The 72,089-nt window shown below is 43.1% G+C and overlaps 1 protein-coding gene across 3 annotated transcripts; it reads right to left on the reverse strand.

Annotated features, from left to right (window-relative positions):
- Positions 1-20,800: 20,800 nt before the first annotated feature.
- CHMP6 (charged multivesicular body protein 6) lies at positions 20,801-46,649 on the reverse strand. 3 transcript variants are annotated; one of them, XM_073554719.1, is made up of 9 exons: positions 45,108-45,230; positions 43,772-43,881; positions 42,355-42,442; positions 39,261-39,347; positions 39,112-39,177; positions 38,926-39,006; positions 35,036-35,093; positions 33,908-33,992; positions 20,801-22,277 (listed from the first exon to the last, which is right to left on the reverse strand). In XM_073554719.1, exons 1-8 carry the CDS (start codon positions 45,138-45,140, stop codon positions 33,940-33,942), a joined length of 576 nt encoding a protein of 191 aa, XP_073410820.1. In that variant the 5' UTR covers positions 45,141-45,230; the 3' UTR covers positions 20,801-22,277; positions 33,908-33,939. The 3 variants fall into 3 exon arrangements, with proteins under 3 accessions (XP_073410820.1, XP_073410821.1, XP_073410819.1); XM_073554720.1 differs by lacking the exons at positions 20,801-22,277; positions 45,108-45,230 and adding an exon at positions 46,493-46,649 and having other exon boundaries at positions 32,296-33,992; XM_073554718.1 differs by lacking the exon at positions 20,801-22,277 and having other exon boundaries at positions 32,296-33,992; positions 45,108-45,227.
- Positions 46,650-72,089: the final 25,440 nt, after the last annotated feature.

Raw genomic sequence — 72,089 nt, forward strand, 5'->3', positions numbered from 1 at the left:
GCTAATTATGTGAGTCAGGAGTAATCCCAGACTGTTTCACTTGTTGTCTCATCCATATTTAAATTTGTTTCACACATTTAGGAAGTTTATTTATTAAAAAAAAACAAAACATTCAACTTCGGAGAAGATGCAAAAAAAATTACTTTATTGATTCAGTGTTGGACTGAAGGACCACGGGAATTACTTTTGTAGCCCCCCACTTGACTCAAGTGACATTTACAGGGGTTTTTATGGGATCTTAAAGCACCAGTCCAGCGTAGTTGTTTTTTATAGCAGCGCTGGAGTGGGAGTGATGCTTCTCATGTAAGGTCCCTGACCCCCGTGTTAAACTAACTCGCCGCTGTCTTTACCTTCCGGTCACTCTCCAAAAGTTTGTGACCTGCCGGATCGCTCCAGTGTTTGCTGGAGGTCATTTTCAATGTAAGTCTATGAGAACCTGGTTCTGGTTCTCATAGACTTGCATTTAGAGCTTGTGACGTACCTTCCGACTTCAGGTCCGGCAAGGGGTTGTGGTCACAAGAATGTGCCGCGGGACCAGAGATGTGCCAAAAAAAAGGTGAAGACAGCAGGGGGTAAGTACAAGACTATGGTCAGGGACCTTAGATTTAGAAACCAACCAACCGTCATATGTGCAATAAGGAGTAAGAACAAACACCAAAGGAAATCATTTTAATGTACATATGGGCAGCTATATGACATCTAATATGCCCATGTGGAAAAATAGAATACTAATAAATGAATCTTATAGAGATACACGTCTATATGTTAGTATGCCATACCTTGAAAGTAGAACCTCATGTATCTATGGCAATTATTATTTCCAAAATATAAGTGATATATCAAATAGTATCCATCATATGAAAATACAAGCAGGATAAAGTGACCGTGCATACAAAATAGTGTCCATGAAGTACATATGTGTAGGTAGGAGGTGCCGACAGGGGGGTGGTCATTCTTCCGCCGCAAACAGACTCAAGACAGACACCGATGTGCGTTCAACAACTTTATTGGTCGTCCTCTCGACGACCCGCAGCACCACACAGCAGCTGCTCGACTCCGCACACAGGCCCGGGTACCTTCACTTCATACCTTTTCCTAATTGACGTCCCTCGCGGCTCTTTCACTGTGGCTGCCCTAGCCTACCACCACAGCATTTCACCCGTCCAAGTCCGTCCGTCAGGTACCCCCGGGCCTCCTGTGTTCTGCGGCTTTTCCTGTCAGGGCCACCCCCCCTGACCGTCTCTGTTATCAGTCCCTTCTGGAGCTTCTTCTCCGTCTTTCTCTACCTTCAGTCTTCTCCTCTCCTGAGCCCCTCTCCCTGGACTGACTCCTTCTGGAACTCTCTACCCCTTCTTATATTCCCTCTCTCTGGGAATTCCCCTCTAGAGCTCCTGTAACCCCGCCCCCATGACTCTGCAGTTTCGTAGCCCTTTTCTCACTGCTCTCTGCTGCCATCTTGTGGCCAAACTACAGTATTACACCTCCTTCTGTTCCTGCTGTCTTTAGTCTTCCCCTAGTGGCCAAACACAGTACTTCACCATCGTTCTATTTTTAGCTGTCTCCCACCTTCATATCCAGCTGTCCACGTCAAGCACACTGTACATTACCCTCCTGCTGCAGACAGGTCCATAGGTCAGTCCACTTCCCCTACATATGGCATAAGGAATATGAGCTGGTCACTGCAAAGACATACAGTAGATCACAAAAATAAGATTCATTTATTAGTATTACTTCTGTTTTTCCACATGGGCATATTAGACGTCATACAGCTGCTCATATGTACATTAAAATGATTTCCTGAGTGGTTTGGGACTAATTAGTGATACACCGTATTACCTTATGATCACTTCTCAGTATGACCTCTCCTTTTTACCTGTTTTTATGTAATAGTTTCAATAAAATTCTGTTCTATATTATTTTTTGTCTATGGGAGTATTTCTGTATGTTTTCACCTTGGATTTAGAAGCACCACTCCAACACCAAATAAAACCCAAATGCTGGAGTGGTGCTTTAAACAGATCAATTACAATCTGAATCTGGGGCCTTCACAATCCTTGTATTTCCAGCTGCATATGGGTGTGACTGCACCTGGTACTGCAGGGTCTGCTCATGCATGTGACCTGCAGTACCAGACACAGCTCCACTCATCTATACATGTAGCATGGGTCAGAGCCCCACCAAGGTTAGGTCATTAATTAAAAGTCCTGGATACCCCTGTGAACTATGGTGTTATAATTAGAGTTAAACCAGAAGGTACGACCAGGGGTGTAACTATGATGGATGCAGGGGTTGCAGTTGCATTGAGATCCATTTAGCCCATGTGTGAAGATCAAAACGACCCATGATGGTTGGGAACCCTGGTGAAGATTTTCCATTAGGGCTAGCAAGTTTCAAGTTTTGTCACTGGGTACCCTTAGCATACTCAAACAAAAAATGCTCACTCTTGGTGGCCAATAGTTGCATGATTTACCAGCAAAATTATGTGTCCATGGGCCACTACAAATAGGCATGGTTTGGTTACACAAGGATTACAGAGGTAAACTGACCCCAGCAGAACAGCTGAATTCACACATTTCAGATTTGTCTTGGCAAAAACACACAGTTTTGCTTCAATTGTAGACAAAAATCCCTGAAAAAAATGACTGCAGCCACAAAAACACACAGATGTCGCAACCTGTGAACCCAGCCTAATTGATCAACATTTATATCGGCTTCAGATGGAAGTACCTGAGGACCTCATTGGAGATTGTCTTCACCTCAGATGGTCCACGACTCCATCCATGCTCCCATTCCTGCTCGTCCAGATCAGTCATTTAGATTGCCCATTCTCCTTATACAGCATGGCTTCCAAAAATTTCAATCATCAAAAAAAATCTGCAAAATTATTTTTTTTCAGATTAGATTTTATTTATAACTTCCCACATGGAAATTCCTAACTGTAATGTACAATACTAGACAGTGTCCACCATCGTCAAAACTAGGATAGAGCCTAGGGTGTAACGACTTCTATTCTATGTTTGATCTAATTCTTTTGGCAACTTTCCTTTTACATTTTTTTTATGTCGATTATATAAAGAAGGATAAACGAAAAATGTAAATTATGGGCGTAGAGTTGTCTATAAAAACGCTCACCATTGAAGTCCCACCCCAAAAATTATATGGTATTTCAGACCTTAATTAGCCTGTTATGGCTTGCTCACTATCATTGCTAGGAAAGGCCAGGTAATGCAAGTTTCCCAGCGTTATAAAAACCCAGTCTCCTCTAACCATGTGCCAAAAAACAGCAGCTATAGGTTAGAAGACTAAGCAGCTGCCTAGCACACTGAATTAAAATAGTGGAGTCCCACAAAGCAGGAGAAGGCTATAAGAAGAAAGCAAAGCGTTTTCAAGTTGCTCTTTCCTCAGTTGGAAATGTAATTAAGAAATGGCAGTTAAGAGAAACATTGGAGGTAAAGATAAGGTCCGAAAGGCGGAAGGCCAACAAAATTTTAGTGAGAGGTGCTCGTAGGAGTGCTAGAGAGTCAAATTCAGGACCCCTGCTTGACTGCAAAAGAACTTCAGAAAGATTTAGCAGACTCTGGAATTGTGGTACATTGTTCTACAGTTCAAGAGACACCTGGGCAAATATGGCCTTCATGGAAGAGTCATCAGAAGAAAACCTCTTCTGCATTCTCATGATAATATTCAGCGCCAGAAGTATGCAAAAGAACATCTAAACAAGCTAGATGCATTTTGGAAACATGTCCTGTGGAGAAAAAAGGGCACAGGATTTTAGGAAAAGAACAACTCGCCAATCATTAAGCATGGGGGTGAATCAATCATGCTTTGGGGTTGTGTTGCAACTAATGGCACGGGTAACATTACACAGGTAAAGAGAAGAAAGGATTCAATTACATTTCAACAAATTCTTGATGCAAACATAACATTGTCTGTGAAAAAAAAAAGCTGAAGTTGAAAAGAGGATGGCTTCTACAAATGGATAATGATCCTAACACATTTAAAAAAAACAAAACAATAGACTATTTCAAAAAGCGGAACCTGAAGATTTTACAATGGCCCTCAGTGTCCCCTGATCTGAACATCATTGAAAATATGTGGCTAGACCTCAAAATAGCAGTAAATCAACATGTGTCCAATGAATAGCTAAGGGCACTTCACATAATAGTAACAAACTATCCCGTGTAAGTGAACACAGGACTAAGAAGAGATGAGGGGTGAGGGGACGCTAGGAGCACCTATATTCACCTCCGGTAATTATGCCTTTATGCAGGCTTTTGGCCTATATTAATTGTTTAACTGCGGTCAGACTTGGGGTATTTTGGGACTGTTTCTCCCCGCCTGTGCCCCTACCTATAGTGTCATTATGCACTTGAGGATAATTTTGTGATATATAGGCCAGACCATTTAGGTGATTAGGATTGTTTCATTTCAGCCATTTATTGAACCACATGTGTACGGGGTTAATCATAATTTCATGCTCTTCGTCATTTGTATGAGACTAATTTCTGGACATTGTATTTTGATTTTTCATACTATTAGGATAATTGTTTGTACAAGAACAACATTATGTAATAAATCCCTGGATTGTAGTTTATATTTGTGGACTGCTGATTTGTCCTATTAGGATCACTATAAAGGTGTGCTCTTGCGTCCCTACATACAGCATTTTGCTTTTTATATTGATGTTGTATTTTTTTAAAACATGTAATAAAATTGTTTTTATTTATCTTGGGATCTCTTCTTAGTCCTGTGTTCATTTACACGGGATAGTTTGTTACTCAAAATAGCAGTGCATAGAAGATGACCCAGGAATCTCACAGAACTGGAAGAATTTTCCAAGCAAGAACGAATGAAAATCCCTCAAACAAGAATTAAAAGACACTTGTCTGGGTACAAAAAGTGTTAAGAAGCTGTGATAGTTTCTGAAGGAGGTGCTACTAGGTACTAACAATCATGCAGGGTGCCCAAACTTATGCATTAGTCCATTTTCCTTTTTATAATTGTTAAAATATAAAATATGAAAACATATTTTTTTTTTTTGCCTAAAATAAAAAGGAATTGTGTTATCTTTAACTTTAGGCTTTTTAGGGATAATTTCATCTTCAACTTGCTTAACTGTTCACAATAACAGTAATTTTGACCAGGGATACACAAACTTTTACATGCCACTGTAAATGCTGAATCCAGACATTCTCTGATATTGATCGCAGCATAACAAGTGCATCAGGACCTTCATGTATGAGCAGCTGCATGCAGCCTAACATCACTAAGCACAATGCTAAGTGTTGGATGGAATCGTGTAAAGCCGCCACCACCGGACTCTGGAGGAAACGTGTTCTGTGCAGTGATGGATCACATTTCTCTACACAGCATCTAATGAATGAGTCTTGGTTTGGTGAATATGGTAAATACCAGGAGAACCTTACCTTCATAATTGCATTGTGCCAGCTGTACAGTTTGTAAAGGACAGGTAATACTTATGGGCTTGTTTTCAGAGGTCGGCATGAGTCCTTATCTCCAGTTATGGGAAATCTTAATGCCAAAGCATGCAAGGGATTTTGGACAATTGTAGCTTCTAGCTTTGTGAGAACTGTTTGGGGAAGGTCCCTTTTCTGTTCGCCATGATTGTGACCAGTGCACAAAGCAAGGTCCATAAATGCATGGTATGGACCATGACAGAGCCTGGACCTAAACCCCATCCAACAGTTTTGGGATAAAGCCCAGCCCTTCACAAATGTTCTTCTGAAGGAGAAAGTAAATTCCCAAAGACACAAAGTTTTGTAGAAAGCCTTCCCTACTCCATGTAATGTCTATGGATTTGACGGTCATAAATTCTTCTGTAGTTGTAATGTGTAGTGTTCTAATATTTATGTCCATACTACATAGCACTTATTAATAAGAATGGGTCATCCTGCAGCATTTGAGGAGTCCACTACAGCTGGTTTTATAGATGGGTTTGCCAAGTGATGGTCTCTTTCGGATGTCCTTTAAAGTAGTCCCATTAAATAACAATATACCCTGATTTTTGTCCGTCTGATGTGGCTGATAACAGGGAGCAATAGATTACAGGTAAAAACAGACTAGGACAATCTAGGCCATATAGACTTCATGTAACAATCACAATAGTAAGTCTCAACCTGGTAAGAAACAGTCAGGAATGCTCCTGCGTCTTCTGTACGAAAGGTTCTCGAGCCTCTTCCAAACCAAACAATAAGGATATCACTTGGGAATGGTCCTAAGAGCTAATTGGCTTCTCCGAGAAGAATACATGCGAAAGTCAGAAAAATGAAGACAAGCATCAACAGATAATACAACACTAGGTGAAAGGAATGGTATCGACACCCTCCCCTCCTGTTCATTATCACATGTAGGCAACACGTGAAACACTTGTGGAATAACATCACATTCTCCTCCACATAATAAACCACACATCTATAATTCTCTGGAGAGGTGACCTCCTATAGCCTGCACACAGGGCGGTAACAGAGGTACATACCCCAGGGACGGCACCACTAACCCCTTCGGACAAGTCACTGCAGCACTACAAGGCACTCATATTTGGTCTCTGTGTTGGGTAATTTTTCTGTATTAGTACTTGTAAAAAGTAGAGTGGTACAATTTATGCACTACATGGTGGTATTATTTATGAACTGTATAGTGGTATTATTTGTGCTCTTTATGGTTCTAATATTTGAGAGCTGTATAATAGTTCCATTTATGTAATGTAAGGTGACGATATTTCCAAACTGCAATATATTATTTATGCACTGAATATAGATATTATGCATGTGCTGTATAATAGTATTATTTATGAACTGTATAATTATATTATTTGTGCTCTGTATATTATTTATGGACTAGATAAAAGTAATATTTGTGCTATTGCCATGATATTATTTATGTACTGTATAGTGGTATCATTATACAGTTTTGGGAAGTATTACTTGTGAACTGTTTAGTGGTATTATTTGTACATTGCATGGTAATATTATTAATGCATTAGTTAGTAGAGGAGTTATTTTTGCACTGTATGGTGGAGAAATGTATGCACTCAATGATGGTATTTGTGAACTGTGATGGTGATAATATTTATGTACTATCTATAGTGATATTACGTAATATTTATGTTTTATGGGGGTGTTATTTATATTTATTGTAGTGATATTATGTACACACTGTATGTTGGCTTTATGTATGCACAGTATGGCGATATTTATACACTGTACGGTGGTACTGTGTAGGGATATTATTTAAGCACTGTTTAGTGGTATTTGTGCATTGTATTTATTTACTTTACTCCCTTATATAGCGCCATTAATTCTACAGCACTTTACAGCAGGGCTGTGGAGTCGGTAAGCCACAGTTGCGACTCCGACTCCTGGATTTTATCAGGCTCCGACTCCGACTCCTTCATAAATGGCCAATTCATAACAACAAATTTACTGTTGTAAAATATTAAACATCGTGCTTATTCAGTTTCTCACCATCATATAAGTAATCAGACCACTTAGAGCAAAAACTACATTTATTAGAATACAATTAGAATATAGCAAATAACTTTTATAAACTTTTCTAAACTGTAAGTAAATATGCAATAAACACTTTTATGCAGTTAATAAGAAGAAATCTATAAATTTGTCCTCAGAAAAAGTATTGCCTCTGTCAGATCCTCCTTCATGGATGCCCTCAAATCTGATCTAATTATTTTGAGAGCAGAGTCTCTACACTAACTTGTGTTGGTGGCAAAGCAGTAACCACTCGGGCAACATCTCTGACAATGTCAGGATACAGAGGAATTGCTTGTTGCACTGTTATTTTTGATGAACGGTCAAATTTCTCAATTTCTTTTAGTGCACATGAAAAATTCTGCTGAAATGTACTGGCTGTGTTGCTTGATGGGGATGACTCTTCTTCTATGCGGGAACGCTTTGCACGGTCCTTGTGATCCAAATATTTTTCGAAATTAAATTCTTCATCAGTTGATGATGAGGGTGAAGATGTGGCAGGACGACCAAATTCTTCTTGTTCCTCCTGACTGTTCTGCAACCCTTTCATCCTTACTGCTATTTCAAACAGAGCTTCTTTTCCTTTACTTAGCTGTTGATCATCTAGAAGAATCCGATGCATTGGGTCTACATAAACAGCTGCCAAAAGAATGTTATTTTGTAATAGTAGCTCCTCTCTCCGTTTCATTGATGTAGCAATGCCACTTGCAATTAACCCTCCTCTTTGGGACAGGCGAAACATCAGGTTCTTCTACTCCTTTAAGAAAATACCTGGAGTTAAGTCCTCTGCTTGTAATTTTTTAGTCACTGTAAATGGGTGCTCTAGCAATTTTTCCAGCTCAGTCACCTGATTCCACTGACTTTCATTTAGCGTCAGTTGAGGGTTAGCCATGTCTACAAGAAAGGTTTTCAGTTCAACCAAGCGCTGAATCATTAAGTAAGTACTGCCCCATCGTGTGGCTTGATCAATAATTGCCCCTTTTCCAGCACGTCTCTTCAAAATTGAGTCATTGAGTCAACTTTAGGGGTTCTGGCAACAGTAGCCAATTTTCTCACCTTGCCAATCAGTGCAGCAGCATGTCCTTCTTGCAGACTGTCTCTTATAGCCAGCTGTAGCGTATGCACAACACAGCGCATGTGATGAATGAAAGAACATATTGACACAGTTTCAACAAGATCATCTAAACTATCATGTTGCTGTTCATCTGAAGCAACTTCAGTTTGCTCCTCAGTTACAATACTGTGTTCCTCTATTTCAAACATTTCTGTGTCTGTGGACCCAGAATGTTCTTCTAGCTGCTGGTCACCATCATTACTCTCATTCATTAGCTTAATAGTACTTATCATATTTGAAGCATTGTCAGTTACGGCAGAAAGAACTTGCTCTTTTTTAAGTTCATAGTCTTGCAGAACCTTTTCCACCAAGACCTGGAGAAACTCACTGGTGTGATGAGCTTTGGTGTCTTTTACTGCCAATGTCTTGGTAACTATTTCATTTTTGTCACAAACAAATCGGACATTGATGGCAAAATAGTTCACTCTGTGACGTGTGCAGGCATCCATTTTAAGAAACAGAAAGCGTCCCTTGAGAGTTTTTTTGAGTTCTTCCTTTTGTTTAAAAGCTTCTTCGATTACTAATTTTCTAATACTCTCTCTCTCTCTCTCCAGAGAAACACCAAGCTTGCGGGCCATTTCCCCATTCAGACACATAAAAGCTGGTTGTGAAAATAATGAAATAGGCACACTATCCTTTACAACAAGCTCCATGATCTGTTTTTTAAATGTATCTACTGTCATTGTCACAGTAACTTTGTCACTGACAAAATATCTTGCAACTGATGGCTGCAAAGTTCTCTGCTCCTTTGTTTGGCTGGAAGAGCTGGGCACTGGTTCATTGGTTTGGAAGCAGTCTTTCTCATCCACTGCTTTCAGTACTTCTGGATGAAAGCACAGTAAATGTCTCTTTAGATTAGAAGCTCTGGTAGGAGCATTTTTATCTTTGCCTGAATATGCACTCATCTTGGCTTCACAGCATTTGTTTTCGTCTGGATCATTTGTCATACACTGACAGACATAATGTTTTCTATCTTGAGTGATGGTGAAATGTTCAAATACAGCTGATTTAATGTGATGCTTCTTTGACATTCTCAGGTTTTTAATTCTGCATTCACAATCCAAATGACAATTGTTTTTCCTAAAAACAATTGTACAAAATTATTGCCAGGTCGTACAACTGATATAGTGGTCAGTAATACTGTTATTATTCCTCATGTACTCACAGTTAACTGATGCAAAGTTTGTTGAAAGGATAATACTTCTTACAGTCTTCCTCTTCTGAGTAGCAGGCAGCTGTGAGATGCTTGGAAGACGCACACCTAGTATGATCTAGTTTAGAGGAGGAGCTTTACTACTAAGAATTTGCTACACATTTTCACTTTCAGTTTCATACATTGTAAGTAGGGGGGTTGGGGCAGCATGAGGTTAACCAAGTATAAGATTAGATTAAGGCAGTGGAGAACAGTGACACACAAGAAGTAAGAAATGTCTCTATCTCCAGCAGAACTGCTTATCACTGTTGTTCATAGTTTGATAGAACATATATATTTGAGTAACATTTATAAAATTCATATGACTCCGACTCCAACCAAAACTAACTCCGACTCCACAGCCCTGCTTTACAGACATCAACATCATTATCCCCATAGGTGCTCGTGTAAGGAGGTGGCGAGAACCCTCGCGTGCCTCCTTTACCCTGGACGTTGTTTGCACGATTACATACGGCACCTTATCGTTTATCAAGGTGAAATGTAATAATCAATCAAATTTATTATCGCCAAGTACATATTACATATATACAAGGAATTCTTTGTGGCAAAGAGTCAACATAATATATAACAACAGATACAACAAGTAACATCTAACAAGACAGATACAATATATAGTCGACGATTTAATTGTTGAACAGAGAGTGGATAGAAGCTGTTCATATGGCGGTTGGTGCTGCATTTGGGGACTCTGAAGCGACGTCCTGAAGGGAGTAGTTGGAATGAGGAGTGTCCCGGGTGAGAGGGATCGGATGAAATTTTCAATGCGTGGGATCGAATACTCTTATCATAAAGATCCTGGATTTTAGGCAGGGGGGAACCTATAATTCTCTCTGCTGTTCTGAAAGTCCTTTGTAAGCGGAGTTTGTCATGCGCAGTGGCTCCCCCATACCAGACTATCAGAGAGGAACAAATCACAGATCTGATGACAGCATTAAAGAATAAGATCAGCAGATTCTTAGACAAACCATATCTTTTCAGCTGACGCAGGAAGAACATCCTCTGTTGTGCTTTTCTTATAACAGCATCCACTTTCTTCCCCCATTTAAGATCATGAGAGATGATAACACCAAGGAATTTGGTCTCTGTGACCCTAAGAACCACTTCGTCATGGATGTAGATTGGAAGTATCTCATGTTGATCTTTCCTAAAATCCACAATAATGTTTATGTATTGTGATGTTATGCACTGTGTATAGGATTAGGATTAAGGGATAGAAGTTAGCATAGAGTAACGGCAGGGTTGGAAAAGAAGGGAGGCACATTAGACATATAGAATAGAGAGGAGTGTTAGATACAGGCAGCATAGGGGTTAAGCAAATGGGAGAGGTCACAGAGCAGAGTAGCACAAAATAGGGAGGTATAGGACAGGCACTTCCTGATTAGAGGCAGAAGCCGAGCAGCCTTGCTCAGGGAAGGGTGTATGCAGTAGTGAGTCCAGACGGATTGCTGGCTGTGGGGATAAAGCTGTGATGACAGTAAGGGGCCCCAAGGGCAGAAGAGCACAGTAGGACACCAACTCAACAGGACCATCCTCAAGAAGGATCTGGGGTCTAAGACTGGGGTGGGAGCAGCAGGGATGGCGTTCCCACCACCTTTCAGCAATTGGAACAGGACGAGGGGCTGACGGGGAGCTGGTGACGTGGAAGGCACAGATAGGATATGGACTGTCCAAAGAGACTGCCCGGATGTCAGGGAAAAGGAAGGCATGGACAGAACAGAGTTTGACTAGAGATACAGCAGCAAATGCAGGGAGGAAAGAGAGAGAAATTACAGAAAAAAGTTTCTGCTTGGAAGGCAGGGAAAGTGCAGAATATGTGGATCTGTGTGAATTGTGCTGCCCGTGTGATGAATATACTGCTGTCTAGTAAAGTTAAGCTGTTGGAAAAAGACCTCGTCTCTGAAGTGATTTGTGGAGCTCATGGATGTGGAGCCGACATGACAGCAGCTGAGGGGAATCTGACAGAGGGTGTAAGTGTGTTGTGGCACATGTTGCACATGCAGCAGAAAGGACTTTGCATTTCATCTGTGGGGCGCCAGGGTGTGGGAACACTACAGCTCGCTGCCACAACTACCACCATGGCCGCCTTACACTTGCAATCTAAATTCCCTATCAGCATTGGAGGAAACCCTCAGAAATACGGGGAGGACATACAAAAGCCATGCTGGGATTTGAACCCAGGATGTCAGCGCTGCAAACCAACAGTGCTAATGCTAACTACTGAGCCACCGTGCTTCTCCTGTATGATGATAATGGATGGTGATAATGTTATATGGTTGTACTACTAATGCACTGTATGGCAATATTATTTATATATTGTATGGTGGTACTATTAATGCACTGTATGGCGATATAATTTATACATTGTATGGTGGTACTACTTCGGTACTGTATGGTGGCATTATTTCTGCACTGTATGATACTGTTATTTTGCACTGCATAGAAGCTTGTAAAGGTCATTGCTGCAATTTGTTCTTGGTGTTACTAAGCTATTCTCCCATCCGTTGCTTGCTTGGGTGCCCTGATCAGGCTGTCACTGCATCTTTCATTCCATTTTTTGGCAATAAGTATGTGGACATCCAAACATCAATTCTAGTATACCCTATCTCATAATATTCCTTTTATACAACACATTGTTGTTGTTTTTTTCAAGCCTTAAGTCCTGAATGGTGGCAAAGAGTTATTCAAATTGACTACATTACAGAATCTGTGACCAGAGAAGGTGTCCAGCTTGCAGTCAATAGCTGGTTTTATAGCAACCATCTAGTCTTCCACTCCGACAGCGTGGTTCCCGGTGGGTATACAAGGACTGATAACACAAATGCTTAAGAATTTCCACACGTTTGTTTTTCCGGTTATTTACAATTACATTTTCTACACGGAAACTAAAGATCATCTTGATATTCTGTGTAATTTTGCTTCTCGAGAGATATAAAATCCTCCGTGTTACCCACTAGAAGATGCCAGCGGTGTTTACACAGAGCTAATGATACAGAAATCTTTGCTGCGAATTGCAAAGTTGTGCTGATCATTACACAAGGAGCCGGCGGCTTCTTAGAGAGCCCCGAGCATCTTCATGTTTCCTAAGTCCCTCGACCACCATGACTAGAGAGCGGTAACAGGGTCACGTCATCACCTCTCACATTCATCACATCTGTGGCAGTGGAATAGTCACCATTTTCCATCATTTGCTGTGACCATCCCCTTGGTGCCTTACCGATGTTACTTTGCGATCAATAGACATATTATGTATGAAGACCGTGCGTTGCTGTTATCATATTTTTGAAAATGGTGAGAATTTAGAAGAAAATTACAATAAGAAGCGACAGGCACAAGGTCACCATTACTAGCGCAGTTATTGTGGTGTGTGTATATATATAGCGATGCCATTGGCATTTATATTAACAATTGCCCCCCAAACTTGCTAATTAGCAAACATCCTCTACATCCATATCTTCATAAGAAAAATCACGTAAATACAAAACAATCAATGCTTAAAGGATAGCTTTTTTTTTTTTTTTTTTTTAAATAATCTTGTTCAGCTTTTAAAGTTAGTAATCTTTGCAAAACACTTTATTAGGGGATTTGTCTTCACTCCTCTAAAAAAATAATATGTAACTTCATTCCAAAACCCCACCTTTTGCCCAGTCTATTTACCCACCTTCAGCTGCATTGATATTAGAATGTAGACATTTGGAGTACAGATGATGGCAGCGATGGGTCAGCTCCTGTCTCCTCCTTTGTGCTTTTCAGAACAGTCTCTTTCAGCAGCTTATCTCCATGGTTAAGGCTCTTTCAGAAATCAGTGATTTTTCTGCTATCCTTGAAAAACACCAATAGCACTCATATAATAAAAACTGACATGTGAATGAGCTCTTACTGAGACACAGGTGCTGAACTGACACTTTCACTTCCATCATCTGTACTCCAAATGAGTACGTTCTGATATCAATGCAGCTGAAGGCAAATAGACTGCTGAAAAGCCTGGAATGAAACCTACTTACCTGCAATTATTTCACAGAAATTTAGACAAATCATCATAAAGTTACAGAGTTTGAAAAAAAACACACAGGTCTACCAAGTTCAACCTTCTCCACCAGTTTTACAATCTCTATGGCTAGACTATTTATTACCCACAATTCCATTTGTTGTGAGAAGAGCATCCGGCCCTTTTTTAAAAGCTGTTATAGTGTCTGCCATCACTACCTCTTGTGGTCGGCATCCCACAGCCTCACTACTCTAAACGTAAAGAACCCCTTTCCTACTTAGCTACCGGAATCGCCTTTCCTCCACCTGTAATGCGTGCCCCTTGGTCCTTAGTATGGTCTTTGCAAGGGATAAGTTGTGTGCCAGTCCTTTGCTTTGACCACACATTTACGTTTACATATACAGGGGGGAAAATAAGTATTTGATACCCTGTCAATTTTGCAAGTTACAAAGAATGGAGAAGTCTGAAATTTTTATCATAGGTACACTTCAACTGTGAGAGACAGAATATTAAAGAAAAATCCAGGAAATCACACTGAATGATTTTTACATAATTAATTTGCATTTTATTGCAATAAATAAGTAATTGATACAATAAAAAAAACAACTTAATACTTGGTACATAAACCTCTGTTTGTAATTACATAGGTCGGACGTTTCCTGTAGTTCTTGACCAAGTTTGCACACACTGCAGCAGAGATTTTGGCCCACTCCTCCATACAGATCTTCTCCAGAACACTCCTCCATACAGATCTTCTCCAGAACTTTGAGGTTTCGTGGCTGTCGCTGGTCAGCATTGAATTTCAGCTCCCTCCAAAGATTTTATATCGGGGTTCAGGTCTGGAGACTGGCTAGGCCACTCCAGGACCTTGAAATGCTTTTTACAGAGCCACTCCTTATTTACTCTGGCTGTGTGTTTCAGGTCATTGTCATGCTGGAAGACCCAGCCACGACGTATCTTCAATGCTCTTATTAAGGGAAGGAGGTTGCGATACATGACCCCATCCATCCTTTCAATACGGTGCAGTCATCCCGTCCCCTTTGCAGAAAAGCACCCCCAAAGTATGAAGTTTCCCCCACCATGCTTTATGGTTGGGATGGTGTTCTTGGTGTTGAACTCATCCTTCTTCCTCCAAACATGGCGAGTGGAGTTGATACCAAAAAGTTCTATTTTGGTCTCATCTGACTAAATTACCTTCTGCCAAGCCGCCTCCTCTGGATAATCCAGATGGTCACTGGCAAACTTCAAACGGATCTGGACATGTGCTAGCGTGAGCAGGGGGACCTCGAGTGCTCTGCAGGATTTTAATCCATGACATCATAGTGTGTTACTAACAGTAATATTTGAGACTTTGGTCCCAGCTCTCTTCAGATCATTGACCAGGTCCTCGCATGTAGTTCTGGCCTATTTCCTGACCTTTCTCAGAATCCTCCTTAGGAGGCGAGATATTGCATGGAGCCCCAGACCAAAAAATATTGACGGTCATCTTGTGTTTCTTCCATTTTCTAATAATTCTGCCAACAGTTGTTGCCTTCTCATCAAGCTGCTTGCCCACTGTCCTGTAGCTCCTCCCTGCCTTGTGTAGGCCTACAATTTTGTCCCTAATGTCCTTAGACATGTTGGAGTGTCACTGAGTGTGTGGACAGGTGTCTTTTATACAGGTAACCAGACCAAACAGGTGCAATTAATACAAGTAATAAGTGCAGAGTAAAGGGGGTTTTACACAGTGAAATCGCTAGCGCGTCACCGATTTTGTGACGCAGCGATATCGCTACATGTGATACTTACTGCCGACCGGCTCCCCCACTGGTTATCACTGATCGCGCAAGATCGTCCACGTCCATTTCTCGTCGTCGGTTTTCTGCTGGTGCCGACGAGCGAGCTATGGACGCAGGCGGAAGACGGCGGTTATCGCTTCGTCTGAAAGGTCAGTACGACCGCCAAGCATCGCTACATCGCTGGTGAGATCTGCCTGTGTGGCAGCTCACTAGCGACCATTTAGCGATGCACCAGCGATCCTGACCGGGTCGTATCGTGGTCGGGATCGCTGGTGCTTCGCTAAATGTAAAGGGGCCTTTAGAGGGCTTCTTAAAGAAAAACTAACAGGTCTGTGAGAGCCAGAATTCTTTTTGGTTGGTAGGTGATCAAATATTTATTTCATGCAATAAAATGCAATTTAATTATTTAAAAATCATAAAATGTGATTTTCTTGTTTTTATTTTTAGATTCTGTATCTCACAGTTGAAGTGTACATACGATAAAAATTACAGACCTCTCCATTATTTGAAGGTGGGAAAACTTGCAATATCGGCAGTGTATCAAATACTTATTTTCCCCACTGTAAATGAGATCTCCTTTGAGGTGTCTTTTTCCATCCCATGTAATAGTCTAGACACAAACACATGGGCCATGCACACAACGAACAAGTCTGTATGACAGTGTTCACACCACCAGAAGACTGGAACACAGAAAAACACAGTAAAACAAACGTATAAAAATACTCTGTTGTAAAAAAGTAACAGTAAACAGCGAGTGCTAGTAAAAAGATGATAAAAAAACAAACGTCAAGGTATACCCATCAGAGCAGTCCCTAACCGATGTATTTGAAAGCCTGACCATGTGTATGGTACCTATATGAGCAGGATTCAGAAAGGTAATGTCCGATGTGCATGGTCTAACTTGTGTCAGTGAAACAATTGACATGCTATGCTTTATAACTGCAATCAGAGTGCTGAAAGTCAAAGTCCCATTGTGGGACTATGTAAAGCAAAAAAAAATAAAGCTTCGGCGGTGAGCCCACATCTTTCCCGGCACATGTCAGCTGTTTTGAACAGCTGACATGTGCCCGAAACAGACGTGAGTGTAATCGCGATCCACCCAGGGCTATTAACCCCTTCCCGACCAATGACGCCACATAGGCGTCATTAAAAACGGTGCCATTATGACCATTGTCGCCTATGTGGCTTCATGACTTTAAAGCCCCCCTGCGGGTCGGGTGACCGGGGTCACTGAAGGGTCACCCGACCCGCACACAGAGGACCCTTCAACGTTAATCCCAGGGGGCGTAGCTTAGCCCCCACGTGCCTATGATCGCTCTGATTAGCTGTTTCACTTTTGACAGCCAATCAGAACGATTGTAATATTTCACCAATGAAATTTGGTGAAATATTACAATTCAGCCATGGCAGATGCTGCAATAGCATCTGCCATGGCTGGAGAAACCGATCAGCCCCCCCCCCCCCCACCGACTGGAGGCGCCGATCGGCTGCTGGCACCGATCGGCAGCCACCGTCATAATCTTCGCTCCCCCCATCACCCTCCACGGTGCCTCGCCGTCTCCGAAGATGGGCGCCGCCATCTTGGAAAATGGCGGGCGCATGCGCAGTGCGCCCGCTCGAATCTGCAACGCTGCAGATTCACTCATTTATTTTGATCACTGTGATAAAGTCTCAGTGATCAAAATAAAATTAAAAAAAAAAGTAAATCACCGCCCCCCTTATCACCCCCATATGTAGGGACATATAATAAAATAAAGAAAATATTTAGGGCTAGGGCTAGAATTAGGGTTAGAAATAGGGATAGGGTCAGAATTAGGATTAGAAATAGGGGTACAGTTGGAATTAGGGTTAGAGTTGGGATTAGGGTTAGGGGTGTGTTGGGGTTAGGGCTGTGGTTAGGGGTGTGTTGGGGTTAGGGTTGGAGATAGAATTGAGGGATTTCCACTGTTTAGGCACATCAGGGGGTCTCCAAACGCGACATGGCGCCACCATTTATTCCAGCCAATTTTGCATTCAAAAAGTAAAACAGCGCTCCCTCCTTTCCAAGCCCCGACGTGTGCCCAAACAGTGGTTTACCCCCACATACGAGGTATCAGCGTGCTCCGGAAAAAATGCACAACATCTTTGGGGGCTCTAATTTCTCCTGTTACCCTTGGGAAAATAAAAAATTGGGGGCTAAAAAAAATATTTTTGTGGAAATTTTTTTTTTTTATTTTCACGGCTTTGCGTTATAAACTTCTGTGAAGCACTTGGGGGTTCAAAGTACTCACCACACATCTAGATTAGTTCCTTGGTCTAGTTTCCAAAATGGGGTCACTTGTGGGGGTTTCCACTGTTTAGGTACATCAGGGGCTCTGCAAACGTAACATGATGCCCGCAGACCATTCCATCAAGTCGGCATTTCAAAACGTTACTACTTCCCTTCTGAGCCCTGACGTGTGCCCAAACAGTGGTCCTCCCCCACATATGGGGTACCAGCGTACTCAGGACAAACTGGACAACAACTTTTGGGGTCCAATTTCTCCTGTTACCATTGTGAAAATAAAAAATAGCGCACTAAAAAAATCATTATTTGAGGAATAAAAAAATATTTTTATTTTCACAGATCCGCGTTATAAACTTCTGTGAAGCATCTGGGGGTTCAAAGTACTCACTATGCATCTAGATAAGTTTTTTTAGGGGGTGTAGTTTCCAAAATGGGGTCATTTATGGGGGAGCTCCAATGTTTAGGCACACAGGGGCTCTCCAAACACGACATGGTGTCCGCTAACGATTGGGTCTAATTTTCCATTCAAAAAGTCAAATGACGCTCCTTCCCTTCTGAGCCCTGCCGTGCGCCCAAACAGTGGTTCCCCCCCACATATGGGGTACCAGCGTACTCAGGACAAATTGGACAACAACTTTTGGGGTCCAATTTATCCTGTTACCCTTGGGAAAATAAAAAGTAGCGGGCTAAAAAATCTTTTTTGAGGAAAAAAAATTTTTCATTTATTTTCATGGCTCTGCGTTATAAACTTCTGTGAAGCACTTGGGGGTTCAAAGTGCTCACTACACATCTAGATAAGCTCCTTGTGGGTTCTAGTTTCCAAAATGGGGCCACTTGTGGGGGGTTTCTACTGTTTAGGCACATCAGGGGCTCTGCAAACGCAACATGATGCCAGCAGAACATTCCATCAAACTCTGCATTCCAAAATGGCGGTCCTTCCCTTCTGAGCTCTCCCATGCATCCAAACAGTGGTTCCCCCCCACATATGGGGTATCGGTGTACTCAGGACATATTGCACAACAACTTTTGTGGTCCAATTTCGCCTGTTAACCTTGTGAAAATAAAAAATAGCGGGCGTTATAAACTTCTGTGAAGCACCTGGGGGTTTAGGCTGGGTTCACACGTACCGGAACTCTCGCGGAAATTACCGCGAGAATTCCGGAATTCCAATCCGCGGGAAAATCGCATTTTAAATTCCCGCGATTTTCCCGCGGAAAAACTAGCATTTTGCAAGCGTATTTAGCTTGCAAAATGCTAGCGTTTTCCAAGCGATCTGTAGCATCGCTTGGAGAACTGATTGACAGGTTGGTCACACTCGTCAAACACAGCCATCGCGGGCATTTTCGCAAAGGACTACTGGGAACGGAAGCGTAAAGAGAAGCGGGAAGGCTGCGTGGGACGTCGGAGGGTGAGAATAACAATATTTTTTATTTTAAATTCTATTTTTTACAGGGATATGGTACCCAAAGCCCGGAGGACAGTCTCCTCTCCTCCGGACCGTGGGTACCATCCGCAATTGTTCTGTTTACTTTTCGCATGGTGGGCACAGCCACATGCGAGAAGTAAGCGGAACAATGCATTCCTATGGGTGCGGGATCGCCGCGATTCCGCAAATTAATGAGCATGCTGCGTTTTTTACCGCGAAGCGATTCCGCCGCGGTAAAAACCGCAGCATTAGCACAGCATTGCGGAATCCCATAGGAATGCATGGGATGCTTATTTTTCGCGGCAAAATCACGCGGTTAAAACCGCCGCGGAAACGCGAAAAAGAGTGCTCATTATGCATCTAGATAAGTTCCTTGGGGGGGGTCTAGTTTCCAAAATGGGGTCACTTGTTGGGGAGCTCCAATGTTTAGGCACACAGGAGCTCTCCAAACGCGACATGGTGTCCGCTAACGATTGGAGTCAATTTTCCATTCAAAAAGTCAAATGGCGCTCCTTCCCTTCTGAGCCCTGCCGTGCGCCCAAACAGCAGTGGTTTATGACCACATATGAGGTATCGGTGTACTCAGGAGAAATTGCCCAACAAATTTTAGGATCCATTTCATCCTGTTGCCCATGTGAAAATGAAAAAATTGATGCTAAAAGAACATTTTTGTTGGAAAAATTAAAATGTACATTTTTTCCTTCCACGTTGCTTTAGTTCCTGTGAAGCACCTGAAGGGTTAATAATCTTCTTGAACGAAGTTTTGAGTAGCTTGAGGGGAGCAGTTTTTAGAATGGTGTCACTTTTGGGTATTTTCTGCCATATAGACCCCCTCAAAGTGACTTCAAATGTCAGGTGGTCCCTAAAAAAAAATGGTTTTGTAAATTTTGTTGTAAAAATGAGAAATCGCTGGTCAATTTTGAACCCTTATAACTTCCTAACAAAAAAAAATTTTGTTTGCAAAATTGTGCTGATGTAAAGTAGACATGTGGGAAATATTACACTGGGGAACGCAATTTTTTTAGGAGTTAGGTCAGACAACTGTTCTTAATTTTTGGATGCTGAATCCAGAAATGATCTCAGTTTTTCTCTATCACGTCAAGTTTTTGAACTATAGGATTTTTGTCTTCTCAAAAATATGTAAACTACTGTACCTAAAAAGTTTTTGTTTTTTTAAATAGTACAAATATGAACAAAAAATGAAATATATAAGAAATAGGCATGACAAATATGTTTTTTAACACTATCATATTTTTTACAAAGGATATATATATATATATATATATATATATATATGCAAGTATTTAAGGTAAAAATGTACATTTATAGCTTTTTCTGGAGTGTTTAACTTGAGGACAATCACGTTTGATGCTCCAGCAATAGTCAGCCATCATATGTACATCCCATCTACCCTGGTAACGGTCTTCCATAACCTTCAAATCTTGGTGAAATCGTTCACCTTGCTCATCGCTAACAGCACCAAGATTTTCCGGAAAGTTGGCAAGATGGCAATGCAGAAAAAGTAGTTTAATACTCATGTTGCAACCAAGCGCTTTGTAGCTCTCCAATAGTTTCTGAACAATTTCTTTGTAATTACTTGCACGTGTATTTCCAAGAAAGTTCTTGACGACGTCTTTGAATGATAACCAAGCATTCTTCTCAAGATCTGACATAGTCCCGGTGAAATGTTCATCTTTGATGAGCTGTCGAATTTGTGGACCATCAAACACACCAGCCTTGATTTTTTCAATGGACAGTCCAGGAAGTGCCAACATGATGTACTTAAAACAGTCGCCGTCAGTTGGCAATGCTTTTACAAATTGCTTCATGAGACCTAGTTTTATGTGCAGAGGTGGGAATAGTTATTCTTCCTGTCAACAAGTGGCTGATGTAGAATGTTAGGATCTCCAGGTTTAAGACCAGATCTTGGAGGCCAATTCGACTCAACCCAATGCTTTTCTCGAGCTCTGCTATCCCACATACAGAGAAAGCCGGGATACTTTGTGTACCCACGTTGCTGACCAAGAAGGAAGCAAACCATTTTAAGGTCAACACAGATGATCCAATTGTGTGTCATATTTCAATAACTCAATAACTCTCTTTACATCTCCATGTTCTTCACGAAGAGAGACAGAATGCCCAATAGGGACTGCACCAAATAAATTGCCATTGTGTAGAAGGACACACTTAAGACTCCGCTTTGAGCTATCAATAAACAGTCGCCATTCATTTGGATTGTACATTGAAAGCCCTAATTCTTGTAGTAAACCAGGAATATTATGGCAAAACACAAAACCGCTGTCACACCGAAAGTACTGCAAAAATGTACTTTCTCTAGTACGAAAGTATGATACCTTCGCTCCTTGTTCAAGTAACTGTTTCTAATTCAACCTTGATGCTAGTAATTCTGACGCTTTTTTTGATAAGCCCAATTCACGTGCTAAATCATTTAACTCGTGCTGATCAAATCCCTTACGAACTGAATCCTTGTGACTTTCAAATTCTGCATCATTGATGTCACTGTGTTCGTCAACATCACTCAGAACTTCTAGAGATGGTAGCTGTTCGAAAACTGGCACTGGAATTTCAGCTGAATGAGGCATTGGTCTGATAGCTGACGGTAGATTTGGATATTCTATTTTACTTTTATTTTTCCTGTTAAATCCTGATGTTTTCACTAAACAGAAGTAACAGTCTGTGGAATGACTTTTTTGCTCTCTCCACACCATGGGGATACCAAATGCCAACTTTTCACGTGTTCCTTTGGTCCACATCCGTAAACTCTTGACACACTGCTTGCACACTATGTGAGGGGCCCATGGCTTATCTTGATCACCGAGTTTTACTTTAAAATATGCAAAATATGCTTGTTTGACAAATGCACGGATGTTTGCCCTTTGAACTGAAATGGTGAAAACACCTCAAATATAGCAGAAGGAGTCAGGGTTGTTTAAGCATTTACGACGAGAGGAAGAAGGAGCAGACATGATCTGAAACAAAGGAAATATGTACATAAGTAAATAAAACACTGAGATGGAAAGTTACAAGCTTTGAAAACTAACAAAGAAAAAAAATCATAAAAGATATATAAATTACAACTAAGCGCCCAATGTAAAGAGAAAAGCTATCACAAATCCTATTTATTCCTACTATGATACATTTTTTGTGTAAAGATATTGATAATTATGACGTATTGGGAGCTGTACACACCTCTCGCCACACTGTCTCAGTTGTGACTACTCTTACAAGTTGCCACGTAGCTCTATATGAGTCGAATTGTACTCAGATAACAAGTCTTATTACAGAAATCAGTGCAATTGTGCTTCTATGGCAGGTAAGTTGAGGAGGAAAAACTTGACGTGATAGAAAAAAACTGAGTACATTTTTGGAATCAGCATGCCAATTTTAGTATAAATCAGCTCATAAACCTAACTCAACAGAAATTTTTCCCCAGTGTTATTTACTAACTATTTTGTGTCACATAACTCTGGTTTAACAGAATAAAAATTCAAAATTTGAAAATTGGGAAATTTTCAAAAATGTTGCCAAATTTCCATTTTTTTCACAAAGAAAAACAAAAATTATCGACCTAAATTTACCACTAACATCAAGCCCAATATGTCACGAAAAAACAATCTCGGAATTGCTAGGATGCGTTCCTGAGTTATTACCTCATAAATGGACACTGGTCAGAATTGCAAAAAATGGCCTGGTCATTAAGGTCAAAATAGGCTTGGTCATGAAGGGGTTAACCCATTAAATACCGCTGTCAAAGTCTGACAGCGGCATTTAACATGCACTTCCGGCATTCATGCCGTAAATCTGCCCATCGGTGACCACGTCACATGATCGCGGGTCACCAATGGGTTGGCAAGACAACCAGAGGTCTCCTAGAGACCTCAATGGTTGTCAGTGCCGGATTGCTATGAGCGCCACCCGGTGGGTTATGATAGCTTCTAGTCTCCCATGGAGACTATTGAAGCATGCCAAAAGTAAAAAAAAAAAAAGTTTTTTAAAAATATTAAAAAAAAAATTAAAAATACAAAAAGTTCAAATCACCCCCCTTTCGCCCCATTCAAAATAAAAAAAATCAAACTTACACATATTTGGCATCGCCACGTTCAGAATCGCCCAATCTAGCAATAAAAAAAAAAAAAAAAAAAGATTAACCTGATCGTTAAACAGCGTAGCGAGAAAAAAAGTAAAAACGCCAGAATTACGTGTTTTGGTCAGTGTGATATTGCATTAAAAAGAACATATCTGCACCAAAATGGTATCATTAAAAACATCAGCTTGACGCACAAAAAATAAGCCCTCACCCAAACCGAGATTACGAAAAATGGAGACGCTATGGGTATCAGAAAATGGTGCAATTTTTCATCCTGCAAAAAACAAGCCCTCACGTGGCCATTTTGATCAAAAAATAAACGTTATTGCTCTGGGAAGAAGAGGAGCAAAAAATGAAAATGCAAAACCAAAAATATATCTGGTCATTAAGGGGTTAAGAGTAAAACTGTATTATCAATTTTTACTTCATACGGAACGGCATTTAAAGCACCCCCTCCAAAAAAAAACAGAATTGCTGTTTTTTGTTCATTCTGCCTCCCAAAAATGGGAATAGAAAGCAATCAAAAAATGTGATGTACCTGAAAATGGTACAAATAAAAATGACAACACGTCCCACAAAAAGCAGAAATTTGTGAGAAATTATAATTCTCAAAATGTTGATGCAAAATTTTTTTTTGCAAAGAAAAAGCACTTATTTTCATCAGGAGAGATATTTCCCCTGTCTCAGGTTACCCAACATCAGCCCTAAGCCTCCCCAGAATTGGCGCATTAAAGGTACTGTCACACTAAGCGATATCGCTAGCAATATCGCTATAATTTGTGACGTTATAGCCATATTGCTAGCGATATCGCTATGTCTGATACTTACCTACGACCCGCTCCCCCGCTGGTTATCACTGATCGCGCGAGAACGTCCAGGACTGTTTCTCGTCGTCAGCTTCCTGCGGCGCTTCCTGTGGAGAGACGAGCGTGGAGCCGGGCGGGAGGACGTCAGGATCGCCTAGTGTGACAGGTAAGTAGCGACCCCCATCCCCAGCGATGGCGCTGGTGAGATCTGCCTGTGTGGCAGCTCACTAGCGACCACGTAGCGATGTACCAGCGATCCTGACAGCGTCATATCGCTGGTCGGGATCGCTGGTACATCGCTAAGTGTGACAGTACCTCTTTAGCCTCGCTCTTCCCACATGCCCTGTGGCAGTGTCAATTGGAGTAATAGGGTTGATGTCACCTTTGTATTGTCAAGTGACATCAAGCCCAGGGGTTAGTAATGGAGAGGTGTCTATAAGACATAGTAAGTATTGAAATAAACACAGCAAGAATAAAATCCTTTATTTGAAATAAAACTGCACACCATTTTACACATTTATTTAAAAATAAAAAAAATTATACTCACCATATGCCTAATCCATTGAAGCCCATGTTCCTTGTAAAAAAACAAATAATAAACAACCATATCCCCTCACCTGTCCCACATCATAATCCATCTCTGCGACATCTGATTTTCAAAATGAACGGTGCCATGATGTACCGTGAGGTGTTCTGCTGTTCTGGCACCACCCAATGGTATAAATTTCTGTGAGGCATATGTGTCAATATGTTCACTGCACCCCTAGATGAATTCATTGAGAGGTGGTGCAGTTTGTAAAAGAATGTTATTTATGGTGCGTTTCTGCTGTTCTGACACCTCAAGGGCTCTGCAAATGTGACATGGCACCCTCAAACCATTCAAGTAAAATCTGAACTTGAATATGGTGCTCCTTCCCTTCTGAGCTTTGCACTGTGCCTCAAAAGTAGTTTTTGACCACATATGGAGTATTGATGTACTCAGGAGAAATAGCACACGAAACTGTATCGTGTGATTCCTCTTATTACCCTTGTGAAAATTAAAAAATTGGGGCTTTATGTTATAAACTTCTGTGAAGCACCCGGGGGTTCAAGGTGCTCACCACATCTCTTGATACATTCCTTGTGGGGTCTATTTTCCAAAATGGAGTCGCTTGTGGGGGTTTCCACTGTTTAGGCACATCAAGGGGTTGCCAAACGTGACATGGCATCCGCTAATGATTCCAGCCAATTTTGCATTCTAAAAGTCAAACGGGGATCCTTCCCTTCCTAGCCCTGCCGTGTGCCCAAACAGTAGTTTTACCCTATATATGGGGTATCAGCGTGCTCAGGAGACATTGTACAACAATATCTGTGGTCCATTTTCTCTTGTAAAAATAACAAATTTGGGGCTAAAAGAACATTTTTGTGAAAAAAAAAAATAGATTTTTTATTTTCACTGCTCACAGTTATAAATTTTTGTGAAACACCTGGAGATTCAAGGTGCTGGACACAAATCTAGATAAGTTCCTTGAGGGGGTTCTCTTTCCAAAATGGGGCCACTTGTGAGGGGTTTCCAATGTCTAGGCGCTCTCAATTCCAGACAATTTTGCATTCAAAAAGTGAAGCTGTGCTCCTTCCCTTCCAACCTCCTGCTGTACGAGCAAGTATTGATTCTCCCCCCATATGGGGTTATTGGCGTGTTCAGGAGAAATTGTACAACCATTTTTGAGGTCCCTTTTCTCCTGTTACCCTTGTGAAAATAAGGAAAAATAAAAAAAGGGTCTGAAGTAAAAATTTGGTGAAAAAAGGTTAAATGTTATTTTTTTTCTTCTACATTCAATGGATTCCTGTGAAGCACATGAAGAGTTAATAAACTTATTGAATGTGGTTTTGAGTACTTAGAGGGGTGCATTTTTTTTAGAATGGTGTCACTTTTGGGTATTTTCTGTCATTTAGACCCCTCAAAGTCACTTCAAGTGTAATGTGGTCCCTAAAAAAACAGTTTTGTAAATTTTATTGTAAAAATGATAAATCACTGGTCAACTTTTAACCCTTCTAACTTCCTAACAAAAAAAAATGTTTCAAAAATTGTGCTGATGTAAAGTAGACATGTTACTTATTAACTATTTTGTGTAACATAACTCTCTGGTTTAAGGGCGTGAAAGCTAAAAATGTGAAAACTGCTAAATTTTCACCAAATTTCCGAGTTTTTAACAAATAAACGCAAGTCATCATACAAATTTTGCCACTGTCATGAAGTACAATATGTCAAGAAAAAAAAAAATCTCAGAATCGGCGGGATCCGTTGAAGCGTTCCAGAGTTATAACCTCATAAAGTGACATTGGTCAGAATTGTAAAATTTGGCCTGGTCGGGAAGGTGAAAACAGGCGGAGGGGGTGAAATGGTTAACGTCATATTTAAAGGATATGCAGATCCCATCACAGAGACCAGCATCGCATCTACAGGGGTTAGACAAAATAATGGAAACATCAACAAAAGTTAATTTAATATGGTGTAGGTCCACCTTTTGCGACGATTACAGCCTCAATTCTCCGAGGTATGGATTCATACAAGGTGTGCATTATTTCCAAAGGAATTGTAGCCCATTCTTTAGTTAAAACACCCTCCAGTTCTTTGAGCGATGATGGCGGCGGAAATCGACGTCTAACTTGAATCTCTAAAATCGACCATAAATGCTCAATAATGTTGTGGTCTGGCGATTGTGGGGGCCAGATGAGATGCTCAACTTCATTGCAATGTTCCTCGTGCCATGCTTTAACGATTCTAGCTGTATGAATTGGTGCATTATCATCCTGAAAGATGGCGTTCCCCTCCGGGAACAGTGCTTGAACCATAGGATGCACTTGGTCGCCCAAAATGCCTAAACAATCTCGGCTGTTAATTCTTCGATGAAGGGATATCATTGGCCTGGCGGATCTCCACAAAATAGCACCCCAGATCATCACAGAACCTCCACCATGCTTTACGGTTGGGAGAAGGCAGTCTGGATGGAATGCTTCTTTCGGCTGTCTCCAAACGTACACTCGGCCGCAGGTCAGAAATAGGGTAAACAATGATTCTTCTGAGAATATCACGTTTCCACTGCTCGAGGGACCAATTCTGGAGGTCTCTACACCACTCTAAACGCTTGGAAACATTTGTCATTGCGAGCAGCGGTTTTTGAATTGCAACTCTTCCATGGAATCCAAATTTGTGCAGCTCCCGACGAACAGTTTTCGTGGAAACTGGGTTCTGCAGGTGTTCATTGAGCTCAGCAGTGATTTTTGGAGCCGTGGTCTTGCGATCCTCTCTCACAATTCGCTTTAGAGTCCGACGGTCTCTCTCAGTCAACTTCGACTTTCGGTCGGACCTGTGCTTTGCTGCGGACGTTTTTCCTTCTCTTTCAAACGCAGTCATTACTTTGGAGCCAGTACCTCTTAACACGCCAAGCATTCGGGCACTTTCCGTTACACTAGCGCCTGCCATACCAGCACCGACAATTTGGCCTCTTTGAAAAGCCGAGAGGTCTGCCATCGGTATCAGGTTCTCATCAATGTGCTTACAATTCTGCAAAACAAACAGTTAATTTACATACACATATCACAACACAAATAATCAGCTACAGAACATTACCATATGTCACGGTTTGCATGTTTATAACATGTTCGAAGATTATGATGCCAAAATGTTAGGTGTTTCCATTATTTTGTTCAACCCCTGTATCTTGGAAACAGTTCCCTGAACTGTGCTCAAGATGTGGCTGCGCATGTGCGGCTCTGTTTCTTTCTAGGGCGCATGTCTATCTCCTGAGGGCGCATATATAGTTGAAATTTGTGGCAAATATTAATATCGGGGGGGGTGTCGCAATATACAGGATTAGGTTCGGGATCTGATATGTAGCCCTGTCCTTTTTATATAGGCAGCTACCCTTAAAGCAGCCACTCCCATTGACCCGCTGCTGGAGTATCACACCATGAAGGGTTCTTCCACATTTCTGCAGTTAGTAATAAGTAATAATACCTTGAGACTCACTGCTTTCCTCGACGGCTCGCTCATTACTGGTAATGTTCTGCATGAGCAAGAAAATTGCTGATGAAGGGATTTTCTAAAACACACAGCAAGTAAGTCTGATGGCAGTTGGGAAAAGAGGTCAAGACATAATAATAATTGCTCTGCACAATGTGCCGGGGCGGTTATGACAGTAGTAATGCTCACAGGGAAATGACAGCCGTAGGGATAGGAAAAGCATCATCTGATAATCCAAAAATGCAAATAATGAAGACATTCTTTGTAGTGCAAGACTTGCAATATAATGTTCATTCTGAACGAATGGCAGATTATGGATGAAGTGTAATTATATTTATATATATATTTCTGTATGACTTTGATAATCCAGAATATTTAATTAGTACATATATCATGTGCTACTGGCCTGCCCTAGTAAGTGCCCATCTTCATTGCATTTCTGGAATTCTGTTCATGAATCTGAATTAAAGGGGTTGTCTTATATATAAAAAAACATAAAAAACAAAAACAAAAACAGATTACCAATCTGGAGGATAAGTTCCATATACAATCATGGAGGTGTGACTGATGGGACCCCCATCAGCAGACCAGGGGTCCCAGAGTTGTGTGTGAATGGAGCAGTAGTAAGCATGTGCGACCACTGCTCCATTCTCTGTCTAAAGGAGTGGTGGTTGCACGTGCTTACTACGGTTTCATTCACTGCTTATAGAAGTGGTGGTTGCACATGCTCACTACCACTCCATTCTGCTCATAGGAGTGGTGATCACACATGCTCATTATCGTTCCATTCACTGGCTATAGGAGTGGTGGTTGCACATGCTCACTACCACTCCATTCTGCTCATAGGAGTGGTGATCACACATGCTCATTATCGTTCCATTCACTGGCTATAGGAGTGGTGGTTGCACATGCTCACTACCACTCCATTCACTAGCTGTAGGAGTGATGGTCGCACATGCTCACTACCGCTCCATTAACTGCCTACAGGAGTGGTGGGACACATGTGATTTTTCATCAAATGAGGTAGGGCTACACAAAACCACATCCAAAGATGGTTATTTTGAGGGTGTTCCTGGAGGGTGTGATTAATGTCCAAAATTTTGCATATATTTTTTGAAGCATGTTCTAAATCTGGGAGATTTGCAGATAATTAGGAGAAAGGTAAAATATATAGGAATTAAACCAGGTGCCATCATAACATCAGTTTTTGATCGATGGTTATCTGATCTTTGTGATCTCACGATCCTGAGAATGAAGGAAGATCTAAATCCCTTTTTACTTTCTCCCTGCACAGTGGCGTCTCAACCACTCGATATGTAAGGAAACTGTTTTGCAGCTCCAATAATGTGAATGGGGGTCTCTCTAGCCCCCTCCTTTGCTGCTATGCTGGGAGTGCCACTGTGGGAGGAGATGCAGTGCAGATTCAGCGCTACAAACTCTTCTTTCGCAGGATCGTTGGGGGTCCCAGAGGATGGGAGCTATATGGGAATTTCCCAGCAAACGCTTTTTTATGGCGAGATACTTAAAGAGGGATACAAATGTAAACATAGGGAAGAGGGAGGTGGGCTTATCGCAGACATATAAATGAGCTCCCTTTCCAGGTACTGCTTGACACCAGCACACTTCCAGTCACCCACAGGAGGTCCTTCTGCCCCCACACCATTTTCCAAGGCTTTAGCACGTTAACACTTTCCTGTTTGCTAATATTACAGCACCTGCAGGGACCACATCCCTGTGTCACTTCCTAAAAAAGACAAAACCAAGTTTGAATGGTTGCCCGGGTGGTGAAGGCCTCAAGTATTATTATGACCTTGGACCATTATTGGAAAAGCTCAACGTGTGGTTGGCACAGTGGAGGGCAGATTGGTGTGGCAACACCTATAGTGACACTTATCTGACAGCGGCAGGTGTCACAGATGACAGAGATGGAAGGAAACATGCCTTTCTGTTGTTGAAAACTACAAATAACATGCTAAGAGCTGGGCTGGGTTTCCGTATGTAAAAACAGGGCAAGCTGCCGATGTGTCCGGCTCCGTGTCCTCACTGCAGGCTGGTGCTGGAGCTGCCTTTACATTGCATGCTGCAATATTTTTCCACGCAGACCATCAGATTTCATGGAAAATTGACCATAAGCACTGACCCACAGGTTATAATGGGTCCATGGCACACGTAGACCCATTATACACCTTTTTAGATTTGCAGCTGTTAAACAGCAGCAGATTGAAGACCTCGCTCATGCAGAGACAGCGGACAGAGTGTGACGCCATTTCTACACTGGTGCAGGAAATAATGTAGTCTCCCCTGCAGATATATAGATGATAAATAAAGAGGTATTCCTATACTACACCTATATGGCACATCACTAGGACATATCATACATTCACACATGCTCGATTGGTGCCCATCGTTGAGAGTCCTGTTTCCGCCAGTCACTAATTCCTAGTTGCCACAGTCTCTACAGCTGGGACGCTGTCAGGCATTGATTTTAGGAGAATGATGACAGTACTCCTTTAACGATAACTATTAGAACTCTCGCTCCCCAACGATCAGCTTATGTAAAAGTCCAGGTTCTCCAAGAAGCTGCTTGCCTGTAACCCTTTTAGGACTGTAAAAGTTTATCATTCCACTTTAGGACTCAGTCTTGAACCAAAACATGAGACGGAGGTTGTACACTCTCTTTAACAAGTGAACGACGTACGTGCTGACGGAGTCCCCGTATGCTGTCGTGCATCATTTTCACCCATATAGGCCTATAGGGGGCAGGCAGCAGGACGTAGTCGACTGTGTCTTTCTGCCAACCTCAACTAGGCATATATAGCTGAAAATGATGCACTTCAGAGCACACTGACTCCGTCTGCATCATTACAGTCAATGGCCCCATCAGCGCATACGCCCCAATCACATTTTGTGGAAGTCTGAACGCAAGTCCCAATAGAGTCACTGAACATAGGGGGCTAATGTAATGTGAACTCAGCCTAAGGTTTCTGCCAGAACATAACCAATTTTATTGTAAAATGCTTGGATCTTAAGGTGTTGAGGCACGATCAGCATAACAGGAGAGCTGCGAATCATATCATGGACGGGTAATAGTATGGCCGACCAACCCACATTATTACATAAGCTGGTGACAATGCAACACCCAGCTCTGCACCATGTTCATACTGTGCAGGTGTACGGCAAGCAGCACAGCTATAAAGGTCAGCTCTGGCCCCTGGTGGGGAAGCTGGGTACTGCCACCATTGTGTGCACTGTGGATGATGAAGCTGGGGAATTATGTACCGCTATTGTCACCATTGATCAAGTGCTTACCTAGAAAGGGGGGAGAGAATATTTCTGACAATGCAGAAGATTCTTTGTTGAATCGATGAGACTAGAGGAAAAGCTGGAGGGAATGAGGGTCTGATTCTCTCAGCATCCTACTCAGTGGGAGGTGGGTGAAATGCCCCTGTGTGCATGTGAATCACAATGTGAGGGGTGAGATGCAGCTGAGTCAAGGAGATCATCCCACGCTCGCACTACGTGGGAGTACAGCAGGCAGCGAAGCTACAGCCCAGCGCACTCACATCTCGGAATTGTCATTGCTCCGCATCCAGCCATTATACGAGCAGAGCACAAGCCAATCCAACAGGTCACTTTAAGTCTTAAAGAGGTCCTGTCACCTTCTCCTAACATGTCTGTTTTAGTAAGTACTTGTATTCCTCATGAAATAACAATCCTGGAACATATATTCCAGAATTAGCAGAACAGCACAATGCAGTCACAGACTGACTGCACACTCGAGCCCCAAGCCTGGACAACCCCTTTACAGTTAATGATTGTATCAGCGTTAATGTCCAAATCCTATTTTTTCAAGTGTTCAAAGGAGCCACTGATGAGTGGATAATATGTGAGGTGAACATGGCGAAAGACGATGACTACAGACATAGCTTTATTGAATGCCATAAAGTCATTGTCCAGATCCGGCAAAACTCTTACACTGCGTTGATCTTGGTTAGCACCTAAGAGTACAGCATATACCCATGGGGGCTTCTTCACTTTCCTCTAAGGACCCCAGCCCACTGCTGGCGCTCATACTTCACGACCACGACTTTTGGTGCTTTATACATTTTATTAGGATTTTTAAAAACACAAAATTGAAAATCATAAAAACTTCAATCTTCAAAATTATCATTAAATCGCAATGGCCAACATCACACCCCTACTGTGACTGGGCGGCAGCAGGAGCGGTCCCTTCTGTGCAGGGGATAAATATATATCTGGGTGATGAGGTTTCCATTCTGATATATTAGGAGCCTCCCCTGTCATAGATTGCAAATAACACTATAGAGCAATCTCCTAGGGCTGTGACATGTGAAACAGAGAATATTGGCCTTAGTACTTAAAGTGGTGTATAGTATTAGAAAACATAATTGCTTTTTATCTCTACAGCGCCACCCTTAACCGCAGGATGTGTCCGATATTGCAGCTCAACCTCACTCACTTTAAAAAGAGCCGAGATACAAATATCAGACAACTTGTAGACAAGGGTGGCAGCGTTTTTTGGACGACATCAGCCATGTTTTTCTAATCCAGAAGTAACCTCTTTTGTTGTAAAATTCATGGGAATGTTGGCAATTCTAAAATTTTCATTAACTCTCAGCCATCATGTACACACGGGGCAGCTAAATGCTACTGGGCCCTTGTAAGAAGTGCATTTGGGCCACAGAAAAATGCATCGCAGCACCACACCAAACTTCAGGACTCTCCCCAGTCCCAAGCTGAGCAGTCCCTTCTGCAATATACTTGCTGTTTAAATTCCTCTCCCTATTCAAGACCTCCGCTTGCTGTCATTGAACACCTCAAGCAGTGACCGGAGTGCATGCATCAGCCTGTATATCTCCAGATATGCTGTTTTAAGGCACTCCAATATAATGAGGTCTGCACCTTGATGAATCCTGGTGAGGAAAGCGTTGATCACATGACCACAAGGTGGACAAGACGTCTGGAACCGATTAAATATAACCATTTTGTATTTCTTTTTTTTCAGTGCTCGTGTACTTTTTAGTGCTTTTATTCTGAATCTTCATTATAGCAAATTGAGTATACAACCAAAAAAAAAAAAAAAAAAAAAAAAATCTGAACCGCGCATGCACAATGATGAAAATCCATCATGTCGAAGTACTGGTTACCTTCCACCATAATAAAAATGGAAGCAAGTTCAAGATCTGGACACAGGGCTCCTGGCGTCGTCAGTGTAGAAGGGTACCTGTGGTCCTTGGTAGGACCCAGATAATACATAGGTGGCAGTTCTCGAATTGTCCAGTCTGCAGTAATTAAAGCCACTGATGCCCATACATTATACAATGTAAAAACAGCAAACGATTGGAGGGGGCACGACTGCGCCACCATGGATCATCTCTCATTAAATCATCTACAACAGACAACACAGGCTGTGCGATACTGAAATCCCACTGTTTAGTAAAGAGTTCATGAGCGACTAGTATGTCTCCCGCTGTTGGAAAGGCTGTCCAAAGGGCAGATTTACCACCCCCCGAAGGCTGGAAGAGGCCACCCTAATGTAAACCAGAGAGGGCGATGCAGTTTGTCACATTTCACAAGGAGCTAGATGCACCCTTTTCCCTCCCTGTAGGAATAGTGGGCAGAGCATTCAAGCATGGGGCTCCCTCTGGGGGTACAAGAAAAAAAAAAAAGCAAACATACAAACTTTCCAACTGCACGAAGTGGGCACGAGGTTAGGACGCGGCCACCAGCTGTGGTTGGGGTTTGTTCTTGATGACTTGTTTCTCTGGTGAAAGAATGCAAAAGGAGAAAAGTCAGTTTCCAATTGCAGACTGCGAGTCAATGTATGGCCAAGTTCACAAGACTGTAGTTTTGGTGTGATTGCTGCCCTTAAAAAAAACAAAAAAACAAACATACACTAATCAGACTGATGGTATTCATCCAATCCCTGCATGTGTTACCGCTGTCTAACAGCCACGAGATATGCAGTCACAGGGACTCAAACATATTTATTGAGTACGCAGAAAGCACTCGGTTAGCACACGAGTATGCTCGGATAACGCCTTATCCGAGGACATTTGCTAGAGGTCATGAGATAAAAAAGGAGCTCAGAAAAAGTTACACACTCTAGCGTAACAAGAGGGTCAATAATGGATTTCTCAGTTAACTTATTATGCAACTAGGCCAAACAGTACACATTTCATGAAACCTTTTGAATGTAAAAAATGTGTAGGATTTAAAAAAAACAAAAACAAACAAAATTGGACTGGCATCACTCCAACCTCTGAGCGCAGGGTTCCCTGATGATCTCATGACATTATGTCACGAGAGCACTGCAGACTACCAGCTAACACTGATTGGCTGCAGACTTAACTGTCCATCAGGGCAGACGTTTCCTCTAACAGATCTGTGAAGGCTGCAGTCCATCAGAGAATGTCAATAGGCCGCAGTGCTCCAGTGACATAACGTCACAAGATCAATAGGGAACACAGTGCTCAGAGGAGCAGAACCGGTTCAGGAGGTAAGTACGCTTTTTTTTTTTCCTCTTTAATTTTATCAAGCACATTGGGGCTACTGAAAAGGAGAAGTCTAGTAGTGGACAACCTCTTTGAACAGCTAAAATTCAAAAAGTCCCACATAAACCTAAACCCTCATGCACACAGTATGCACTATGACTTTTTTGCACTTCCACATGAGTCTGACCTCATACCGTATGAATCACTTAGGAGAAAAAAAAAAAAAAAAGTCCTGTCATGCTGCATCAGCCGCCACATTACAGATGTATGCTCCCCCCCTCGGCAGGAAGCAGAGGTATCAACAAAGAGCTACCTGGAGTGGTATCGGCGGGGAGCTTCTCCATGGGAGCTTCTGGGAGTTCCAGGTCTTCCTGTAAGGAAGAAGGAGATGTGAAACACTTATTACAATCTAGCATAACACATGGCGCCATCACACAACGTGTTTCAGGCTGCTCATTTACAAAGTGCACCCACACCACTGGGTTTGCCTCAATCTGTGAGTAGTGAAGTACCAACATACACCCAGACCGTTGACATACAGACCACAGACATTGGATAATAAGATGGCAGATGCTGCTATTTCTATGAGATCTGCAGTTATCTAATATTTATTGGACCCCGAGATATTTTCTGAGACTTTAGCACCAAACAGCTGGAGCTGAGTCTTCAGTCAGTTAAAAGGGTTGTCTTGATCAAAATGTTTGGCCCCACAAAATAAAAAAAGCCTATACTCACCTCCTGTTCCGGAGTCTTTCCCCATGGTGTCGCCATTCACGGCCCCGGGGCTAGAGAGCAGTTGTTACGACACGTCATGCCGGCAAACAGTCAGCGCTGGTGTCACTGTCCCCGCATCGGGACATGAAGAGGATGTCCGGGCTGCAGTTGATCTCAGACTTCCTCTTCCTGCTCAATTCGACAGGAGGCGGGGACAGGGATGCCAGCGCTGATTGGGGTATGAGAAGTTGTACAAGTAGTGGATAACTTCTTTAAGAGGAAAATCCTCTGATCTCTGGCTGCCACTGATTTCCATATTCAAGATGCGGCCATTGCTTTGCATGTGGTGTCAGATTTCCAGTACTGGAAATCTCTGGGTAGTGCTAAAGGGTTGTGACATTCCCTATAGGCACCTTTCATTATGAGGTCACAGGTTTTACTAAAATTTGTATCGACGACCTAAGAGACCATTGGATTTACCCTTTACCTGCCTCTAATCCATAAGCTCAACACAATTGGGTCTTTAGTAACGATTGCATCTTCTCACTTGTATTCATGACATGCAAGAAGAATACAGTTAGGTCCATATATATTTGGACAGAGGCAACATTTTTCTAATTTTGGTTCTAGAGATTACCACAACAAATTTTAAACAAAACAATTGAGATGCAGTTGAAGTTCAGACTTTCAGCTTTCATTTGAGGGTATCCACATTAAAATTGGATGAAGGGTTTAGGAGTTTCAGCTCCTTAACATGTGCCACCCTGTTTTTAAAGAGACCAAAAGTAATTGGACAATTGACTCCAAAGCTATTTCATGGACATGTGTGGGCAATCCCTTTGTTATGTCATTCTCAATTAAGCAGATAAAAGGCCTGGAGTTGATTTGAGGTGTGGTGCTTGCATTTGGAAGGTTTTGCTGTGAAGGGAACAACGGTCAAAGGAGCTCTCCATGCAGATGAAACACGCCATCCTTAAGCTGCAAAAACAGAAAAAACCCATCTGAAAAACTACTACAACATTAGGAGTGGCAAAATCTACAGTTTGGTACATCCTGAGAAAGAAAGAAAGCACTGGTGAACTCATCAATGCAAAAAGACCTGGGCGCCCACGGAAGACAACAGTGGTGGATGATCGCAGAATAATCTCCATGGTGAAGAGAAACCCCTTCACAACAGCCAACCAAGTGAACAACACTCTCCAGGAGGTAGGCGCATCAATATCCAAATCTACCATAAAGAGAAGACTGCATGAAAGTAAATACAGAGGGTTCACTGCACGGTGCAAGCCACTCATAAGCATCAAGAATCAAAAGGCTAGACTGGACTTTGCTAAAAAAACATCTAAAAAAACCCAGCACAGTTCTGGAAGAACATTCTTTGGACAGATGAAACCAAGATCAACCTCTACCAGAATGATGGAAAGAGAAAAGTATGGCAAAGGCGTTGTACAGCTCATGATCCAAAGCTTACCACATAATCTGTAAAACACAGCAGAGGCAGTGTGATGGCTTGGGCATGCATGGCTGCCAGTGGCACTGGATCACTAGTGTTTATTGATGATGTGACACAGGACAGAAGCAGCCGAATGAATTCTGAGGTATTCAGAGCCATACTGTGTGCTCAGATCCAGCCAAATGCAGCCAAACTGATTGGTCGTCGTTTCATACTACAGATGGACAATGACCCAAAACATAAAGCCAAAGCAACCCAGGAGTTTATTAAAGCAAAGAAGTGGAATATTCTTGAATGGCTAAGTCAGTCACCTGATCTCAACCCAATTGAGCATGCATTTCACTTGTTAAAGACTAAACTTCAGACAGAAAGGCCCACAAACAGCAACTGAAAACCACCGCAGTGAAGGCCTGGCAGAGCATCAAAAAGGAGGAAACAACGTCTGGTGAGGTCCATGAGTTCAAGACTTCAGGCAAATTTCAAAAACTGACCGTCACATCCAAGCATAAGCATAGTGTGAACAGGTGCTTAACCAAGAGTCACCAACTCCTATACATTCAAGCAAAAAAGGAAGCACACTGTAGCGCCAAACCATGCAAACATGAAAAATTAATTGCATTACTGCATTAGAAGTATGAAAAATTGAGAAAGTTTAGCGCATAAAATGGCCAAGTTATGTGTACCTGGAAGCCACGTTAAAAGGCATTTCTCGTTTTCCAGGTTCCTATTCTATGCCAATCCTCACTAAGACTGTAGTCTCCATCCTCTGACTGAGCACTCCACCTGATAGCTGCAGGCGTTTTTAATCAAACCAGGGCCAATTCCCCTCCACAGAGATATAGACTTCAGTCCTGACAGAGGATTTTTCATAGGTTCCCATTCAGATGGAGACTACAGTCTTAGTGAGGATTGGCATAGAATAGGGACCTGGAAAACGAGAAATGCCTTAACGTGGCTTCCAGGTACACATAACGTGGCCATTTTATGCGCTAAACTTTCTCAATTTTTCATACTTCTAATGCAGTAACGCAATTCATTTTTCATGTTGGCATGGTTTGGCGCTACAGTGTGCAAGACTTCAGGCAGTCATTTCCAACAAAGGGTTTTCGACCAAGTACTAGAAATGAACATTTACTATTATTTAATCTGTCCAATTACTTTTGGTCCCTTTAAAAACAGGGTGGCACATGTTAAGGAGCTGAAACTCCTAAACCCTTCATCCAATTTTAATGTGGATACCCTCAAATGAAAGCTGAAAGTCTGAACTTCAACTGCATCTCAATTGTTTTGTTTAAAATTCATTGTGGTAACGTCTACAACCAAAATTAGAAAAATGTTGTCTCTGTCAAAATATATATGGACCTAAAGGTACTGTCACACTAAGCGATATCGCTAGCAATATTGCTATAACTTGTGACGTTATAGCGATATTGCTAGCGACATCGCTGTGTCTGATACTTACCTACGACCCGCTCCCTCGCTGGTTATCGCTGATAGCGCGAGAACGTCCAGGACTGTTTCTCGTCGTCAGCTTCCTGTGGAGAGACGAGCGTGGAGCCGGGTGGGAGGACGCAGGATCGCCTAGTGCGACAGGTAAGTAGCGACCCCCGTCCCCAGCGATGTCGCTGGTGAGATCTGCCTGTGTGGCAGCTCACTAGCGACCACTTAGCGATGTACCAGCGATCCTGACCGCGTCATATCGCTGGTACATCGCTAAGTGTGACAGTACCTTAACTGTAGTTTGGCTGAATTTACCCTCACAAATAGTCAATGCAGCATTTTGAGGTGAGAGGGACTGCCAACATGGTATCAGCAGCCGCCTGTTAGTTAAGTGGTCGTCGCCTCTTTCCTTAATGCAAATGTGAGAAGTTTTGGATGACCCAGAGTAAAGTTGAAGCTAAATGCACACAGCTATATCTGGGGCTTTACTTGGGGTGGGTGCAGGAAGGTTTACAGAAAGGAAAATTGTTATGTAACTTCTGCCCATAAATGCTACTCTCACCTGCCAAATAATGTAAAATCAGAACCCAGCGTACCTGAGTGATGGCCTCCAGCTCCTCCAGAATGGCCTCCTCGTCCTCTGTCGTCAGGCTTCCTGCTAGTAGTTCATCAATTTGCTGCAGACAGAGAAGCAGAGTTCATGCTGGGTCTCCAATCATAGATTAAGCCTTACAGAGCGCCATGTCCCCATCACGACATGTACAAGGATGCTTTACACTTACCCGTTGGTATTCTATTCCTTCCTGGGTTTCATCCATAATCCTCTCCACTTCTTCGATGGACATAACCTAGTGCAAATAAATAAAATATACACAAGTTCTCTCCAAACAACAGGGACAGAATTGGCACCGAATCTCAACAACAGACCCACCTCATGCATCTTCTTCAGGCAGTCATTACCGATCTTCAAACCTTCAATCACTTTCATCTCGATCTGTGCAAATTCTATGTCTTCCACCTACCGAAAAAAAACAAACATTTGCACTAAGGAAAAAAAAATGATTTCAGGAGTGAGGGAAATGGGATCCCTCCTCCAACCCTTCCAGATCTTCCCACATTCAGACAAGTGATCATCAGTATTACTAAAGCCGCAATACTCTACAACAATGAAGACTGCACCAGAAATCTGAGGTGTCCAGCGGCATCTGGCAGCTGGTGCTATAGTCCTGGACATTGAGAGGTGTGACCTCCGGATATGATCGATCAGATTGAGATCTGGGAATCTGGAGCCAAGTCCTCACCGTTCCTGACTGGCCATTATACCATTGACAGGACCAGACGCATAATCCGGCTGCCATTGGGGCGGTCTGTACAATGTTTAGGTAGATGGTACATATCCACATGCCCGAAGTGTCCATCAGTGCACTGGCCCATCTCACTGCCAGCAGTGGCCTGTTCATCTCTCATGTTGCATCCTAGTGCTATAAGTTATTTGTGCACCTGTACCTTACATTAAAGTTGAGTGGTCTATACTTTTTTCTCTTTTGTAGTACCTTTCTATCAAAACCAAAGAAATGCAACGGCCACCTGTTGGTGTAAGTGCAATGTACAAATGTACAATCACATCGTGGTCATGAATGGGCAGAACTTAAAAGAAAATGATCAAATGCCCTGCAGTAAGTAAATAAATAGTAATTGTACAAGTAAATAACATAGGGTACTTCGTTGACACAGTTTTGAAAAAGAAAAAAAAAAAAAGTGTAAAAGCCATCCCACAGCAACAAGGTGTACCCCAATCTGGATGGCCCTCTCTCTAATGCCCCAGTATGTACGAAGTACTATTTACTTAAGCCCCCGTTACACACTGCGATATCGCTAGCAATATCGCTATAAAGTCACCAATTTTGTGACGTTGCAGCGATATTGCTAGCGATATCTCTGCATGTGATACTTACCTCCGACCGGCTCCCCCGCTGGTTATCGCTGATAGCGCGAGAAGCTGCTGGACCATTCCTCGTCGGCCACTTCCTGCGACGCGTGGAGGCGGGCGGGAGGACGCAGGATCGCCGCGTCTGACAGGTAAGTAGCGATCCCCGACCCCAGCGATGTCGCTAGTGAGATCTGCCTGTGTGACAGCTCACTAGCGACCACCTAGCGATTCACCAGCAATCCTGACCGCGTCATATCGCTGGTGCATTGCTAGGTGTAACGGTACCCTTACTCCAGGGTATTTTCTCATTTTGTTTTTATTTTAGGTTAGGTTTGTTAATGACCACAGTGTGACGGTTCATCAACATATTGCAGTGCTGTGGTTCCACCTTTTTGGGCTGTGAATCTTGTCTATTTAGCTTTCCACGGGCAGGTGTTTAAGCAGTCAGGCCCGGGTCATGCTCTGCTCTTATCTATTGCGGTTAGTTGGCACATAGAGAGGTTTTAGTTTAGAGATAGGATCATCAAGATTGGGGTACACCTTGTCATGGTGGGATGGTTTTTACACTTTTTTTTAACCCCTTTGAGACGAAGCCCTTTTTAGTTTTTGCGTTTCTCTTTTTCCCCTCTACTTCTTTCCAGAGCCATAACTTTTTTATTTTTCCGTCAATATGGCCATGTGAGGGTTTGTTTTTTGCAGGACGAGTTGTACTTTTGAAGGACATCATTAGTTTTACCATATCGTGTACGGAAAAATGGGAAAAAAATTCCAAGTGCAGCGAAATTGCCAAAAAAGTGCAATTCCACAACGGTTTTTTTTTTTTTTTTTTTACTATGTTCACCAAATGCCATTATGATTCTCCAGGTCATTAAGAGTTCATAGACACCAAACATGTCTAGGTTCTTTATTTAAGTGGTGGAAATAAAAATCCAAAGTTGTTAAAAAAAAAAAATAAAAAAAAAATAAAAAATTAAAAATTGCGCCATTTTCCAAGACCCATAGCTGGGTGACTGCTTATTTTTTGCGTGCCGCGCTGCGATGCTGTATGTGTCCTGAAAGAATTGTATCTTGGCTGCGGTGCTCTGTGTGTCCTGATACCTTTCTATCGTATCTGTTATGCTCTGTGGTGCGTTCTGACACCTTTCTAACATAGCTGCCATGCTCAGTTATTCACTTCACCTATCAGTAGTATTGATTTTATAGCTGTTGGTGCATTTGCATCACAATTACTTTTCTCAGGTCGCCAAATTGTGCAAACAAACTGCTGTCAGGATAAAATAAGCGACAGAACAAACACTAGGGCCACACTATAAAGGTACAGTCACACTTAGCGATGCACCAGCGATCCCGACCAGCGATATGACGCGATCAGGATCGCTGGTGCATTGCTAAGTGGTCGCTAGTGAGCTGCCACACAGGCAGATCTCACCAGCGACATCGCAGGGGTCGCTACTTACCTGTCAGACGAGGCGATCCTGACGTCCTCCCGCCCACGCGGCACTCGTCTCCACAGCAGGAAGCTGACAACGAGAACCGGTCCAGGACGTTCTCGCACGATCAGCTATAACCAGCGGGGGAGCGGTCGGAGGTAAGTATCAGACATAGCGATATCGCTAGCAATATCGCTATAACGTCACAAAAAACAGTGACGTTATAGCGATATCGCTTAGTGTGACAGGCCCTTAAGGGTATGTGCACACGGTGCGGATTCTGCTGCGGTTCCGCAGCGTTTCTGCAGCTGCGGGTCCGCAGCAGATTCTGCTGCGTTGTACAGTACCTTTATTTCCTATGGAAATTAAAAAACGCTGTGCACATGCTGCGGATTTTTCCACGCGGTTTTGCTGCAGTTTACAATCCGCAGCATGTCAATTGTTTGGTGCAGAAACGCTGCAGTTTTACACCTCATCCATTATGAGGTGTAAAACCACAGGGCAAAACCGCAGATAAACCGCAGGACTTTTGTCCTGCGGATTTACCTGCGGTTTTCTCTCCAAAATCCGCACACCAAAAAACTACGTGTGCACATAGCCTAAGACCGCAAGATCTTGCATCCCAAACAGATACAAAGGCATCGAGGTTGGACAATCAGACTTACCATTTTCTCCAGGTTACTGATCTGATTATCCGTCTTCTCCAGCAGCTGCTCTTGATATCGCTTCTTCTTTAGTAGCAATTTGGCTTTTCTACAGGATAAAGCACAAAATGTGACTGAATAACTTTCTAACATACTCTGTCTATTAATTCTGGATAGTTATCAAGATATGTGTTTGCGGTCATTGACACTGCCTACACTTGTATCCACCTCTATGAAGGGAGTTTTCATCCTGTAAAAATAAAATATATCACTTTTCACTTGCAGCAAACAGTGATATTGAAAATTATGCAAAAATAAAAAAAAAAGTTTTAATTACACAACAATTAAAGGGCTTTTCCTGATCTGGACATCCATGTGCAGCAGCTCTCCTCTATCTGATCACATGGAGGCCACCGTCTGACAGCTACCATACTCATGTCCTACTTTTGTGTCGAGAGCTACTGCAGAAATCCTTTAAACCAGTGGTCCGGTTTCAAGCAAGACCATTCTTCCATGGCCCGGCAGGGCGGGGATGGAGGTGTGGCAGGGGCGGGGCTTTGATCATAAGGGGGCGGGGCTATGGACACGGTTGTAGTGTAGCAGTGCATACTTATAATTAAATGATAACATTTATAATGTGACTCAACTCACCATAGGTTTTGAATGAGTGCTCCATCACCCCATCATTGCCTTCACCCCATCACTCCCTTCTCCATCACCCCCATCATGGCCTTCTCCCATTACCCCCTCATGGCCTTCTCCCATCACCCCAGGCATCATGGCCTTCTCTCCATGTCCCCATCTCCTCCAGCGCCAGGCTCCACCTACACAAACACAGACAAACACACATACATACATGTACACACACATTATATATACACACACAGACAGACAGACAGACAGACATACATACACACATATTATATATACACACACCACCTCTCTCCTCTCACCTGTCCGCAGCATCGCCCACGCTTCCTCGCTCTGACACAGCAGCGGCGCGCTCCTCTCTGTGTCAGACAGGAAGCGCGGGCAGGAAGCTGGACGGGTCCTTGCAGCTCCGCTCCTGCTATTCCTTCTTGCAGGCAGCGGAGCTGCTTTGATCGCTCCCTGGCTGCCGCTACACATGAGGGCAGTCTAAGAATTGCTGCGCGCCGCCCCAGCCCCCGCTACGCCACTGACCGCCCCTGGCTCCCCTTGTGTCCGCGGACCGGCAAGGGCACTGCAGCGGCCCGGTGCTGGGCAGCAGACCGGCGGTTGGAGACCCCTGCTTTAAACAAAGTCTGTCTCCCATAAATGCATCAAACTAACTGCACAGTGTGAGCGGGAAACAACAGCCTCCGTGTGTATCTAAATTAACAGTAATTTTCTTGGGTAGTGCACCGCTAACATGTACAGTCGCAGGGAGCGGCCATAGTGCAGCACTGACAGAACCTACTCTTTCTTGCCATCGTGCAGCAGCTGTTTGGCCACCTCCCGCTCTCGCTGCAGCTGTAAGGTGATCTTCTTCTGGTACTGCTTCAGCTTGTCTCTCTGCTGCTTCAGTTGCTGCAATAAAAAAAAAAAAAAAAAAAGGAAAGGGAAGCAGATTCTTGATCTTATTCACGCATGGAATTCTGCAAAGGATTTCTATCCATAAATGGGAACAGAGAATTGCTCTTATCTATTGTTCTCCTTGATAAAGTCATGAGCTCCGCACTATATACAATGATCCACAGAGACAGAAGATTAATGGAGGTGCTTACAGGAAGGCTCATAATCTGGGTCACATCTACCTGAGCACTGAGCTTCCAGACAAGGGGATTACAGTAATCCCGACTCCTGGCTGTTGGATCTGTGAGCAGAGTCATTAACGGAGACACTACGTTCAACTATTATAACACGGTACAGACGTTTGACATTATACCGACCTGTATTAGGCTTCTTTCACACATCCGGCTTTGTGTCTCCAGCGCCGTGCGGCGAAAAGCCGTAGGGGCGGATCCGGTATGTGCCGGAGACACCGGATGCCTGTGTGGCCGGATACGGTGGCGCCCACATTTAAAAGAGCAGCGCGAGACTCAGTCTCCGCGCATGCGCTCTGAGAAAAACCAGTCCGGCGCTGTCAAAAAAAACGTTGCCGCGAACGTTTTTTGCAGACGCCGGACGGCTACTTTTTGCCGTATCCGGCAAAAAACGGATGCGCCACATACCCATCTGGCACGGTGCGGCGACAATACCGGATCCGGTTGTTCCAAATTTCGCCGCATCGTGCCGGATTCAAAAAGCCGGATGTGTGAAAGCAGCCTTATACTCCAGAGCTGCACTCACTATTCTGCTGGTGCAGTCACTGTGTACAAACATTACTTATCCTGTACTGATCCTGAGTTATATCCTGTATTATACCCCAGAGCTGCACTCACTATTCTGCTGGTGCAGTCACTGTGTACATACATTACATTACTTATTCTGTACTGATCCTGAGTTACACCCTGTATTATACTCCAGAGCTACACTCACTATTCTGCTGGCGGAGTCACTGCGTACATACATTACTTATCCTGTACTGATCCTGAGTTACATCATGTATTATACCCCAGAGCTGTACTCACTATTCTGCTGGGACAGTTACTGTGTACATACATTACATTACTTATCCTGTACTGATCCTGAGTTACATCCTGTATTATACCCCAGAGCTGTACTCACTATTCTGCTGGTACAGTTACTGTGTACATACATTACATTACTTATCCTGAGTTACATCCTGTATTATACTCCAGAGCTGCACTCACTATTCTGCTGGTGCAGTCACTGTGTACATACATTACTGATCCAACAGTGGAGGAAGCGGGCCCAAGGGAGGGCAACCGGGGAGGAAGCGGGCCCAAGGGAGGGCAACCGGGGAGGAAGCGGGCCCAAGGGAGGGCAACCGGGGAGGAAGCGGGCCCAAGGGAGGGCAACCGGGGAGGAAGCGGGCCCAAGGGAGGGCAACCGGGGAGGAAGCGGGCCCAAGGGAGGGCAACCGGGGAGGAAGCGGGCCCAAGGGAAGGCAACGGAGAAAGAAGCGGGCCCAAGGGAAGGCAACGGAGAAAGAAGCGGGCCCAAGGGAAGGCAACGGAGAAAGAAGCGGGCCCAAGGGAAGGCAACGGAGAAAGAAGCGGGCCCAAGGGAAGGCAACGGAGAAAGAAGCGGGCCCAAGGGAAGGCAACGGAGAAAGAAGCGGGCCCAAGGGAAGGCAACGGAGAAAGAAGCGGGCCCAAGGGAAGGCAACGGAGAAAGAAGCGGGCCCAAGGGAAGGCAACGGAGAAAGAAGCGGGCCCAAGGGAAGGCAACGGAGAAAGAAGCGGGCCCAAGGGAAGGCAACGGAGAAAGAAGCGGGCCCAAGGGAAGGCAACGGAGAAAGAAGCGGGCCCAAGGGAAGGCAACGGAGAAAGTAGCTGGCGTAAGGGAAGGCAACAGAGGAAGAAGGCGGCGTAAGGGAAGGCAACAGAGGAAGAAGGCGGCGTAAGGGAAGGCAACAGAGGAAGAAGGCGGCGTAAGGGAAGGCAACAGGGGAAGAAGCGGGCGTAAGGGAAGGCAACAGGGGAAGAAGCGGGCGTAAGGGAAGGCAACAGGGGAAGAAGCGGGCGTAAGGGAAGGCAACAGGGGAAGAAGCGGGCGTAAGGGAAGGCAACAGGAGAAGAAGCGGGCGTAAGGGAAGGCAACAGGGGAAGAAGCGGGCGTAAGGGAAGGCAACAGGGGAAGAAGCGGGCGTAAGGGAAGGCAACAGGGGAAGAAGCGGGCGTAAGGGAAGGCAACAGGGGAAGAAGCGGGCGTAAGGGAAGGCAACAGGGGAAGAAGCGGGAGTAAGGGAAGTCAACAGGGGAAGAAGTGAGGGAGGGCAACAGGGGAAGAAGCGAGGGAGGGCAACAGGGGAAGAAGCGGGCGTAAGGGAAGGCAACAGGGGAAGAAGTGAGGGAGGGCAACAGGGGAAGAAGTGAGGGAGGGCAACAGGGGAAGAAGTGAGGGAGGGCAACAGGGGAAGAAGTGAGGGAGGGCAACAGGGGAAGAAGCGGAAATATGGGAAGGCAGAGGAGGGCGCAGGAGAGGTAACAGCCGGCAGTACAGGGGCACAGAGAGTAATACCAATAGAGGGCGTGTCAGTCACTGGGCAGGAAGTTCACCCGTGTGTTATTACCAGCACGGCCTTGTCCTGCTCAGTGACCCGGCTCCGTCTCTTCCGGCCGAATATGTTGCCCATGTTGCCCCTCCGGTCTCCTCATCCCCTCCTGTCCAGAGCGTCCACGCCGCGCTGCACCCTGGTACTACCGGCTTCAGTACGGAAACTGCGAGGGGCCAAGCCCTTCCTACTGACGTCATCGCTGCAGCCTGCCGGGAAGTGTAGTCCTGCAGTAGTAGTGTAGCACACAGTGCCAGTCATTGGTAGACAGCGAGTACACTGCCTGGTGTGCGCTCAGACACTGCACCGGGGCTGCAATGTGCCTATAAGACCATACAGACACGCCATGCCCAATTAGTGCCACATGCCCACTGGATATTAACCCCTGCACACCACAGCCAGTGTTCATTTTCACGCTTTCGTTTTTTCCTTCCCTTTTTCCAGTCATTATACCCGTACGAGGCTGTTTCTTGCGGGATAGTTGTACTTTACAATGTCTCCGTCCATTTTTCCATGTAATGTACTAAAAAAAGGGGGAAAAAATTCCAAGTGCGATGAAACGTTGAAAAAGCCTATCAATCAGAGTTTCAGTTTTGTAGTAACGTTTGCAGCTGGGCAGCCACTGGGGTGTCCCGTATGCCTGTGGCTGCCATGTCAACCCATCAGTGCCATGCAATTGTGTCTTGTGGCCAAAGGGCGTGGTGCCGGCACGCTCTGGCAACCCAACCCTTTAAATGATGTCATCAGTGATTGCAGCATCTAATGGGTTAAACAGGAGCTCGGCTGCTGATAGTACAGCTAGACTTAGTGATTATAGGGAGGATCAACTTTGATTGTATATGGTAATATTTTCACTGTGTACCCTGCCTAGAAAACTAATGTACACCTTTCTAACAACAGTGTAACATAACATCATATTTATTTACAACTAGCTGAAGAGCCCGGCGTTGCCTGGGCATAGTAACCGACTGTGGTTAGTTATAACAAATTATAATGATTATATTGCACATAAAAACCGTGCATCTAATACTATCCTGTGTGATACTGACTGCTGAGCCGTGTATCTAATCCTCTCCTGTGTGATACTGTCTGCTGAGCTGTGTATCTAATCCTATCCTGTGTGATACTGTCTGCTGAGCTGTGTATCTAATCCTATCCTGTGTGATACTGACTGCTGAGCCATGTATCTAATCCTATCCTGTGTGATACTGACTGCTGAGCTGTGTATCTAATCCTATTCTGTGTGATACTGTCTGCTGAGCTATGTATCTAATCCTATCCTGTGTGATACTGTCTGCTGAGCCATGTATCTAATACTATTCTTTGTGATACTGACTGCTGAGCCATGTATCTATTCCTATCCTGTGTGATACTGACTGCTGAGCCATGTATCTATTCCTATCCTGTGTGATACTGACTGCTGAGCCGTGTATCTAATCCTATCCTGTGTGATACTGACTGCTGTGCTGTGTATCTAATCCTATCCTGTGTGATACTGACTGCTGAGCCATGTATCTAATACTATTCTTTGTGATACTGACTGCTGAGCTGTGTATCTAATCCTATCCTGTGTGATACTGACTGCTGAGCCGTGTATCTAATCCTATCCTGTGTGATACTGGGCTCCCCCTGCAGTCTGTGTCAGAGGGAGGTCTGTGTTGGCACGGTAATAAATTGTGTTATTTCCAGCTTTACAGAAGGACGATAACACCATAGAAATGATAAGAATAATAGGCCTCAGTTACCACAACTGTTTACAAAGAAAACTGTTGCTGATAGCAACCAATCACAGCTCAGCTTTCATCTTTTAAACAGCTCTGGGACAGCGTGGCGAGTTTAGAGTGGCGACTTTTGTGTTTCGACTTTTATGTGACGAGGGTGGTGTATGTGTGGTGAAATGTGTGCTGATGGTGGTATATGTGTTGAAGCACGTGGTAGTGTGTGGTGCATTTTGTGTGTGTGTTCATATCCCCGTGTTTGGTGAGTATCCCATGTCAGGGCCCCACCTTAGCAACTGTACGGTATATACTCTTTGGCGCCATCGCTCTCATTCTTTAAGTCCCCCTTGTTCACATCTGGCAGCTGTCAATTTGCCTCCAACACTTTTCCTTTCACTTTTTCCCCAGTATGTAGATAGGGGCAAAATTGTTTGGTGAATTGGAATGTGCGGGGTTAAAATTTCGCCTCACATCATAGCCTATGACGCTCTCGGGGTCCAGACGTGCGACTGTGCAAAATTTTGTGGTTGTAGCTGCGACGGTGCAGATGCCAATGCCAATCCCGGACACACACACATACATACACACACACCGACATTGAGCTTTATATATTAGATTTATGACTCTGGTAGTAGAGTTTTGGATGTAATTGGGTAGGGGAGCATTTTTTTTACTTTCTACTTAGGATTTGATCCGGTCTTTTCTTGATATAAATCACTAGAATATTTTTTGCCTGATAATATATAGATAATTTTGTCTGAATTATTGCACTAGGATGATGGGCAGGGCCGTTTTTAGGCAAAGAGGGGCCATAGGCAAAGTTTAAAATGGGGCCCAAATGCTAACATATTGCACATCACACAGAAGCATTTCGGTTGTAGTTACATGCACTGAGTTCAGGCCTCTAAATGAGCGCGATCGACAATATTGAAGTCGTTCAACACTTGTTTCCGGCCTCTTTACACCGTCTGACAACGAATGATGGGGACAGAACAATCACTAATAGATCAATCTGTCCCCATACAGTATCATATTATCAGCAGCACATGTACAGTTTACACCCCATAGTCCTCCATATAATATAATGTGCCCCATAGTCCTCCATATAGTATAATACACTCCCTAGTCCTCCATAAAGTATAATACACTCCCCATAGTCCTCCATATAGTATAATACACTACTCATAGCCCTCCATATATTAAAATACACTCAGTCCTCCATATAGTATAATACACTACTCAGTCCTCCATAAAATATAATACACTCCTACATGTATTAAAATACACTGCTCAGTCCTCCATAGTATAATACACTCCTCATAGTGCTCCATATAGTATAATACACCGCCAGTCATCCATGTAGTACAATTCACTTCCCATAGTATAATGCACCCCATAGTTCTTCACATAGTATAACGTATTCCCCATAGTCCTCGATACAGTATAATGCAGCCCACATATAGTATAATGCAGCCACCCCACAGAGTATAATGCAGCCCTACCATACAATATAATGTCATCCTCCATAGAATATAATGCAGCCACCCCTTAGAGCATAATGCAGCCACCCCACAGAATGTTGTTAGGAGTCAGGTTTCTGCGGTCGCTATGCAGGAATCCAGACCCTCACATTCTGCAGTATCCTGCTCTTTATCCACTGCAGAGGAGATTGCAGAGGAGATTGCCTTGCAGCAAATCTCTCCTGAGGCTAAGTCCTTCTGTCCTCTTACTGAGCATGCTCATGGGACGATCTCCCATTGGAGATCGGGAATCATGTGCTCAGGTCCTGCTCCAAATCTTATTTGTCCATCTCAGAGATCTGGAGGCGTGCGGAAGGTCCCGGCTGCTATAAAAGGTGCGCATGGCTGTTCTGCCATGCGCTAGTATAGACCATACTTGCTGCTGTGTGAATGATGATGAATGCATGATTCTGGTGAATGACTCATTTGAAACCCCTACCCTTTGATACTATGCTTGTGTGAGAGATTGAGTTCAGTACCAGCGCGCCTCTGCTTCATTATCCACAGCTGCTAGTGTCCGACATTGCGCTTGCATCTAGCATTGTCGTTTAGCGGCAGTGTCCTACGCCGCGCTGCAGTAGCAGCCCACTTAAGCGTTTGCGGCTGCAACGCTACACACAAGGTAGGTCTAGAAGGACTTAGTACCGCCATTTTTGGCTATTCCTGTGACCTTATATCGTGTGTGCAACTACTCTGAGTACTTGTGACCTTAACAGGCTCAGCTCTTTTGTTTATGTTCATAGGTATCTCTGTGATTTAACAGAGATTGCTCTGTGCACTTGGGTGACGGTTAACCCTGTGCACAATACCGCCATATTGCTCCTGCCACCCCTTAGCAGCGGTTATATCACCTACTGCACGGTGGACCCCGAGTGGCGAACGCACTTTATTAGTTTTTTATTTAGTGCGTTCCGCCGTTCCTAACAAATGTAATGTAACCCCCCATAGAATATAATGCAGCCCCCCTCATATAGTATAATGCAACCCTTCCATTGAAGATATGGCAGCCCCCTCATATAGTATAATGCAGCCCCCCATAGAATATAATGCAGCCCCTTATATAGTACAATGTAGCTCCTCCATAGAATACAATGTAGCCCTCCTCATATAGTAAAGTGCAGCTCCAATAGAATATAATGTAGCCCCCTCATAAAGTATAATGAAGCCCCCATACAATATAATCTAGCCCCCCATAGAATATAATGTAGCCTCCTCATATAGTATAATGTAGCCCCCTCATACAGTATGATGCGATCACCCCTCATAGAATATAATATAATACAGCCCCGAATAGACTATAATACAGCCCACCTCCCAATAGAATATAATGTAGCCCCCATATTATATAACAGCCTCCCCCATAGAATGTAATGTAGCTGTAGAAAAATATATATATATATATATATCTTCTTGCACGGTTGAGAATCAAAAGTAAAAGCAATGTTGAATTGAGGATAAAATAAATCTTGTTTTTAATTGTTCATTTCAAAAAGTGATTACAAAAAAATGAAGAAAAGTAAGTTCATGACATGCAATAATTATTTGAAGAGAAAACGAGCATTGTTCTTACATATAGTCTTGAGCAGCTGTGTTGTCCGGGTGTTCGAGAGTCTCAAGGGATATGAGATCTCCTGAACAAGAGTTAGGCCGGCTTTATATACTATTCTGACCAATAAACTACAACCACATATGGTGGCTTGCCACTATGTTCATAAGTTCTTCCATATTAAGTGAACCGTAGTTATTTTAACAATATGCATACAGTTATTTATGCATTACCTTAGTCTGAGATATTTAAGCCTAAAGTCTGAGATCTTTAGAACCATTCATTATGTCTAAATAGTCACATTTTGACAGCTTTGACTATTTTGACCTATACATTTGACAAGAGAGACAGCTGTGTGAGCCAAGGCACTCAGAATAAGTCAGTCACTTCTCTAAAGTAAGCAAAGCCTGTTAACTATATTCTGTATGAGAGAATTAATCCATATATTTTTTTATTATAGAAATACTGATATTTTACAGTCCCCCCTGATTATGATTTGAGACATATCATAATCAATCCTAACTCATTCTCTCACCATTCGTATCACATTCATTCTTTATTCTGAAAACCTTGTATCAACATCTGCCCTGAATGTCATCTGAATTTTCAAACCTATTGTAAAAACAAAAATTAGATCAGAGAGTTATATTTTTTCGTTTTAACATCTCTCTTAAAATATCATCTTCCTTTTTCATTTCTATCTTTATATTCTTATAAATTCTCCTAATTTTACACATAATAATTATTTGATATATTATACACAGCAAAACTATGATAAATAAAATAACGATCGGATTAGACAATACATTTCCTGCTGCCATTTTCGCTGAAGACTGTGACCAACTAGTTACAGATTTTCCTAAATTTCTCCACCAAGATGAGCCTGACATACTCGTCCATTCATGTTCAATATCATTTAGATTACCTTGTTCATGTCTAAATACAATTTCAGCTTCTTTTAATTGTTTTGTCAGCAGATTCAATAAACCCTTGTCTTTCTTTATCTCATTTGTCCACAAATCCCAAGGGAATTTATTAACTTGTGACAAATTGAACTGGATCGGAAGGATTTTCAGACGTCTTGAGCTTATTGACGTAATATTAATACTTCCTTCCCTCTTTGTGAGAGTTTTAACATTTCCCTCAATACAATATAAACCCATTGTCAGATTTTCGACATGTACACAAGATGAGAAGAATGCAGAAACTGCTTCTTTTCCTGACATGACTTGGAAACAAGTTTTGTTAGCGCTTACTGGTGTCACCAAGTCATGTATCGTGTGGACATTCTCAACTCTGGCATGACAAGAAGTATGATTATGGAAACATGAATGATAAATGACTTTATCCTGTCCAGGTAGACACATTACCTTGGAAACAAAATTTAAGCATGACGAAATGTCTAATTGTTCAGTGTTGATACCATCAAATGCAAAATCTGTGTACTGTAATTGATAATATAACAATTGTGTAGGGCTGACAGGAATTCCCAGAACACCTATAGGAACCAGGGTTTCTTCTCTTCCTGACACTGGAATCAGTGATGTTCCTACACAAATGTTCTGTTCACATCCTAACCACTTATTTACCCACAAATCTGTGTGGTTTAACGCAAAGTTATATTCTATGGGCAAATTTTTTATTAGCCCTAAAGGGGTAATTCCACTTTGTAAGGCTTGTGCAATCATTTTCAGATTGGTGGAATATTCAATCTGAATTTCTAGACATGTTTTGGCCACTTGAGATTCCTGTTCACTTTCCATTAAAGCTAAAATAGCATCTTGAAGATGTGATACAGAAGATCCCAATACAGTAGCAGTGTTCAAAACCATCTTTTCAAGGACTTGATTCAAGCTTTTCTGAATCTTTACCCCTTTTCCTCCAATATACCCAATATTTTCCAGATCTGATTTAAGTGTATGAATGTCCATAGTGTTAATTAAACTTCCTACTGTTCCTAATCCCCCCAAAATACCTTCTAACACTCCCCTCTTACTTCTAACCTGTGTTGAAGTTCTTTTCCCAAACCATTGTTCTATTCCCATCTCCATGTTAGTGAGATGTGGTTGACACTGGGGATATCTAGAAGAGATTTTCCAGTTAGACATGTTAAAAGTCCATACCATGGTCAGAAACACTCCATCTCGTAACAGAGGTTTAGTTTGGAACTGATTGATCTGAAAAGGAGTAGATGGTTGAAATCTTGTCTGTGTGCATACATTATCTACTGCTGACCATATATTTACCTTTACATCTCTACATTGTTTGTAGTTATATTTCGTTAAAATGCAACATTGGTAAAGTCCAGAATCCTTAGGAGATGGATTATCTACAGAAAAAATAAAATCCTTATTTAACCATCTCTCGTTACCGGTTTGACCTCTGTGTATAACATTTGTTGGACCATTTGAAAAACTTCCCAAAAATGATTTATCTTTGGTCCATATTAACAAAGATTCTGAAGGTAGCTCTAACCTCGTGCTGCATTTTAGTAATAAAGGAGACATATTTTCTTGACTATATATTGCTTGTGGTGTAACCCTTACTTCTGGAGCTATAGTATTTGAAACTGTAAAAACTACAGATACCTGTACTTGTACTGGTTCTCTGGTTATCTGAAAATTCCATGTTTTTACCCAATCCTCGTCTCCTTCTGTAATAGAAAGAAATGCAGGATCTAAAACTTTCCCAAAAAGTTGTGTCTTTAACCAAGCATCTGTTTTGGATGTTTCAACTTTCCCTTTTGCGATCATATCATTTGTAATATCTCCTGACCACACAGCTCTCTCATCACCTCTTATCTCTATATTCCAGAATAACACATCTGTAGGACTACATTCCCATGTGCCTGTCTTATTATTGTGTATATAATCTCCTTGTAACTGTGTGAACTTCGTCTTAGGTCCTGTGGCTGCGTGTAATATTATGTCAGTGTCATGTATGAAGTGTAGCTCAATACAGCATTTTGCACCAAAACCCATGCAAATGTTTCCAGTAATATCTACTGAATCGTCCGGTATGTCCTCATCTACTAAGCTTTGTAGATTCGTTCCTCTTGGTTTCCTTGGATGTAAAGTTCCTTTGAAAAGTTCCTTCACTTCACTAGTATTTGTTCCATGGTGTGAAATATCTTCAGCGTAGATCACAGTTGAAACAGTACAAAACAGCAGAAATGTGATTCCCATCAGATAGTAGCTTTTCCTGGGAAATGTCTTTTTCTCCTGAAGGATTAGTGTTGAATCCCTTCCGTCAAAGACGTGGAGTTTCATATTCCAGTTCTTATTGGAATCCATTTCTTCCTAAAAGAAATGCAGTATCATTATTTTGCAATATACAGTTTGCATTGATCAACATGTACCCACAATTTTTGTTGTCTGCGGGTATTTTTAACCACCTTAGATGCTCGTTGCACAAGAATCATTACTTGTCCCATGGTTTCGATAATTTCAAAGGGACCTTCCCAATTACTTTCCCAAGGTCCATTCTTCCTGAAAGTTTTAATCATCACTAGAGCCCCTTTCTTGAATTTGGATACATATGGTGGCTCCATTCTCTGCATTCTTGATGCAGCATGTGGAAGAATCGTTTTCAAATTTTCCTGCAACAATTGCAACCATTTGGACCTTGCAACAGCATCTTTTTGTGGTGTAGACAAAAATGGTTCATGAGGAAAAATCAATGGCATTTTTCTTCCTGTCATCAGTTCAAAAGGAGTAAACTGAGTTGTGGCAGAGGTTGTTCCTCTTACACTCAACAGTACAAAAGGTACTGCATCAACCCAAGTATTGCCTTTGTCCAATAACATCTTGGCAATTCTGGATTTTATTGTTCTATTCATCCTTTCCACAATACCAGCAGACTGTGGATGGTAGGGTACATGAAACTGCTGTCGTACCCCTAGAATAGCACAAACGGCTTGCATGATTTTTCCTGTAAAGTGACTTCCTCGATCAGAGGTGATCATTCTTGGGATCCCCCAAGTACAAAAGACATGATTAACTAATGCTCTAGCTGTAGACAAAGCATCATCTTTCCTGACAGGTAAAATTTCAACCCACTTAGAAAAAACATCTACTACAACCAATGCATACCTGAGACCATTTTTACCTGATGGTAACGGTCCAATGTAGTCGATTTGTAACGTAGACCATGGACCATCTGCAGGTGCGATTCGGAGTAGTGGCGGTTTCTGTCCTTTTGGTCTTGGATTAATTTGGGCACAAATGAGACATGATTGAACAACACTTTGCACTGTCTCTTCCATCTTTTCCCAGTAAAATTTCTCTCTGAGAATGCCTAACAATTTTTGTTGGCCCAAATGACCCAAACTTTCATGATTGTATTTTGTGAACTCAACCTGTAGATGTCTTGGGACAACAGGACGCAACTCCCCGTTTAAGTCATGACACAAAACCCCGTTTTCACAAACAAAGGGAGGTTTTGGATCAACCCGGGAAGCAACAAGAGATGAGTCTTTTTCTTGTTCTTCCGCAAAAGAAGGGATATGCGTGTCTGTTCTTTGAACTGCTGAAACCTCGAGAGGTTCAGGTTCAAACACCTCTTCTCCTGTCAGGGCTGCCTCTTTGGCTAGCATATCTGCGGTTGCATTTCCAACAGATAATTCATCATCAGATTTTTTATGGGCCGGAACCTTGACAATAGCAAAACCATTAGGGTTTTTTGATGCTATCCTGAAAATTGTCTTCAGTGTGTCACTGTGAACAAGAGTCTTATTAGATGAATCTACATAGCCTCTTTTTTCCCAAACTGACAAGTAATCTGTCAGTGATCTTACAACATAAGAGCTATCACTGTAGATCACAATGGGACACTGATCATCTGCTTCATTCAGCTGTAGTACCATTTTTACTGCTTCTAGCTCTGCTCTTTGAGCTGAAAAATGACTCGGTAATTTGTGCTTCACAACCTGTCCTCTGTTGGGATAAAAAATGGCATATCCTGAATAATAGTGCCCATCTGAATAGAATCTGGAACCATCTACAAAAATTGGTTCGTCTGTCACCTCTGCTTTCCATCTGAAAAGTGATGGACTTGGATCCTGAAAAGACTGTAAACAAACAATGAGTTTGTCCTTCATATTGCATCAGCTGAGGAAGAACATATTTGGCCTTGTAATCTACCTCAATTTTTTTGGGAGACAATGACAACCAATGAGCAAATCTCTGATGTGACACACCTGGGATATTATTCTCAAAGAGAAGTTTTAGTGTAGAATGAGGAGTTTGCAAAATGATTTTGTTGAACCCGACAATATGTTCGGTTGCTTTGACTGCAAAGTACACACCTACCAAGTGTCTTGCACAGGTCTCAAAACCTTTTTCAACAGGTGAGAGAAGTTTTGAAAAATAGCCCAAAATTCTCCACTCTTCTCCCTGTAATTGCAGTAATACAGCAGAAACAGATGTTCCTGATGTATGCACTTGCAAAGCAAATGGAGCCGAAGGATCTACTGTGGACAAAGCAGGTGCATTTTGTAAATTCATTTTCAATTGTTCAAATGAGGTTTGCTGTTCATCACCCCAAGGACCAAAGTAATCACTGTTTTCACCTTTCAAAAGATCATATAAAGATCTGGCCTTATCTGCAAAATTCTCAATGAAATCCCTTGAATAATTCATAAGACCTAAAAAATGTCTCAATGCCTTGTGTGATGTCGGAATTGGTAGGGAAGCAATTGCCTCAATTCTTTCCTGCAGTGGCTGTCTTTTTCCTGGACTCAACAGCACCCCTAAAAATCTGACCTCAGTCTGCATTAATTTGACCTTTTTGGTGTTCAATTTCAACCCTGCATCATGCAGCAACTCAAACAATTCTGTCAGAAGAGAAACATGTGTCTCTTTATCCTCTGTAGACAATAAAATATCATCCACATATTGCAGAATGCAATCAGGCCTTGAAAATCTGGATAATACCTTTGCCAATGCCTGATGAAAAACACTAGGTGACAAATGTGCTCCTTGAGGTAACCTGCAAAACAGATATTGCTCGTCCAAGAAAGTAAATGCAAACTTATACTGACAACTCTTTTCAAGAGGTATACTGAAAAAACCATTGCTAATGTCCAGTACAGAGAAGTATTTGGCCTTTGCATTTAACCTTGCCATCATGTCATGAGTATCTGCCACAATTGGTGCGACATTGGGTGTATGCTTATTGAACATCCGTAAATCCAATATCATTCGATAAGAACCATCAGATTTCAAAACACACCACAAAGGATTGTTACTTACAGAATTAGCCTTTCGGATAACACCTTGATCTAACAATTCCTGTATGATCTTTGACATAGAGTCAATTGATTCTGGAGGCAATTTATACTGACGCTGTGGCGGGGGATCACGCCCCTCCACATTCACGATAACGTCCTTCATTGTTCCAACCTGATTCCTGAACTGAGCCCAAAGAGAAGGAAAAAGCTGTACAATTTCTGTCAATACCTTGTCATCATTAGTGTCAGGCCACAAATGGTCAGATGACACCACATCATTCAAGCAAATACTTCCAACATGGCTATAATCATTAGGATCAATGACTACCGGTTTACAACCATTGGAATCTTTCCAGATCACTTGATTTCCTAGGTCAACTACCCATCCGAATTTCTGCATAAAATCTGTGCCAAGTATATTTTCAGAATCACGACAATACCAGATGTCAATTTCTGTTTTGAAAGAACTAGGTATTTCCAAAGTCACATTGGGAACTAAGGTTGCTTTAGTTCCACCTTTTCCACTGAAACCGACAATTGTACAAACTGGTGAATCTGGGTTTAGCTTCAAATCAAGATTTGTAACACTTAACTGAGCTCCTGTGTCAATGAGGAATACAGCATTCTGTCCTGCTAAACTTACTTTGATAAATGGTCTTCCACAGTCATCCAATGTAACTCGAGTCACAAATTCCAATGGATGTGGTACAGGAATAGTCTGTGATTGTCAGAAAGATGAAGGAGATGGGAGAAGACCAGTGTCCTTTTTAAAAGACCTTGGAATTCTATCCCTTGACTCTGTTTCCTTCACTGTCATTTCTCTGATCTGTCTGATTAATGGTGCATATGGTGACTGTGTTTGTCTGTTGGCAGTATGAGCAGGTGCAGATAATTGTAATGCAGGTGCGGAAGGTGTGGTGTATGATTTTGGCATGAGTCCGTTTTCCCTTCCAAGCTTACCTGTTCCTTGTGTACCCATCTCTGATTCTGCTCTCAAAAATTTCCTGCACTGCCACTTCAAGTGTCCAGGTATACCACAAAAATAACAATGGATATTGTTCCTTTGTGTAGTATTTTTACCTCTATGCTCAATGTAATCCCTGCTCTTGGAGAATACTGTGGCTCTAGGTCTCAGTTGACTGTCTTCCTTCTCATGAACTACCGCTATTTTAGCCTTGACCTGATTTTGTTTCATGGATCTCCTTATTCTGTCAATAAAAACTGTTGCTTCTTGCAATGATGGCTGAGTGTTAGCCAATTGCACTGAGGCAGGATCTAAGTACTTGAACTTCTTTACAAAAAATTTGATCATGGATGCTGGCTCTTCGTGAGGCCCGAGATCCATTACCATCCTATAGGCCTGTTCAAACTTTACCAAAAAAGAGAAAGGATCTTCAGAAATATTTGTTTGTAAACTCCCTAAAATATCAACTGTAGGCATGTCTTCTCCAGTTGTAAACAATACTAATTGTCTAAGTCTGTCTTCTTTTGTACTATGTGCCATTTCATTCTCATCATTTAATCTGGGTGTGGTCTGTAATCTTTTTCCCATATGTGAAGGTAACCAAACTTTGAATATTTTATTCTTTTGCTCGTCGTTCAGATTGTATTTGTCTGTGTTTGATTCAAAAGTGTCCGCATTATAAAAGGCATCCATCTTATCATTGTAATTTGGAGTGTCTTTTACAATTTTCATTAACTGATCGTGTATTTTCAGATTAATGCGTGCTGCTCTGTCATGTAATTTTTTCCGTTGTAATTCTACTGCCTCTAATTCCTCTACTGAAGCATCTGGATCTTGCATATTTGGTACAAATGATGACGCAGCAGTGTCCTCCTGTTTACCTGTTGATCTTGTGTTAGCAGAAACCCTTTTTATATCTTGTCGTAATTTAGACAATAACTCTGTCCTGGTATCTATTTGATCTTCCAATTGTTCTATATGCTCTGACAAAATCAAACAATTTGGACAATCAAAGTAATCCCCGTCAGACTCTTGTGTGTCACCTGGTGTGTCAGTGTGATTAATGTCTTGTGTGACAATACATGTTTTATAGGTGTTAGGTTCAGTTTTCTCAAAGACTAAGCTATTATACACATGAACTAGCTGCATAACATTCTGAAGTTTCCTTTGTAATTTTCTTACTGAGAAAAACCTTTTGTCAATTTTAACATTTTCTGCCTCACATTGATTATACAAACTAGACCATAATTGGGCATCCGTATGATTATGAACAAACTTGAAATCTATGTTACTTTTCTTAGCATAATCATGTATAAAATCCATTATATTTTTTCTCACCTATTGAGAGTCTTTCCCGTCAATGGATGGTCCTCTGTGTCCTTATGCAATCCTCAGATCTCCGTCTGGATGAGACGCATGCAGCTCTTTACGATCCTCACCCGTCGTCTTCAGGTTCAGTGTGATCCTTTGTGCCGTGAAATAGTGGAATTCCTGAGGAAGCTTGTACAACAGGTGGTTTTTTAGCAGAGTTCGTGCTCCCCCCTTGCACAATCGAGGAAGGAATGCCAGCCAAAATTAGCACAAAAGATCAATCTGGCTAAGGCTCGCCAAAATGTAGAAAAATATATATATATATATATATCTTCTTGCACGGTTGAGAATCAAAAGTAAAAGCAATGTTGAATTGAGGATAAAATAAATCTTGTTTTTAATTGTTCATTTCAAAAAGTGATTACAAAAAAATGAAGAAAAGTAAGTTCATGACATGCAATAATTATTTGAAGAGAAAACGAGCATTGTTCTTACATATAGTCTTGAGCAGCTGTGTTGTCCGGGTGTTCGAGAGTCTCAAGGGATATGAGATCTCCTGAACAAGAGTTAGGCCGGCTTTATATACTATTCTGACCTATAAACTACAACCACATATGGTGGCTTGCCACTATGTTCATAAGTTCTTCCATATTAAGTGAACCGTAGTTATTTTAACAATATGCATACAGTTATTTATGCATTACCTTAGTCTGAGATATTTAAGCCTAAAGTCTGAGATCTTTAGAACCATTCATTATCTCTAAATAGTCACATTTTGACAGCTTTGACTATTTTGACCTATACATTTGACGAGAGACAGCTGTGTGAGCCAAGGCACTCAGAATAAGTCAGTCACTTCTCTAAAGTAAGCAAAGCCTGTTAACTATATTCTGTATGAGAGAATTAATCCATATATTTTTTTATTATAGAAATACTGATATTTTACAGTAGCCCCCTATATTATATAACACAGCCTCCCCCCCATAGAATATAATGTACCACCCATGGTATATAACACTGCCCCATAGTATATAACATAGCCCACATGGTATATAGCACATCCCCACATGGTATACAGAACAGCACCATGGTATATAGCACAGCCCCACATGGTATACAGCACACATGGTTAGTAAAAAAAAAAATCCAAAAAAACCACACTCCTCACCTCTCCTAGTGCCCGCGCCGCTCCCGACTCCTGTCTCAGCCTGCACTGCCAGTGAGTGCGCGATGATGTCATCACGCATCTGCAGTGTCAGAGGCAGAGAGGGGAATGATGGGAGAGGGAGTGTCAGCTGATGCTCTCTCCTCCATCATTGCTTTTGGTATAGCTCAATGCGGCAGGGGGAGTCGGCGCAGGCGGGCCCCCTGCCTCACGGGCCCAATAGCGGCTGTGTGATGTGCCGCTAGCTGGGGGTCCCTGGGGGAGCAGGGGCCCTAGGCAGCTGCCTGCCAATAACGCTGGCCCTGATGATGGACAGGAATTTTAATACAGGGGATAAGTTTACCCAGATATGATTTATTATCCTATCCTTCATTAATCCTTGTATAATAGATGTTAAGGTGTCTCTCTAACAGCGTCCCCTACATGACAGTTTTAGTATATTTATTCTAGGCAATTTTTCTAATTGTTTGTTATACATCAATAAAGTAATTTTACATTGGGATTTCTTCATAGGACTGTACCTCTTTTTTAATTGAGGATTACAGTTTAGTTTCTGTGTTGTCCACATGGGCGGGCATACCGCCGGTTCAACCGATGCAGCTGCATTGGGGCCCAGAGGCTCCAGGCGGCCCCTGCAGGGCGGCTAAAGCATACCTCCCAACAGTCGCAGCTGGAGCTTATTTTTCCCACATTGCACTGAGCCGCCACGCCCTCCTATGCACCGACCCCATCCTCGCCCTCCCAGAGAGACCCACCGGCCACTGCAGACCATCAATGATAAATCCCAGCATTGACCTCGCTGGGCTGTTCTGTGTGCACAGGACCTGTGACGAGGTCACAGGAGGGGAGGAGTCAGGGGTCACATGACCAGGGGCCTCGGTGTATGCAGAACTCGGCTGTGCTGGTTGTCATCATGCTGGATGAGGGGAAGTTTGTGTGGGGTCAGGAAGGGTTTACAGGGTGGAGCGTGTAAGAGGTGTATGGAGTGGAGCCGCGTGTGTACGGAGTGGAGCCGCGTGTGTACGAGGTCTACGGAGCGGAGCCACGCGTGTACGAGGTGTACAGAGTGAATTCGCGTGTTTATGGGGTGTGCAGAGCGGAGCCATGTGTACAAGGTGAGCGGAGCCGCGTGTGTACGAGGTGTACAGAGCGGAGCCACGTGTGTATGAGGTGTACGGAACGGAGCCACGTGTGTATGAGGTGTATGGAGTGGAGCCACGTGTGTATGAGGTGTACGGAACGGAGCCACGTGTGTATGAGGTGTATGGAGTGGAGAGGTGTACGGAGCGGAGCCGCATGTGTATGAGGTTTACGGAGTGGAGCCGTGTGTGTGTGAGGTGCACGGAGCGGAACTGTGTGTGTACGAGGCATACAAGGCGGAACCGTGTGTGTATGAGGTGTGCAGAGCCATGCGTGTACAAGGTGTATGGTGGGGAGCATTCATGCCTCCCAACCGTCCCGGATCAAGTGGGACAGTCCCGAATTTGAGAGACTGCCCTGGCCGGGAGTTTACTTTTCCCCCGGACACAGGAGTACACGGCTGAGCCCCGAGGAGCACTTTAAAATTCGCACATGACGTTCCACCGGAAGAGACGTGCTAGAAGCTGACTAGAAATTAGGTAATTTCAGGAGGAGATTGTGACGGAACCATAGAGGAACTTCAGGGAATGCTTCAGATCCATCAACGTGTCCTCCTCCGACAGCGCGGACAGCGGGATTGCCTTGGACTCGGGGATGTCGGCCATGTGAGGGGATCATGATTTGTCCTGCAGCGGGAGGCTCAGGTGGGCACTTACAATGGAAGCTGGGCTGCTATAGTATCTTTATGGAATCTTTTTCTCTGTTTCTTTCTGTTCTTTCTCGCTCTAATCTTTCTTTTTCTCTTTCTCTCCGTTCTTTCTTTATTTCTCTTCTTTCTTTCTCTCTCCCTCTGTTCTTTTCCCTCTCTTTGTTTCTCTGTTTTTTTCTGTCCCCTTTTTCTCTCTGTTTCTTTCTTTTTTTCTCTCTATTCTTTCTTTCCCCTTTTTCTTTCTCTGTTCTTTCTTTCCACTCTTCTTTCTTTCTCTCTGTTCTTTCTTCTTTCTCTCTCTGTTCTTTCTGTCCCCTCTTTCTTCTTTCTCTCTCTGTTCTTTGTCCCCTCTTTCTTTCTCTCTCTGTTCTTTCTCTTTCTTTCTTTCTCTGTTCTTTCTTTCTTTTCCTCAGTACCAGTCAGTGTGCCCACAGTACCAGTCAGTGTGATCAGCAGTGCTAAATGGGTGTGGCTGGGGCGTGGACATGGGTGTGACTATTTGTGAAATGAATGTGGTCGGGGTGTGGCGGCGCCAGCACTACTTGTCTCTCACACAGCAGTGCTACTGGATGACATAATCATTCAGCAGCCAGCTAGCCGCTGTGCCAGAGCGAGAAAGCGTGGGCGCCGGTGATGCTGCAGACCAGTGAGAGGTGCTGTGTGTGTGTGTATATATGTGTGTGTATGTATGTGTGTAGGTGGAGGAGAAGGCCATGATGGGGTGGTAGGGGAGAAGGCCATGATGGGGGTGATGGGGAGAAGGCCATGATGGGGGTGGTGGAAAGGGCAATGATGGGGTGGTAGGGGAAAAAAATTATGATGTGGGGGAGAATGCAATGATGGTGGTGGTGGAAAGGGCAATAATGGGGGTGGTGGAATGAGCAATGATGGGAGTGGTGGGGGAGAAAGCAAAGATGATGGTGGGGGAGAAAAAATGATGGCGGTGGTGAAGAGTGCAATGATGGGGTGGGGGAGAGGACAATAATGGGATGCGGGGGAGGAGGACAATGAGGGGTGTGGGGGATTGTGATGGGAGGAAGGGGGACTTATAATGGCCTTAGGAACAGGGGGAGGTGGAGGAAGACATCGCTTATGTCTAACACAGTCCCTTAGTATATAGTGTACTCACTATTTCTAACACAGTCCCTTAGTATATAGTGTACGTACTTATTATGTATAACAGTCCCTTAGCATATAGTGTACTCACTAATTCTGTATAACACCATGCTTAGTTACATAGTTTCCTCTTTTATTATATATAACACGTCTCTTATTACGTACCATCCTCTCTAGTTATATATGGTGCCGTCCCTTATTATATAGCTTCCTCTGCTGTTATGTATAGTGCTGTCTCTTACAGAGTGTATTCTTGTTAATTTTGTTATTCACAGCTCCCTCTTTTATTACATAGTCCCCTCTTTTTTTTAGATATAAAATGACTGCTGATCGAGGAGCCGGTGACCAGACTACCAGCCCATCAGCTCCTCCATTAGAAAGTACGCTTTCCCATGCTCCATCAGCAATCATTGCATTATACAGCTAACAAGACAGGACGGTATGTAATAAAAAACAGGGCTCTATATAATCCAATATGTAAGGGACAGTGCTGTACATAACAAGGAGGGCACTGTGTAAGGGACAGCAATATACATAATAAAGGAGTCTATATATACAGTACATGTATGTGTGTGTGGCTATATATATATATATATATATATATATATATATATATATATATATATATATATATATATATATATATATATATATAGCTTTGTCGCCATAAAAGGAAGGGGACCCAGACACATTTCTTGCACAGGGGCCCCCAAGCTGTCCGTGTCCGCCCCTGGTTGTCCATATACGTGTATCTACTTTTTTGGACTTATGTGAAAATATGATGTAGTTTAAGGTCAAATGTATACAGAAATGTGAATTCTGAAGGGTTCACAAACTTTCAAGCACCACTGTATCTTTATAGCAAGTTTTATAATATGGCGGTGAACTCTACAAGGACGCTTCTGGAAGAAGCCTTTTTGACTCTCTGGGCCAAGTATAAAAGAATGAGAAATATATACGACTGCTTTCAAAGATGACACCAACTGTGAACCATTGCATTTTTGGTCATACCTGATGGCGGTATTATTTATATTTAATGTTCCCGATTTATGACAGTCATGCTATTACATAAAGTCGACACTAGATGGCACTGTTGGACTTGATTTGTTAAGCAATGGCTAAACCTCTTCACTGGCCACTAAATGGCAGCAGAGGACCCCAGGAAGTAAACATGATTGAGCACTAGATGCTCAATCAAGAAAAGAAGTGTGGCAGGGGAGTGGATTAGGGTAGTGGGGATGGGGTGTTGGGGGCAAAATTTGGGGAGTGATTGTCCATTTGGAGGTCTTTAGTTCCTCTCATCTTATGACATGTGGTGACATACTGGGCGGCGACCTCCACCATTGATTCTTCTTCCCCCAGTAGGATGCAGAGTTTCCTCTCCTCGTCCATAGATGGGAAGTCTGGGGTATGGGTGGTAAGTTTCTGGAAGTGGGAGTCCCTCACTGCTGAGTATTTGTTGCAGTGCAGCAGGAAATGCACCTTATCTTCCAGAGCCCCCTGCTGGCAGTGCTGGCACAGTCTGTTCTCTCGTGGCTTGTATGTCTGTCGGTGCCGCCCTGTTTCCACCTCTAGGTTGTGGGCGCTTAATCTGTATATACTCAAGGTCTGCCTGTCTTTGGGGTGGCGTAGCCTTTCCAGGTATGGAGCCAGTGTGTAGTCCCTCCGCAGTGACCGGTAGATGGTGATTTTCTGGGAGTTCTCCAATTCACTCTTCCAACCCTCTATGTATTGCATCTTGCAGCTCTCTGAGATCTTTTATTTGGGCTTTAGTTAGGGTGTGTTGCTGACTTTGGTTGAGCTGGCTGCCGAGGTTCCTGGCTTGCTCTTGGCTCTGGCTCAGCAGGGCTTTATGATGGTAGGAGCTGGGGTTGCTGTTCTGTATATGCGCCTGGTGTGATAGCGCCCTCTTGTGTATAGTGAGCCATAAGGGGAATCGGCCCAGCTCTGCCCGACAGGCTATGTTTGAGGTGCTGCGATGCACCTGGAGGAGATATTTGCAGAACTCCAGATGGAAGACTTCGGTTGGGCTGGAATCCCACTTTTTCTGGTCTGGATAGGTTGCTGGACCCCATACCTCACTGCCATATAGCAGTATAGGTGTGATGACGCTGTCGAATATCTTGAGCCAGACTCTCACCGGTGGTTTGAGGTGGTACATTTGTCTTCTGATGGCATAGAAGGTTCTGCATGCTTTCCCTTTCAGGGTCTCTGCTGCTTGCTTGAGGCTCCCGGTTTGGCTTAGCTCCAGACCGAGGTAGGTATAGCTGCTTGTCTTCTCTAGCGTGGCACCATTTAGTGTGAGGGAGGAAGTGGAGGTTTCTTTAGAACTCCTCTTTTGAAACACCATGACTTTTGTCTTCTTTTGGATGATGGGCAGCGCCCATGTGGTGCTGAATGTTTCCAGCACGGCCAAGCTATCTTGGAGGCCTCTCGGTTGGGGAAAGCAGCAGGAGGTCATTTGCATACAGCAGGATCTTCACCCCTCGGTCATGCAGGCTGAGACCTGGGGCAGAGGAGGATTCCAGGGCCGCTGCCAGTCCATTTATGTAGATGTTAAATAGAGTTGGGCTCAGGCTGCAGCCCTGTCTTACCCCACGGCACTGCCGGAAGAAGGCCGTCCTCTTTCCATTCACCTTCACGCTGCACCGATTCTCAGTGTATGAGCTCTTGATGACGTCGTAGGTTCTGCCACCTATTCCGCTCTCCAGGAGTTTCAGGAACAGACCTGGGTGCTGTGCACACTCACGGCAGCTCCGCCCTGCCCCAGGCTTTATTTATTTTTGCATCCATGTCTGAGCCTGCATTGCCCTTCATCTGTGTGTGCTGGTCAGGCAGTGTGTGGAGGTCAAACCTGAGATGTCTGTGTTCAGACCTGGTTGGCCTTCATCTGCACCTGCTCCATCTGGCTGCATGGGAGTGATGCAGATATGCTTCAGGTATGGATTGCATTTGATATGGTCTTGCTTTTAAAACATTTAGGAGGCCGCAATGGCACAGTGAATAAATAAAAATGTAGAGTAGGACCCCCCATATGAGATTGCCTTGGCGGGGTGGCTCAATATATTGATCAATATTTTGCTAAATGTCTCATTTTGAATGCAGTAAGATATGTGCATATGCACCTCATGTTATGCGTTCTGACCACTGGCAGTGCTGGCTCTTCTCTCTTTTTACTGGGTGCCACACTGAGTCAAAGGCCTTCTTGAAGTCCACAAAACATGCAAATATTTTCCCCTGTTTTTTTCTATGGATGTGGGTCTTGATGAGGCTTTGCAGGGTGTAGATGTGATCCGTGGTGCGATGGTTTGGCATGAACCCAGCTTGGCTTTTGCTGAGGGTGTCCCGCTGGGTGAGGAAAGTGATGATCCTTTTGTTAATAATGCTGTTAAATAGTTTTCCCAGAATGCTGTTAACACATATTCCTCTGTAGTTTGCTGGATCATATCTGTCTCTATTCTTGTAGATGGGCGTTATGAGACCTTGATTCCAGCTTTTTGGGAAGTAGCCAGCACTCAGGATGTGGGTGAATAGTTTTGCCAGTGCTGCATGTATATCTGGGGAACTGAATTTGATCATCTCTGGCAGGATGCCTTCACTGCCCGCGGCCTTCTTGCATTTCATAAATTTGACACAGTCTTTTATTTCCAGCACACTGATTGGTATGTCCAGAGGATTTTGGAAGTCTTTGATTGTCTCCTCCATGTCTCTGAGTTTAGTGGTTAGGTGCTTCTGTTCTGGGGTTAGCGCTTCTTCTGGTAGGTTCTTGTAGAGGCCTTTGAAGTAGCTGTGCCAGATGTTGCCATTTTGGATGTGGAGGGTGCTCTGCTTGGGCTTTGTGCCGATATGATTCCAGGTCTCCCAGAATGAGTTGTCCTGGAGGGAGTCCTCAAGCTTCTGTAGTTCTTGGCAGATATGCCTCTGTTTTTTCTCCCTGAGAGTGCGTTTGTATTGCCTCTGTAGGATGTCATGGGCCGCTCTTAGGTCCCTGTTGTTTGGATCTCTGTGCTTTTGGTTTGAGGCTACCCTTAGGGAGTTGCGTAGTGACTTACATTCTTTGTCAAACCATTTTTGGCCTTGTTTATTTGTTGGTTTCTTGGGGTTGGTTCTTCTGATGCCTGCTAGCTCTGCCATGGTGTATAGGATGTTGTTAAAATCATTCACTGCCCCGTTGACCCCTTGCTGGTTTGATGCGTAACTACTTGTAAATTTCAACACAAGTATCTCTTGGATCTCGGTTCTGTTAGTCATGTTGGTGTATTCAGTGGATAACTGTTTGGGCCACTTGTAGGATGGTGGCAGGTTGTGTAGACTGGTCAGGTGTGGCTTTTCTATGGGTTGTTTGTCCGTGGATCTCATGTACAGCAGTGTCTGGTTGTGGTCTGACAGGTGGGTTTCAGGGGTGACTATGAAGGCATTTATGTTTGCTGGGTCTATGTCCATTATTGCGTAATCCACCACACTGCTGCTCAAGTGGGAGTTTAGTGTAAATCTCCCTAGTGAGTCCCCCCTGATGCGTCCATTCACTATATACAGCCCCAAGCTCTGGCACAGGTTCAGCAAGGTTCTGCCGCTTTTATTCACCACTCTGTCATAGCTGTTTCTTGCGGTCTGTACTGAGTCATTGTAGAAGGATCCATCTCCCATTACATATGTGTTTCCGTCAGGTGACATGTAGTCCTTCTCTGTACCCGTCCTGGCATTGAGGTCTCCGCAGAGGAGCACTCTGCCCATGGACTGGAATTGGGCTGCCTCTCTGTTTGACCTCATAGATGTCCGGCTTATAGTATGGAGATTCTGATGGAGGGATGTAGGCTGCGCAGAGGTAGATGTCCTGCTGAGAGGTGAGGATGGCGCTGCTTATCCTCATCCAGATATGGCTTTCTCCTCTTTTTACTGCCTTGATGTGCTCTTTGATTTCCTCCTTGTACCATATTAGTATGCCCCCTGAACAACGGCCCTGTTTGATGTTCTTGTTTTTCTGGGCAGAGAGAGAAAATTCCCTGTATCCCATGGGTGTCAGGGATTCCTCCTCTGCAGTATCCCAGAAGTGACTTGTGAGCCAAGTTATCTGTCATCATACATACACCATGTCCTTATTTATTGGCTGTGATGGCTACAGGGACATATAATCATTGAGTGACCGGTAATGGCCTGAGTTAGGCTGATCGGAAAAAAATTGCATCCTACAGGAGTAATGAAATATCACATCCTGGACTGCGGACTATAAATGTCTCATTCACTGAAATAGCCATAAAGGCTGTGATCCATATCACTGCTGCAATTTTCCCATATATTTCACAAAAGGAAAATCATTCACACCAGCGATGAGTTCTGTTATAGAAAGAAAGGAAATGAAACTTCTGCAGGAAACAAAGCTCTCACCATATGGACTCCATCACCTATAAAAGGGTCCTGATCAGTGACGTAGCTCAGGAGCCCAATGCAAAATCTCAAAATGGGCCCCAAATATAATGGGTCTTTAATAATATTAAAGTTTGTGAACCCTTGTGAATTTTCCATATGGCATATTTTTTGCCATATCATATACCGCAGTCATGTACGGAGAATGTCATTAGATTTTCTTCCCAGTCCATGACTATAACATCAGACCAGACACCACAGAACTGGTACATGTCAACTCCACGTCAATACTTGATATAGGAGTGATCCACTATGGGCAATCCCTTTGCTGGAAGTGTACCTGATGTTAAGATGATCACAGGGTGATTGTCCTGATTATAGATCCTCCAAAGATCAGCTGTAATCTCTATACACAGTCTTTAATTTCCCTGCACCTCCACAGGAGAAGGGAGGTATTACATGGTGCCTATTTAAATTAATAAATGTGTTGTCTCTCTGCATTGGGAAATGTCCTTAATAGTGATGAGCAAATGTGCTCGGATAAGATGTTATCTGACTCCGACTGAACGCTCCATATGTCTGTATATACTGTATCACTTCTGAGAAACTCAGAGGAGTTTATCATTGCGAGTCTTAAAGGGATCATGTCACAAGAAGCCCATTTGTGTGTTTGTGACAGAGGGCACAACTACAGAAACCCACCAGGACTAGAAAGCAGTTATTCCCATTTTTATTAGCTACAGTCACTCAGCAGAGCCCTGACTACTAAGGAATTAAAGGGGCTGTCTGGAGTTAGAAAAACATGGCTGCTGTCTTCTAAAGGCAATGTCATCCCAGTCTGTTAGATTGAATTCAGATATCTGTGACCATGAAATTTGGAGGTCTGAATTCTTCCTTAGCTGACAATTGAATATTTTTCTAAGGACATTACCCTTTTAACAAGCTGTCACAGAAAGGCCCTCATGTTACGGAATGATGTGTTATAATTGTTTTCCTGCTCTTCATCCTTAAATTATATCCATAAATGTTTTTAAGAATCATTTTGAAGACTTGACATTAGATGCATCTGTCTGTAAATATAGGCTCTACCCACTGAACTGCAGACCCTTGGCATGTCATCAGAGAGACCATTGCCAGCAAACTGCTCCTCCAGTTAACTTGTGCCAACAGACTGCTCCCCCCCAAAAAAACTCATGCCAAACTACTCTCCCCAATAAACATGTGCCAGCAGACTACTCCCCCCCCAACAAACTTGTGCAAGTAAATTGCTCCCCCATTAAACTTGTGCCAGCAGAGTGCTCCCACCAATAAACGTGTGCCAGCAGAGTGCTCCCACCAATAAACGTGTGCCAGCAGAGTGCTCCCACCAATAAACGTGTGCCAGCAGAGTGCTCCCACCAATAAACGTGTGCCAGCAGAGTGCTCCCACCAATAAACGTGTGCCAGCAAACTGGTCCCCCCCAATAAACTTGTGCCAGCAGAGTGCTCCCCCCAATAAACTTGTGCCAGCAGAGTGCTCCCCCCAATAAACATGTGCCAGCAGACTGCTCCTCCAATAAACGTGTGCCAGCAAACTGGTCCCCCCAATAAACGAGTGCCAGCAAACTGGTCCCCCCAATAAACTTGTGCCAGCAGAGTGCTCCTCCAATAAACTTGTGCCAGCAAACTGGTCCCCCCCAATAAACGTGTGCCAGCAGAGTGCTCCCCCCAATAAACGTGTGCCAGCAGAGTGCTCCCCCCAATAAACGTGTGCCAGCAAACTGGTCCCCCCAATAAACATGTGCCAGCAGACTGCTCCTCCAATAAACTTGTGCCAGCAGATTGCTCCCCCCAATAAACTTGTGCAAGAAAACAGCTCCCCTCAATAAAATTGTGCTAGCAAAGTGCTCCCCGAATAAACTTGTGCCAGCAGAGTGCTCCCCCAATAAATGTGTGCCAGCAAACTGCTCTCCCAATAAACTTGTGTCAGCAGACTGCTCCCCCCATAAACTTGTGCAACCAAACAGCTCCCCTCAATAAAATTAAAATTGTGCTAGCAAATTGCTCCCCCCCATTAAACTTGTGCCAACAGACTGCTCCCCAATAAACTTGTGCATGTAGAGTGCTCCCCCCAATAAACTTGTGCCAGTAAACTCAATGATGAATTTTCCTAGGAAGAGTGTGAATTATGCAATAATTTTAAAGAAGTAGTTATAACTTTCTTGTGATCAGTTCTTGCTATATTCCAGATTTACTTTGCAATTTAGTAAATCCCAAAACAACATGAAAGTCATTTTCATCTAAACAGCAGATGAAACAGCAGCTACTATCGGCCTGTGAAGCGGCTGAAAACATTCTGTTTGCACATAACACAGAAATTTGAGCTCTACAGTTGCTCGTTCTCCCTTGTATATTGCCGTCTTCATGGGATAAACATCCCCAGCACATAAAACACTGTTCTTGTCGTTACAAAGTACCAGCTGCTCTCTGGGGTTGGCCAACAAGTCTTCCTAGGAATGAAGGATTCTGGAGGTAGGAGATCGGAGGATGTGTGTGACATTAATAACTGGGGACCCAGTGACTCCGCTCTGACTGATCTCAGGTGTCATCAGCTCTGACTGATCTCAGGTGTCATCAGCTCTGACTGATCTCAGGTGTCATCAGCTGAACATAGAAGTGCTCTTTGAGAGGAGAATAAGCAGCACATCTTGGAAGATTCAGATGATTCTTCACATTTATCTCAACTGCTCCAAGAACCTTTATGAAATTTAAGGGTTATTCCCAAAATCATGAATAGTACTCTATCTATAAGACATTCGATAACTTACTGATCACTGGGGTCTGACCTTCCCCATTGATCCCGAGAACCAGGCTCTGTAGAGCCCATATTGAATATAGCAGAGGTGTGCATGCT

This window comes from Dendrobates tinctorius, unplaced genomic scaffold (assembly GCF_039654945.1).
Source record: "Dendrobates tinctorius isolate UK_male_01 unplaced genomic scaffold, ASM3965494v1 ptg000212l, whole genome shotgun sequence".
Taxonomy (NCBI): domain Eukaryota; kingdom Metazoa; phylum Chordata; class Amphibia; order Anura; family Dendrobatidae; genus Dendrobates; species Dendrobates tinctorius.

Excerpts from the sequence above, each read along its gene's own strand:
- CHMP6 (XM_073554720.1), bottom strand. The coding sequence starts at position 46,555 with ATGGGCAACATATTCGGCCGGAAGAGACGGAGCCGGGTCACTGAGCAG. Across the intron at positions 43,882-46,492 it reads AGCAGGACAAGGCCGTGCTG|CAACTGAAGCAGCAGAGAGA; the intron begins GTAATAACACAC and ends TTTTTATTGCAG. Across the intron at positions 39,178-39,260 it reads GCCTGAAGAAGATGCATGAG|GTTATGTCCATCGAAGAAGT; the intron begins GTGGGTCTGTTG and ends TATTTGCACTAG.